Here is a 68,351-nt window from a genome sequence, read left to right as displayed (position 1 = left end):
GTAATGTATGCACATTTCGTTATCGATTTTCCACCCTTAAGACCTGGATTAATATTTGCGGTTGACATTGTATCATCCTTACGCGACGAAGGACAAGGGTCCCCGGAGTGCAATCGATGCAACGTAACGCGCGCGGATGAAATATGAAAATACGGCCGTGAAAAATGAAAGAAAAAAAACTGATAACCCTTGCATCCAACGACGCAATAACGTACAAAGAGAAAAGACAAGAGTCGCGGCGAGAGAGGCGACGGCGTGGCGACGGGGACGGCGGCGTCGTTTCATAAAAGGACGACGTAGACCACGCGTTTCCGCGAGGAAATTTCCTTCTGGATGTCGAAAAGGCCGGCGAAAACTCGAAGATAAAAAGTGGCTGGCGGTACTTCCTTTGGCGGGCTGAAGCACGCCCAGCATGGAGTACAAATTTAATTATACCGGGAATCAAACGTATATAGGGCCTGAGGGGGAAGAGGGAGAAACCGTGGAGGACGAAAGTAACGAGACTTAAATTGAAACAGCGAGAGCACCGATGCCAACAACGATCGCGGTTCCGCTCGTCTCGATGGCGCGGAATTAAATGTTATTGCGACGTTTCGCAAAGCCGCGAAGAATATTGGCCGGAAGATACGAGATCGGTATTCTATTTATAAACGGTAAGCGGCTGAAATTAATTGTACTGTTCCCGTTCGGCGACGGCCTCGGGTTTATCCCAGTTTCACGAGTTGCTCGACTAATTATTAATATTAGTTCTTGCCGGCGCGGTGTGTGGCCATCGAGCGGATTTAAAAACCCTGAACTTCTTTTCAGCCGGTGTCCTTCGACGCGACGCGAAACGTGAAATATTTAATTACCGTGTAACGAACGTTTCGTTCGGGCCCGGCGTTTCTGGTCCGCTCGAACGAATCCCGACGTCCGACTTCTCGCGGAGAGAATCGAATTAACGTCCACGGGAGATTCCTGCGTTTCATTTGCCTCGAGCGGAAAAAAAAAGAAAGAAGAACGAAGATGAAAATATTCCACGAGATCATCGAAAGAGGTTTCGTTCGTTGTCCATGCAACGTACGTTCCAACGTCTCCTCGACCGTGTGGCTGTGGTGCGGTTCGCCTACAAAGGGGTGAACGTAATCCGTGAACGGGTTGAGAGGTAAATTTGTGTTACGTGACGGCGGTAAGAGCTGTGCATTGTCGTCCCGTGCATGTGCAACAAAAGCATCGACGATCCGAAACCGATAGCATCCGCACGAAAGCATTCTTCCAATGTTTCCGCGAAAACCTGATACCTCGTTCGTAAGGTTTCGTTGTTGGTAAGTACGTAACAGTCGCGAGGTCCGTGTATAAATGACGAAGCGCACGATATCCGCTCCGTAAAAGGACATTCTAGTTTCTCATCTAAACACCAAATCGATTCTTTCCCCTTTCCGCGAAATCGTTTCGGAAATATTCATCCGAGAAATCTTCCGTACGTTCGAGTCTTCTAATTTCATAATATTTGATGTTTTCGATAATTGCTCGTTGTTAATTCGAATTTCAATGGTGTTGTCGCGACCAAATGACCTGGAACAGTTCCTGTACCGCTTCTTGTACTCGCTGTAAAATTGTAGCGAGTTCGTTCTAACAACATTTTTGGATATTTCACAATTGTCAGTATTTCGAGCCAAAATATCCTCGAGAGGAAATAACGTTGCGTCGTTTCGCGAGACGGAAGATCGTGTATTGCAGAGAGGGCAATTTTTGAACAAAAATACCATTCGCGGCCGAGAATAATTCGGACGAGACTACTTAAACGCTGGCCGCAGTAGCGCAGTCCGTTATTGATCGGACAGTTCTCTCGAGAGAAGTTGCAGGATCGCTTAATTCGATTTGAATGTTTTACGCGAATGACTTTCCAATGTGGCGAACCGGGCTCGAAACGAGCTTGATTTGCTTTATTATTGGATCGATTGATACCGCGTAGTTCTTCGTACGGAAATTTAACAGCGCGCTGCAAACGGGTGCCGTGTTCGTTTTTGTTGACAATCTTCTATTTGTAGACGTCTGTGAAATCTCGATACGAAATTACGTTTAACGCTCGAGAAACGTTCTAAATTCGGCTCGGTGGTTTTATATCGGTATAAAGAAACGAACGTCTCGGCTGGACGAAATTCGTAACATTTTCCACGAATATTCCGTCCATAAATTTTTCAATAAGTCGTTAGATTTTCTATCGTGTAAACGGCGTGGTTTCGCTTCGATGCACCGATACCGGCGATATCGGTGTTGCCAACGATAGCACGGGTACGCGATAAAGCGACGGAACATCGGTGTAACGTGTATCGCAGTAGTAACGGTCGTTACTGGGCGGACAACGTGGCCGGTTCCATTACACGTATAACTCGAAATATTATTGGGTTGGCGGATCAATCGTGGTTATTGATGTTTCCGCGTGTACACACCGAATATACGACACCTTTCTCCGTGAATACCGGCCGCGCGACTATGAATACTAATCCGGAACATTGAATTTTGCGTGGAAGAAATATCGCGCGATAAACGGTGGCTCGACGTACGATAATTTTACAAATGGAACAATTTCGCTTGTTCGCGCGAAGTTTCATCCTGAGATTTCTCGACGCTCGGAAAGGTACATCGATGAAAGAAGTTCGTCGTGGAATTCGTTTCGTTTCGTTCGTAAATCGTTTTCGTGGGTCAACGGTGATCTACGCGATCTGGTGCAATTATCCGAGAAATAAATCGTCGCGCGCAAATTCCTACGAACTGTACGTGTACGCGACACGAGTCGACGGAAATAAACGATCGCTTGGAAATTCCAGTGTAACCCAAATAGTCCAAGGAACGGGACACGGTGGACCGGTGGAGGTTTTCGAGGGTCGGTGACCGGTGTGTACACAACGAAAGGTTTAAGGTTACGGCAAACAAGCTCGTCTTCGATTTCGAACCGGCGATATCCCGCCGCTTTTCTCACCTACGTAAACGTATCTGGCCACCGTCTTCGTGACCCAATTCGATGCTCGTCTCGTCGTCCTGGCTACCGTCGAAAACTAATTATTCCGGTTAGAATCTTGCTCCGATATTGCGACACCGATCCCGAAAGGAAAGTTGACCGTTCGTTCGAACCGTTCGCGAAAATCGTTCGTTCCATCGGTCCTCGGGGGGATCGTTGTTTCCTCGTAAAACACTCAAGTTGGCTTTGCAACGTCGCGTAATGAAAAATTTCCCCGTGGCACGTTTTTTTCTGCTCTCTCTCTCTCTCTCTGTCTCTCTCTCTATCCCCGGGGCAGCTTTCAGTCGTTCCCATTTCACGGCGATTATGTTCTTTAGGGAGCTACCACGTTCGTCGAAAGGGTTTCATTAAAAATTCGAAGGGGAAACATGTTTTCGTGCGAGAACGGTGACGAGGAGGAGCGGGGGAAAAAATATTTCCACTCGCGAGTCGCTTTATTGAAGTTTCTCTTCGACCGAGCGTGGCCCTTTCCAGGCGAAACTGAAATTTACATTCCGAACTCTACGTAAGAGTAGGCGAAACACATTTTACCGTGAGCTCGGGCGACGGGACCGTTGCTGCGAACGAGTTACACCGGGGAATTCTTTTTCACTTTTTATTCTTCTACTTCTCCGCTGTCCCCACGGAAAACTCGCCGCTACGAAGTTACCAACGACAAAGTCGACGAAGAGACGGTCCGGTTTAATCGTTCGTGGGAGTTTCATCGGAAAGTCCATCGTTCGAGCGGTTCTCCGTTACCGAAATACGATAATTCTTCGGTCCGAGGCGAGTTCGATTTCACTTACAACGTTGCGTTTCGGGTTACGATACACCGCGCGGGACGCAAAACCTTCGCAACGTTTCACCGGTACCGATACCCGAGACACACTGGAATTGCTCTCAATTTCTTCCGCAAACGTGAATATTCATACGCGCGCCGAGATTGTTTACACGCGGATTTACATACGGGAACGTTTCCGACAGCTACGGCAACTTACTCCGAAACAATGTGCACCAGTTCGTTGATACGCGCACCAGATACGACTCTGCGACACTTGTGCATTGAATTTACCCAAGAATCGCGATGGATCGACTTAATCGCGAACCGATCAAGGTTCGATCGTGTTCGAGAGATAAATGAAACGATGGTTTCGCAAAGATCGATTTAAATTCGAGAGATCGAGAGGGATAGAATCTTTGCAAAGGAGACACGCTTGCTCCCGTCACACGGTATACGAGTTCCCAGGAAAATTCTGGAATAAAATAACGAAACCGATCTCGTTGTTCAAACGTACAACCAAACGCCAATGGTACGTGCAAGCATTGCTGGAACATCGAGCAAAGACGACATTTCCATCGGATCCGTAGCATTGAATATCCTTCGTCGAGGTCTGACAAGTAACAACTTCATCGCGATCGTATCTGTCGAGATGAACATCGGGATGGATTTGCTCCGAAACGAAAATTATTTAATAATCGCTCGTTGCGCGTAACGTACCGAATCTCTTGACGTAAGTTCAATTTTTCTCGGTCGAATTATATTTCTCGAGACATTTTCGCTCACGAGACCGGTAAAAATACTTCTCTCCGCTTCGCAAGAAGATATCGGACCTCGTTGAAGAGTAAACTGTCCACGATTTCGACTTTCGAGACCAGACTCGATGGAAAGACACCCCGAATGGCGCGTTTATTCGGCGAAAGGTAGCTCGGGTCGGTTTTGAAAATTAATCACCGGAGCGGGGAAATCTACGTCGGAAATCCTTTCGCGCGGAAAACGTTAATGGAGGATTAACGTTATTCAATTGAGGTTTGCGGTTCCCGGTACGTGTACTTCCTACCGCAGAAGGAAAGCAAAGTCCATACGCTTTGAAAACAAATCGCGAAATTAACCGATTTCGATATTTCGGTTCACGGTGGAGCGAAGCTTTCACGGGCTCGCGATTCGAGAAATAGACTGGCACACAGAGGGGGATGATGGGGGTGGGGGAGGGTGAAAGAAGAACGATACGTGGCGCGAACTAATTAGTAGTTAGTATGCTCGCCCGGGAAATTGGTGGTACGTAAATTTAAATTACGCGAGACTTACGACACGGCGATGCACCGTTCCGTTTTTCTCCCTTTTTTTCCCCTTTTTTCCTCGCGGAATGCTGTTTAATTTACAAGCGATCCAACGGGCCGGCCGACGACGAAACATTTTTTTTTTCCACGGTCGAGGGTGAAAAATCGTTTTACCTCGCCGAACGAGGGGGTGCTCGATTATTTTCGCGAGTACGTGTGCTCCCGGATACGAGTTTCCGGGAAACGTCGAGTGTTGCGACACGCGATCCTTCGTGTGACACTTTAAATTCATAATAAGTGAAATTAAGAAGAGTCGATGGGGACGCGTGTCGCGTTCGACTGTTCACTTTTCTACTATTTTGATCGATAGTGTGCGTAAGGTATAGGAAATAATAAAGAAGCATAGTATTGGTGGTTACTATCTTAATACTATGGTATTAAGATTTTTATCTACGTGCATCTGGGCAGAGAGTAACTTGGAAATTTGCACCAAATGTGCAACGCACAAGAGCAACGTCATTACTCTGCATCGATAGCCATCTTCCCAAATCGGCGATCCTCCTGATTAATTTTTCCCTTCGAGAAACAAAGGTGACGTTTTCGAGGGATTCCGATCACCGTGGAACAAAACGGTACAGGAATGAAAATTTCGTCACCGCACAGGACGATCCCATCGGTCGAGAGGATCGATCAGAATTTGTGTCTCAATTTTCGAGGGGAGGCGGAGATACCAGCCGCAAACGGATTACCCGCAAAAGCTTTTTGCAATAAGTGGAAATGCGGATCCGGTTCCGTGCAGGAACACACCACTTTTACCTACCGGCCGTATCCACGGTATTAATGAATACTTTAAACATCTCGTACCGGGGATTTTTTTATACCGCGATTTAAACGTACCGAGAACTTTCTTTTTTTTCTTTTACGCGCTCGTTCGTTCCTTTCGTCGACCGATGGGCAAATATTGAAATCGTCCCGGCGTTCGGAATCTCGTAACCTCGACCGACGGTCCTCCGGTTTTATTTCTCCGTTAAAAATCGGGGAACCCTCGTCGAAGTTCCGCGAAGGTTTCCCAAAGACTATCAGAGTTATCGAAGAAGCACGGACGCCGTTATGAAAACATTATTTCGCGTGGCTTGTGCTCGGTCCGCGCTCGGATTCGTAAACCGTGCACGTCCCCCGCGAGACAAAGTCCGAAAACAAAGTTCCGGATGACGATTACAGGGGCGGAAAATTGAAGTTGCGGCTGGAAGAAACTCTTTCTCTCTCTCTCTCTTTGGTTCGTGTACTCTCTTCTTTAATATCCGACACGGTCCCGTTCTTACGTGTGTACTCGATAAGAACGGGATTCCAAGAACGAGCGCGCCTCGCGGAAACAAATATTTTCACGACCCCCTAGGCGCGCAACGACGTTCCGACGAAAGCGGATGTATCTCCTCGAGCATCCAAAATATTTGCGATGTTTCTAACTCGCGAGACACGATTGTACTATTTCCCGCGACATCGCGCGTACCATTTTCCGCGAACCGATCGTCCCCGACGTACTACCTACGGAAATACGTTCAGGTACGAGAATAAATTCAAAGCGTAATATATTCAATGTCGGAGTGGAGTACGTTTTACGTTGAAATATCTCGTAAGTTATTATTAGTTTCTCGATGCGCGTGCTTTAACATTTTCACGAGAACGACGCAACGAATTAATTTATCCGGGAAGAAAGACCCCCATTTGGAAAAATCTGTTCAGCTACCTCGCAAACTTGCGCAATTTAAATCGTTCCCGGTACATTCTACCCCGTTCGCAATTTAACAAAATTCTGATTTACTCAACGTACATAAGTAAGTACTGTTCGATAAGTTCGAACCTGGTGTATCAACGGGGTCATTACGAAGAGTATCACGGTATAAAATTCCTTTCAGGAGACGAGGCGATCCCATTATTCGTAAAATCTCGCGAAACATCGTTTTCCCTTGGTAAAAAAGAAAAGAAAAAAAGAAAAAAAAACTCGGAAAAGGAAAGACTTTGTTCGGCTTCCAATCTTTCGATTCGAGTCATTCCTGGACCGTTCCTCTCTGTTTACGATTTAAAGAGTTCGCGATGCGCCCCGTGTACAATACACATTTCAATGGAATCATTAAGAGGAATCTTACGATGGAAAATCCTTTCCAGGAGGCATTATTCGATAATAGTCGAACCTCGCGCGACGTCGTTTCCCTCGAGATCAAACACCGTGAACGAAATATTTTGTTTCGGTTCCAATCTCGCGACGCTACGGGTGCACGTCGGAATCTTCGAATAAAGGTGCCAAATAGTATTTGCATCGGGAAGTAAAGTGGAAGCGATCGTCCCGAGGTCAACGCGATCTGTTCCAGAGTGGATCGTGGGAATGCGTTGGAAATAGGTCGGGGGGTAATGTCTTCGAGCTCCCCGAGGAATATCGAGTGTGTTGGCCCGAAGATAAGACGCTCGTTACAGAGCCGAGGAGTCGGCCGAGCCGGCACCGTCCTGTCCCTCGATTCTCCCGACATTTCAAGATCGGCTCGATCGTCCTTGACATTTCATTTACATCCGGGGTTTCATGCCTGTTTATCGTAAAGACGCACGAAATTTTAGAAAGCACTGGGATCGATTCACCGTGGCCACGACATCGTTGCGTCGTATCCTCCGGGACACGCAATTACTGGATAAAATTGTATCGAACCGGTCGAGACCAAACAAAGCTGGATAACTCCGGAACGGAGCGTCTCCTTCATTTGGAAATGAGGACCGAGGGTAAACATGTTTCTGTTGGTAGAGCGAAGCGGAAAATTCATTCTTCGTCGAAAAGCCATGCATTCGTGATCACGATGCGTTCAAACAACACCGGAGTTCTTATTCGAAACGAATGGAAAATTCAACCGTCGGTGCATTCGAAGATTCATCGATCGTAAGATTGTTCGGAGGAGAGCCGACAGAGTCGAAGAGGAAGTTTGTTAATTATTTTCAAAACTGATCTTACGGAATTGTCGAATATTTGTAACGGTTACCAGGTGTGGCTCGTACGTATCGCGAGGTGTACACACGGCCGGTAGCGTGGAACAATAACACGATTGGTAGCGAGAACGCGGAAAGGTTACTCGCGAAGCATTCACGGAGACCGGAAATAAAAGAAAAAAACATTTTTCGTTATCGATACGGGCGCGCGAAAAGCGCATTCCCTCGTCGAAAAGCCGTGCGTTCGTGATCGCGATGCGTTCGAACAACACCGGGAAGGATTCATTGTTAATCGAAACGAACGAAAATGTCGCACGTGTGGATATCGTCGGGACCAACCGGCGCGTTGAATATCCATCGTTTCGTGCATAGAGGGAGCCGGTCAAAGTTGTATCTTATCTTCGGGATAAAACGACGCGAAATCATCGTGCAGCGATAAACGCAAAGGGACATTCCTCGCGATAGAGCACAACGGGACGACGCGAACAAAAGGGCAGCGAGCGAGAGGTGGTGTTACAAAGGAAACGAAAAAGAACAAAAAAATATGAAAAAAGAGAAAGAAGCTACCGATACGTCCTCGGTCCAACGCCGATGGAAAACTGCCGCGTTCCCCCGAGAAAATAAAGGTAGCGTCGCGCGGTGCATCTGGCCGATGCAGAAACCAGGAACCTCGCGTTTTTAATGACACTTATTCGTCGCGGTATCGTGAAAATTTTCAAGAAAAATAGCAGCACGACGACTCGTCAACTAGCGTCGTCGAGTCGATTCTTTTAAGAAGTTCATTAATGCAGTTTGTAAATTGATTGCCCGTTCCCGTCGGACGGAATTTAATCACGGAGCTCATTTTCATGGCAAATATCTCGACGGTGGACAGCGTCGTTTTGATTGAAACCGAAATTCGATTACGGCCTGAATGAAAGTCACTCGGTCGCGCAACAAAAGATTCATTCTTCTGCGTCATTCCTCGCACGTCGGGTTCCATTACCTGCAATATGTATGGTAATTCCGGTCCCGAAGAAAGTCCAACGGACTGTAGACGATCTGGAAGAAAAACGTTTTTCGGATTGAAGTCGTTGCGAGGAGGACGAACGGGGGTAGTCGAGGAGGATTTCGATCGTCTTCGTTCGACACGAGAAATCGTTCAGTCGCGAATTCGGCACTCGTTCTACGAACGAGGAAGAAAAGAAGCAGAAGAAAGTGGTAGCTGCTTCGACTCTATCGAAGATCGAGACTTTGTTGACCCGACGCTGGTGCGTACACGATCGATCGATTTACACGGATTACACGGAAAGAACGTCGCGCGAAGATTTCGAAATCGGTGAATATCACACCTTGGATGTCTAATACGAAATTAAAATAACGTCGATGAAACGAGTAACGCGAATAGAATGTAGAAAATCTGGACACAAGTCACCTCTCCGGATATTTTTACCATCGTTCTACTCGCGACGCAAACACGACCCTTGTTCTTTATCGCCGTAAATGATAATACGCGCCATTTCCGGAACAAACTCAATTTTTCTTATTGAACGAAAGACTCGTCGATCGAGTTATCTCGTACGCGTAACACGGTGGTAATCGTTGAGTGAAATCGGATTGTCGGGAATTCTTGCATCGAGGGACTCGATAAATATTGTCGCGATACTTTGAAAATATTGTCTCGCGTTCAAAGGGAGTAGTTCAGAAGCACGAGAAGCTTCCTCGCGAGTCACGAACGATCGCTGTCCACGATCCGAGAATTAAAGCTCGGCGAGTTGGTTCGAGGAGGTGTTCCGGCGCAATAACGGCGCGGAATCGCACCGTGGAAGAACACTCTCTGTTGTTCCGTTCGCTTCTCGAGTACCTTTTAAGTGGAATTTATCGCGTCGTTGCCTTCCAGCCCGGATAACCGAAGAACAAGAAAGTGGTTCCAGCTCGAGGAGAAATATTTATTACGGTCTCGGTGCGTTCCCTCGCGGACTGCAGCAAATCTTAATCGCGTGTTTGCGCACCGACGATCACAGGATAACCAGCGATCTCCGCGACACCGGGAACAATACTCTCCTAGCTGGGTGTGGAAACTTTGGCTCTCGTGCGCGCGATAATTTAGTTTTCCGGCTTTGTTTAAAATTTAAACAGCCCCCGTCTCGCCGAGTCGCAGCTCCGAGGGAAATTGAAATATCGCGACCAAGAACGACTCGGCTCCACTCGCGCGACAATAAACGTCAACAGCGAGACGACTGTACGCGAAGATAGTTTTAATTAATTGCATCACGAGCGGGTAACACAACCGTGGAAGAGTTTCAACCGGTGTCGCTTTCCTTCGAGCTTCGAGTGTTCTTAACGCGATAATCTCGGGTGAGATCCGCGTTTTCGTACCTGCACCCTTCGCTCTCACCCCACTTGGGGGATCATTCATAGGCAACGAAGGAGAAATCTCTCGGTGAACTTTCTCGCGAATCGTACGAAGAGGCAGGCGCGAAAAATTAGTTCGAACGAGCGTTTCCATTAACGCGTTAAGAGGTAGAGCGCGCTCGAATTTCAATAGAGTCGTCTCGACTAAATTTCAATGAGCGGGAAAGAGATACTCGGAAGAAAACGTCCCACGGATTACGATCGTTCGATTGCGAACAATTTAAATTTTTATTCTTCTCGATTTATCGTTGCAACGATTCGCTCGATTGAAACGAGTCCGAACGAATTGGAGGAATTTCCCTACTATTCTACTATCTTCGCTGTTTGGAATTTTTTAATTTGTCACGAGTAAAGTTTGTTCGATTTACGTTGCGTTTGAACTCATTTCGATTGGGAGAACCTCACCGATCCATCGACATCGTTGTCGCGAAAGTGAAAAAATGCGAAACTTTGATTCTTGTAATTGAACGATTCATCGTGTCGCGTTCCTTCGAAATGATTATCTCGATTCTTCGATTATCTCTGCTTCTTTCGCTTCTTTTCGTGTTCTGTTTCTCATCGAGCTCGAGACAATATCTGGAATAAAATCGTTACGACGATCGATTCGACGCCGGTCCCCGATTCAGTTAAATTTCAGCGAGTATCGATTTTTAACAAGACGAAAGTTCACCTTTTGTATTTACTCTCGAGCGAAGTAAGAATTCCTTCGTAGACTCTCTTGAAGCTCGGTCCGCTACCGTATCAGAAGGCACTCGTGGCATTGGTAGGAAATTCGACAGCCGTGGCCCTCGAAGACTCTCGAGACTTCGAGCTTAGTTTTACGGTATTAAATCCAAAGGAACCGGAGATTATTGAACAGCTGGACACCTCGTGTGCTGGACAATATCTAGTTTCCGGAAGCTCGAGTCAGCAACGCTTCCTTTCGTAAAAAATTACTACCAAAACCTGTCACACCCACGTACAACACATAACGCGACATCCGACGCATTCACGACTTCCCAGGAATTGAACCACTCGTTGGACCCGCCACGATCGATTCTTAAAATTTCCATCACCGTTCGGTAAAACACAAGCAAACGGAAAACAGCAATATTCGTTCCCAGAAGTGTATCTTTCAGCCTCGATTCGAAAACGCGACCCGAGGAACGAAACTCGTCCAGAAATCGCAACAGTGTACAGAACTCGTGCAGAACTTTTGGCGAATTGTAAAACTCAGCCAACGAAGAACTCTTTTATGAACCGGCATACTGCACTTTGGACAATCAACGTGGTCTCTCTTTTGGCGTTAACCCAGCCAAGGTCGACGTTCTTTCAGAACTGTTCGACGAAGTTTTTAAATATATCGTCTCGTTTTTCTATCGGACGTATCATCGCGCTATCTTGCTAAAAGAGAAGAACGTTTCGGGCATTCTATCGAGATCACGCGATATCCTATTGATATCGAAAAGTATTGTCTCGCTTATTGGCGCGAATTTTGAAGAAAATTCGTGGTTTTTAACAACGACTGGTGAAAATCAGCCGTATACGAGTGAAATTACCGGGGAGAACCCGGCTGGTTCGTGAGATGAAATATAGAGAACCTTGTACGCGAAATTGGGTCGCAACATCTCTGGCACCTTCGTCTACGATACAACTAGCGATATCGGATTACGTCTCTATAATATAAATGGAGTTTCTGGTTTCCCTTCTCTTTTGGCGAAGGTCGAACGAATCTCCCTATCGATACCCCGACCTCTTTCGAAATCGTGACGATTAAACGGAATCCTATTAACGCGAGGGGCAATTCGGACGATGAATCGTGCGAAAGTTTGCGCGCACGGTAAACAGAGAATGTTATCGGGCACACTTTGTATATGTTTCATCGCGGCGGTCACGTATTTCGAATTTTATTAGCAACGATCGATCGATCGATCGACCAAAGAGCCGTATCGTTTCGCGCGAAACTTCGCGCGCTCGATTTAATGAAACCGAGACAAAGGAGAGCGAAAAAATTCGACCATCGAGCGTCACTATATTTTAGAACATTCGCAGCTACGAGAATGATTCAAATCGAACGAATAGATAATCTCGTTACGCTTTCTCTACGATATATGTACTGCCCGTGCACGAGAAGAAGGTTGACGAGTGTTTACATCCCCACTCCAACTTACAATCTACCAATTACCTTACCACCGTACGTATTGTCGCTATTGGCCGAGAACAACGAAGATGATCGACAACAACCAATAAGAATCGCGCGTGCAGCGGTAGGGGAGGCACTGTAAACTAGAGTGGGGATGTACACACGTGTGTTAACCTTCTTCCCACGTACGAACAGTAGCTAGTTTCCATGTGCCACGCGATTCGTACGCAACAATGGGAAAAGCGAATTTGCTAGCTTGTTCGTTGCAACCGCTACGAATTTCGTAGTTACATCGTTGCATCGACGTCGATGCATCGGAGAATTTCACGTAGCGTTTACGTTCCTCTCGGCCGGGCACCGTGACTGCCTTTAATCAGCGCAAAGCGAAACAATCGTTAGATCCAGCGGGTGGATAATAAAGGTCGACAGGGTTTGGACCGTGTATACAGCCTTTAACGGTGCACGTTGTCCCGTCAGAATGACCGACAGAACGGTCTCTAGGCGTCCATCGGAATATTCGAAACAACGTGTACGGGAGTTCGGGTAAAAATATCACGGATAATTAAAAATATGTTACGCGTGGTACAGCGTTCGCGCGACGTCTAGCGAATTATCTACGAACGTTGGACGAAGAAGTTGGTAGATAAGGTACGAACGAACACGGAACAGCTCTCCTCGCTCATATTTTATTCGAGATCAGTCCGCGAAGACAAATTTCTTTGTTTCTTCGTTCGAAGGTCGTTCGAGGAGTTCCTGCGCGCTGACCTTCGAACGATCCAAGGACAAGGAGCGGCCAAAGTTGCTGCAACTTGGTCGAGCCGAAGGTGCAAACTTGGAACGTATCCTACGGACGAAATACAAGGTAAGGATCTCGATTCTCCGACGTTTAAATAATTCTTACCCTCTTTTGATCTTGATAAAGTTCCGAAGGTCAACTGTATTCGAGCTCGCTCCATTGGTACGCTTTTACGCGATTACGATAGTGGAGCCGAGGTACGTGGATTCGTTTAAACGTCACGCGACTTTGACGCGACCTTGAAGAAATTTAAGATGAAATTTATCAACGTTCGAGGAAATCCTACTGTCTCTCTCACGTATTTGTTGCAACTTAGCGAGCATTTGTCGCGGTGAGCGAAACGTGAGTTTCGATTTTCAATGTCCACGTTTTATTGTTCAGAAACTCGAATCGATCGAACCACCGACCGTTCAACGATCACGAAACGCTGAACTTCGATCGCACTGAACGATAATTCGCTCGGTTTCGAATTCGCTGATTTCTAGGGCATGCGTGACCAGAATTTTGGGCACACATTTCCATCCGTTTGAATTCCCACGAGTAGCTGGAGGAACGTAGTTTTCCTTTTTCAAACGAAAGTGGATATGCGTGTTGCGCGGTCCGATTTAACGAAACGATCGATCTTCTTCGAAAAGTAACCTCGATCGAGCCTAAGGGACTCTCGGGCCGAGAAAAACACCGAACAACGAGCGTCACCTTCTCTTGTTTTTCTTTTTTTTTTTTTTTACATCCTCCCACCTTTTTCTCACCTTGCCGTCAACATCGACGAACAACCTCGAAAAGTTGACATTTCGTTCGCGAATAATTGCACCCAGTTCGACGGTGCGATTTATTCAACGGGATAGTTTCTCGCCGCGGATCCGTTGATTCGAATCAACGGTTTAGTTGTAAATAATTACGACGCAGCGAGGACAGAATTGCAATTACAATTCCACGTGTCTCGCCGATGGGGATTCTCGCTTAAAACGTAAACGCGAAACTCCTGTCCGGCCGTGAAACTATCGACCGCTTCGTTTAAAAGAATTTACCGATTTCTGTTACACACAACACGGTACGATTACGTAAACCTCGAATCGCGTAACACGGTTCCGTTGTATCACCGATTACGTCAGTTTACGAGAAGTACCGTTCGAATTACGCGCGAAGAATTGTCGAGTTACGAACGAGAAACCGAGAACTATCGTTCCCGTGTCACAGATCGTAACTTCTCGCTCTTTTCACGGAATTCCACGCACCTTAACTGTAGATCGTTTATTTACATACCGTGGCAACGTACCCGCGGCGAATAACGTTTCCCTGTGTTGTTGTATACACGACTACTTCGGTTATCAAATCATGAAACTCTTAATGGAAGATAACGGTTTAACTGTATCCCCTTTCGAAGCAGATGAACTATGTCAAATTGCTTAGACGGGGGCTTCGCGAACTGTTTGGTACGAGCAGAGCGGTTTCATGGAATCCAATTACAATAGTTGGATTGACAATGCTGTCTGGCTGTCTAACTTCGAATTAAGTTCGGATTAAGAATAGTGCGAGTGGCCGTATTCGGCTCTGTACTCGAAATGGATCTTACGGTCGACGTGGAACACCAATCCTAAATACAAACGAGGGACACTCGTTTCGTTCGAGCCGTAGACTCCGTTTCTCGTCGACGGTACGGACGTTCTCACTGGACGAACAAAGAAAGTAACAATTACTGATATCACAGATCGGAGATCGTTCGAGAACGAGGACAACAATGATCGAAGAAATTCGATGCGTAAACCTTTTTCCCGTCATCGTCCGTCCTTAAGGTGGAAGTTCACGTTACGATAACCGGGGAATCTTGAAACTGCACCCTCGATTAATCCTCCTCGTTGAGCTCGCATCCGGTAGCAAAACCAGACGTGTATTATAAGAAAAAGATATTTTTAGAACGAATCGCCGTAATACGCGATACGTCATAGAGAATATTTTTAATATTTCTCGTATAGTTTACAAGATCAAAAGTAATGAACGGTGTAATTTATTCAACGGAACAAATCGATCGTTTTCGCTTACGGACGATTTCGAGTCTACCGTAATTTATTTTAAACGTTCGTTTCGATAAGAACGAATTCGCTGGGAACCAACGCGGGAGATAATGAATAATTACAGAATGCGGCAAAATTCGTGGCGCAACAGGGAAGGGGTTCCACGTGCAAAGGTGAATCGAAAATGCGAGGTAAATAATTTTGTACAGCCACGGAGTATGTGCGCGATCGAATAACTTTCCATACGTGTCTGACCAACGATTCGCCGCTTCTACTGGCGTCGGTGTTTCTAAACATCGACGACTGTACGGTATTATCCGTTTCAACTGGTTCCAACTAGTTAGAAGATAATACCATCGTGGAAAATCAGATAATGTCGCGACAATGTTTACGAGCTTCTACCCAAGTGGAAATAACGAGTAATGGTCAGCCGGGTTGTTGGAACAGTAGCGAAATACAGACACGTCCGACGAATTTTCACGTAATACCGTACCAACCGGTTGGAAGATACCGAGATGGACGAGTGAAGCAAATGATATCGTAGCAGAGTCAACGTGTAACAGCATCGACGCAAGTAGAAACAACGAATAACGGTCAGCCGTATCGCGAGAGTCGCATCGAGGTCCCGAAATGTTCAGATAATAACGTTCCAACGAATAATCTCGTACTATCATCGATACCAAGTGGAAATAACGAACAATGGTCGGCCAGAACACTCGGTTTGCCTCCAAGTGCAATTTATACACAATTTTGCTAAAGAACATTCAATAGTCAACTACCTTCAATAGAAATCGTTCCAGGTGGTCGAAGTCGATTACGCTGTTTTTTTTTTTTCTTTATTTTACACTTTGCATCCGTCGAATTTTCATCATCGATTTCCTCGACTACGAAGCCTCGATATTATTGCGCAATTTCTCGTTCATTTTTCCACGAACGATTACCCTCGTTCACCTACGTATTACCTGGATATTTAACATTGTTCGACCCACGCGTACCGGGAAACTTTCGCCCGCTCGTTAACGCGTGCTAGCCCGGGCTCGCGCGAATATACGACGTTTCGATTCAACAACGGGCTTCCTACGAGCGCAAATTAGGTATTAAGCCACTCGATACGCGCATCCCTATCGCGGAGGCGAAAAGACGATCGTAAACCAGCGGGAAACGTTTGTGCTTCGTTGGCAATTTTAACGACACGCGGGAGCAAACAGACAGGAAACGAAAGACTCTATTCCAGCCAAGGACGCGTCATAGAAACTTTCTCAGTGTGTGAAAAATCCTTGCGCGTTATGGTCGTCGCGTAAACCGTAACACCGCACGTTGTGTCGCGTTTAGGGAAATCGGTTGGCAAGGTTGTCGCGTAAGTACCACGATTCGTCCTCAAGGACCCAAACGGCGAACTAATCGATTCAATTAAGGTGGATTTCGAGGGTCGTACGATGCATATTTATACAAACGAATAAATATTCAATGCCGCGGCGCATTCGTCGGTTCGCCGCGGCGCGTTTCTTCTCGCAATTCCCGATGAGAGAGATCCCCATTGTTGTCGAGCAAATACGCCGCGTTTATGCAACATCACGGGGATAAATAATCGTTCTCGGTGCGCTACCTTGGCCGTTTTTATGCGACGACTCCGTAAAATGGTGCACGAGCCCGGTGCCCGGGAATTTTCCGCTCTCTAACGAGAAAATACGTCGAAATAGTCGAAACGTTCGTAAGTTCCCGCGGACGATTCGAAGAACACGTTTTCGCGAACGTACGAAAAATACTCGTTTCGAGGATCGATGATCTTTCCTTCGATTCAAGGTATTCGAGATAGATCGTTAACGTTTGCGGTGCACGAAATACTTCTCCTCTTCCCAGTATTGAGAGAAAAAACTTTCCCTCGTTGAAAATTTGCGCGATAAAAAGTTTTCGATGGAAGAACGATGGTTTTCCTGTTTGTTTTTCTTCTTCTTTTTTTCTTTTTTGCTTCCATCACGGATGATGACTCGGAAGTCAAGTTTCGAAGAAGGATCTTCGTATCGTCGAGCACAATATCCGCACAGTTTCGATATCCAGATTACATCGGAGACTTGGTGAAGTCACTACGGCGGACATCGTTACGATTTCGAGATTTTCCCCTTCGATGAAGGGGTTGGTCCACTTGAGAGAATCAAGGGGATACAATGGTGGTATTGAAAAAAAATTTACCGCGCTGGTAAAAGAAAAACCTAGCGAAAGTTTAATATTTCGATGCGACAACGATCTCGCGTGTCACCTCGAAATTAATTGCATATTCGTATACCCGGAATCGAGTATTCACGTTTCGTGAATCCGATCGACGCTACCACGGAATTGTTCGACGTTCTATAAACGATGGCGAATGTTTATGCGAACTTACCTTTAACGAAGACAGAGTGGAAAAACATCCTTCGCTCGAAACCTCTCTCGCTCCGCGGCGGTGTTGTATATACTTAGCACGCGGACACAGAAGCGTGGAGGAAAAACGGTTGCACGCATAAATAATACATAACGGCTTCCTGAAAGTGTGCACCCTGTAACCGAGATTTACAAAACGAAGAAACGGAGAGGTGAACTTCGTCTTCGCTCGGCCGATACTCGCGGTACGCCGAGACCGCGAAAATGTAAAAATACTGCGAGAAATGAGAACTTTCGAGTGGCTCTTTCGCGACGAAGTTGCAACGATAAATTTTCGATGATTTCGAGCAACGTTGTCGTTCGGTAACGAATAACTATCCCTTACGTTTACAGTCTAACCAGACGCGATCGTTTCGTGTTTGCGTTACATCAATATGATAGGGAGGTTCGAAAATAGCATTCGATTTCATCGAACCTCGATACTAAAAATGCATCCCCGATGATAAAAATGCAAAGAGTTGAAAAAATTTCAACGAATATCTACGTCATTTTGAGTAAAATTTTAATAATTGACCGCGTGGCCCGCTACTTCCTTTTTCCATATCCAACGTTACGGTCGTTTCAATTTCTCTAGAAAGTATTGTACTACACTAACCACTTGTCCGTGAACCTTTCCAAACGTGTGTTTGTGGTCATCTTGGAGAACGAGAAACCCATAATACTCGAGAGTGTACCGTGTACCGTGAGAGTGTCTTGGACGTACCACGGTAATATTTTGCGTTTTTAGAACTCTTCGATACTCGTGGTAATTTTATACTCGTGATCGTCGAATCGGTGAATAACTTCTTTTTAAATTCGATCGGGAACCACCGAGTAAGAATATTCGAACGAAGGGAGAAACTGTCGGTTAGATATTTTTATTCCGTAGTTTTGCTAATCATTTAAGTAAATACTTCTATGGTAAAGTATCGTGTATGTGTCAAAATCCCGTGGTCGGGAATGTTCGACAACGAATATCTCCCAAGGAACACACTTTCTAGATTTTGATACCGTTGCCAATAATTTCCTCTTAAATTTCGACGATTCGTTCCAAACGAATCGTGTTCCTTTCGAAACAACGAAACAAACCCGACGACTCGACTCGATAATAATTTTTCCTTCTCGAGAAACTCCCCGTAATACATCCTACGATACCAATTGTTTACACCGTTCGCCGATACCGATTTCTAGCGACACGATTTTCAACCGTTTCCCGCGAGAAGCTTGTATCTTTTCATCGAAACGCGCCCTCGGTCGAGATGTATTCCAGGCGTCTACGTACATATTTGTAGTTACTCAATGCCTCGTTACAGAACCGATAACAATCGTGCGAAAAAAAAATGGAAACACAATGGCCAGGTGAAGTCGCCTACAGTTGCTCTCCTCGTACAGTTTTGCGACTCAAATTACTTCCGAACGAGAAATTCGATGCGCAATTCGAGATGAAGCCAGCGCGCGAGGATTCCGAGTGTTCGCGAAAAATTCGACGCGTCGTGTCCCAGCGAGGGAATTCATTGCGAATGAAAAATTCATGCAATACCAAAAATATCGTCCGTGGCCGGCGAGAGGGGTTTTAAACATTCCGAAACTGTTTTCGGCTCGTGTAGTTTCTGCTTCCCGATGCGAGAAACTATTCGCGGGAGGTGAACGAGGGTGGTTCGCGTGTCGACGCGAAAAAAGACGAACGAAGGTAAATCAATTAACCTGCACCGATACGAGGAAGCGTTGCAGGTGCCGTGATTAATGCTAGAATCGATGATACGCGTTTTCGCGTAGGTATCGTATAATGGCGTGTAACGACGCCACTTGGTAGCTTTCGATCAAATTTATTCCCTCGGACTTTGCGTAAATTACGAATAGAATAATTTTTACGTATATTTAACGCGGGCATTATTACCAGGCACGTACCAATGTTTACTGTACTATCGAGAGAAATGATTTCTTCCGAAAATTGCACGCAGAAACATCGTCGTTGAAGAATATTTAATTCTCGCGTTTACACATTTTTCCTTGAAGGCGTCAATTTCGCGATATCGGGTTAGAAATGTTTTCGAAACGATGTTTTATTCGAGATACTTTTTTTTTCGTCCGACGGCTCAGGGTGTACGTGCATATTACACAGAATCGTAATCGAATGCAAAAGATCTCGTGACGCGGGAGCGATTGTACGTCTCGAGTTTCCAGAGGGTTTTGGTATCTCTCGAAAATGTTATGTTTGTACAACTTGGCGCGAGAACGTGAGAAGACTGTAGGGTGCGTTTTGTCACGTACAGCGCAAGGTTCTTGACAGGCTGAATATCCGGGGCCGGGTTGCTCGAGATCATACGCTTACAAGGAGAGAACCAGAAGCGAAAACACGCTCTTTTTCCACGAGTTACGGCATTCGTATGCGACTACTCGATGCAGCGACTTCGAACGTCGTTTTCACAATTTTACGAACTACTCGCAACTCGGATTCGGTTAACGTTGCCGTGTAAACGTTCGCGATCGATACTCGATCATCGGGAAAACAACGAAAAATTTACAATACGATATTCGCGTCTACCTTGACGCAATACGAACAAAAGAGAATCGCAGAACAGGCCACGTTAAAATTATCCAAAAATAGGAACCGCCCTGTAAGTTCTACCCCGACCAAATATCAACGACCAGGTTCTCTACGAACACAGAGAAACTCGGACAAAAATATGACGTAAACAACGAAGCACGATAAACCACCTCGAGGAAATAAACGTGTACTCGAAAATATAGTACATTTAGATAACTCCATCGCTAATTGCCTCGCAGTCGATGCTGCGTAGAACACCCACACGATGGTGAAGTACGAACTTGTAATTCGAAACCTAAAAACGTGTAAAAGAAGCTCGAACGATTTAACGAATATCGGTGTCAAGAAGTAACCGTCGAAGAGGATTCACTAGAATAAAATTTTCAATTATCCATCCAAGCCTACGAGAAGAGTGTAAACGTAGTGTCTTTACATTCCTGCGAATCACGTACAAAAGAATCAATCGCTCGAAAAGAACGTTAATATCGGTAAAAAAAAAAAAAAAAAAACGGTTGGGCCTTTCCGTGTTCCGTTTCGTATAGCGTTCTGCGTATTTTCTTCCCATCGATGGTGAAATCCAGCGTAGCTACGAAACGCTAGACGATACTCGCGGTTACCGCTGATAACGAATCCCGTATTCACGGTTAGATAAATATAGAGGAGGGTATCAAGGGTTGCCTCGCGAAACATTTCCAGCCATATGGCCGCGGCCTGGGCGGGCACACGAGGCAGGTTAAAATCGAGTTACCCGGGAGTGCGCGTCGCACTGAAATGAGACGCAGCCGTGATCGGACGAGGAACGAGTGATAACATTTCCCGGCGATCGTCGAGCGAATCACGCCTAAGGTCGATCAAGGCCACAATCACGGGCGTATCGGTGAGAGGCGTGCGTCTCCGTATTGCGCGTCGCGCTTATATTCGTGGCCGAACAGCGGGGCGCGTTCAGTCTGCCTCGAGCCGCGGCTCCGACCACTTCCATCGCGACAACATCCAATCGAAGAGGAACCGTCGTACATCGAGGACGATCCGTTGCCAATCCACCGCATCCGAAGCTTCTCGGCTCGGAACGACAACGAACGAATCGATCGGGATCACCTTCGACGAGGGCCCACCGAAACGATACACGCGCACGCTGCGCGCTACTCCGTTTCTCTCTACCACGTTCGACCGCACTTTGACAAATGATACCGACGGAAAGGCGGGAAATTTCGCGTTCGTACATTATGGTCGACTCTCCAGGGGTAAGTTTTTCAATGTTTCTTTCACTTTGGTAATTAAACGCTTCGCGGTATCATCGCCGCGCAACTGACACCCCCGATTCTCCGAACGCTTCGAACACTTTTTCATCTAGAAGGTAGCAGCGTTGACAGCGATTCGTTTTCGCGAAACGATCGATTTCACCGTAGAAGGGTATTGCGTATCGCGAAAGATTTTCGATAGGTATCGCTCGGTCGACGCTTCTTGAAAAAAATATTTCACGGCTGGACGCGTAACGGGAAACCAAGAATGGTAGAATTGTCTCGCGAGGCGATCGAATACGTAGATACGAGACGGGAACCAAGAGGAGGGGGTGAATTCGCGCGGTCTACGTCGGGAACGACGAGCTTCTGACACAGAAGGACGGATCGATCGTGGCAATGGTTATCGCTGCGCATAGTGTTGACTTTTCGTGCGAATGTTATTGACATGGGAACGGGAATAGAATCGGGAGTAAATAATTCAAGGTGCCACGAGTCCGCGATCAAAGTTGCTTCCCTTCGTCGTTGGTACCCGATCGTCCCTCTCGGACCGTCGAAATGGGGGGCAAACTTTGATCGGTGGTCCTCGATGGTCACTTCCCGCAGAAACTCGCGCGATCGTTACGATTACGCTCGGTGTACTCCGTTTAAAAAAGGTTTGTAAACAGCGAGACTGGTTGGGCGTTGACCCTGTTCTCGTTGCGCTCACGAACGCCGTGCTCCATTTGTGTTATTTTTTATCGGCTCGTCGTTTCTCTCGGTTCGAGCTTCAATGGGAAAAAAAAAAGAACGAGATTGTTCACCGCGGGCGGCAGACGACTACGGAGGTCGAATGGGTCAAGAACGTGAATATTTCACGGGTTTTGGCACAGTTGGTCCGTAGAACGGGTTCGAGTGAAATTGTTCACCTTGGTGAACGCGGCTTGCTTTCGACGTAAGGGGAGGATCGCACAGCTTGGATTATGCGCGACACTTCGAACCGAATCGACGTGTTCGCTCGTACTGGCTCGAAACGGACCACCACGGTCGCTTTCGCGGTTCAATTTCCCGTAAGAAAGTTGTACAAAGCGTTGTTGTAATATCTGGACGGGTATCGAAGCGAAGTACGATTTACGAGAGAAAAAAATTACGAGGTTGCTCGTCTGGGAAATATTCGACGACCTGGAAACGTTTGGAACGATTTCGAGAATTTGTTCTCGAAAGGTGGCGATTACTGGAAACGGTACGAATTACGTACGAAACGTTTGTTCGTTTCGTTGGATTATAATAAAGTAGCCGGTAAGCTGTTTTCGAGTGGAACATTTTGTAGATAGGAAATTGCGCACGGTCAAGGATAGAAAGGCGAACAATATTCGTATCCGTTTGTAGTTTTCACGTTGTAGCGGATAATTGATTTTAATAAGCCGGGATAACCGGGCACAAAGCTCGAGCGAATAAAATTTGATTAGTAGACGCGAGCAGAAATACGTACATCGTCCGACGTTGATACCGGCCATTTCATTGTACTTTAACGCGGGAAACCTACCCGCTACGATTATAGTCGGAGTTGCTCCTCGAAAATTTATAAACGCTTATGCGCCTTCCACTCGTAACGTTACAAAATAACGAGTCCACCCTCGCGAAGGCAATTGATTCTCTCGTGTAAGTCGTTGCGAAACTTTTGGATATCCGCGGATATTAATATCGTTTCGATCGACCTTCGCGCAAAGTTCGGTACGACTACACTTCTAACGGCTAGGGAACTTTTTTTCTCCCCTCGCTGTTATAACGTTGCAAACGACCCACGCATTTGTTTATCGTAGCTCGAAATCCGAGCAAGATTTCCCTAATGATTCCTTTCACGGACGTATCATCCGTGGTGGGGGTTGGAACGAAATTAAATGTAATTCTCGTCTACGCTTTTCAACGACGGTAACGTTAACGAACAAGGCTGCGTTTCCGTTAAGAGGGCTCTCGTTTCGTTGCAGGCGCGAATCGTTGCGATTTGCAAAAAAGCGTATTAATTAGTCCGTCCACCTATCTCCTCGGCGGAGGAATTTTTGTTTTCTTTATTCCGGACAATAACGACGCGCGAATATAATTCTCGCCGATGGACACGAGTTCGAAACTGGTCGCAATTACTTAACGAACGTCGAACTGAATCGCGAACAGAGAGGCAGTACCGAAATGTCTGAAAGGACGCTGTTTTATCAGCTTTGTGTCTCCGTTTCGCGATACGCTTTCGGGAAGTCCAATTAAAATAATTTTTCCATCCTCGTTGGGACGAAACGGGACGAAAAATCGTCGGTTCTCGGGCTCCGGTGTCCTCTATTCGAAATCCTTGGCACGGATATAATATCGTAAAACGCGAAATAAATTCGTAAACCCGTGATAAATTATCACGAACGGAATTCACGATTTCGAGCTGGCGCAAAGTTGCCTTATCGTTGTTCGTAGAGTCTTTCCGAAATATTAATTCTCGAATGCGTTTTATCGGGGTAAACGAAAGCGGGCGGCCAATACTGGCGAAATTTAAGCGAATTCCACGGAAGGTTCCGTAATTTTCGAGCTTCGCTCGACGCTCAATTTCGGAAAGCTTCGGCTCTCTCCACAGTTCCTATTAATCCGAGAACTTTCGACCCTCCGCTCCGTACACTTGTTATTTACCGTAATTGCAAACATATTTACGCTGTTAACAAACGCGCGCGCGCAACAGCGAGTATTCCGTTCGAGTACTCGTCGCTCGTTTTCGTTCACCGACGGAGCGATGTTTTATCGTAGAATTTTAAATCGTTACGCGAAACACTCTGCTCGGTCACGAAGTTCGAGTAAAATATCTACGGTAACGACCGTAGGAATTACACACCGTTCGTATAAACAATTGAACGTTATCGGACAACGACAAAGATTCGTATTAAAGAATAATTTATTCCGGGCAAACGATTCGGTGTAGATACCATTACTCGCGTCGCGACCACGTATTCGATTGCATTTCTAGAGAGAGAGAGAATTTCTAAAAAGCACCTCGCTGTGTACACGAATCGTGTATCTCTCGTTTATCAACGATAGTTCCGTGATTCCCGCGACTCGAATTTTTTTTTATTTAAATACCGTTCCTTAACGTTTCAACCGCGACGAAACGAAAAGGCGCGAGTTTCGTAACGTTCCGAGTGGAAGGCGTTGTACAATCGAGAAGAAAACGAGCGTAAACCGAGAGAGTCTTATTCACGAGCTCGTCTAAATCTAAACGATATCCGGCTCCCTTTGCCTCGCGCTTCTAAGCGCGTCCGCTGACTCGTAAAACGCTTTAACCGCCACGGCGATATCCTTTTCACGAAGGTTTTTATTGCATTTTGGCCGCGACCAACCGGTCGGATGAAATAAATGCGCCAAGTTCTATTTTCGTTTGCATCCTATCGATCGTAGACCGCGAAGTCGTAGCCAGTGTCTATCGCGTATCGTGTTTACGGACGGTAAACGCGATCGCAGAAACGATGGTTCCCCGTGTTTTGAATACTACGCTCGTCTCGAGGCAGCGCCCGGTGCATTTTTCAGTGCAACGATGCGCGTAACGGATTGAAATTCGAACGAAGATCGACCGCGTCCGGGTTAAATTGCATTTCGTTGGCGCGTTTCGATCGAAACGTCGAGTATGTCCAAAAATCGGACCAATTCGGAAATCACTCGATCGGAATAACGCGATACCGAACTTTATCGTTTTTTTTCATTTTTTCTTTTTTTTTTCTGGCTAACGAATGAAATTAAAAGAAACGTAAATTTCATCATCGAGCTTTCAGAGGACACAAGTCCTGTCTTTGATATCGAATTATTTCGATCGGTTATCGGATCGATCCCACCCTTTTTCCGTTTCTATTTTTTTTTTTTTTTTTCTTTTTTCGTTTCAATGCCCGGTGAAAATTTTTCATCCCTTGCAACCGCGGGAAAAAATTGCACGGAAAATTGTCCGCTCGGTGTCGAGCGAGTCACGCCACCGACACGGATTTCCAAACTGACAGCAGCCGGGTAATCAAATTAATTACCTCCATTAATACTTGCACTTTCCGTATCAAACGGAGGGATCTCCCACGAGAGATGTAATCTTGGCTACGCCCGCAGACGCGAGCTACATTTTCCGTGCAATTAACGTTTGATAAGCACTTGTCGCGCGGACAGGAAGCTCTCGTTTCGTCAATAGGATTTCCTCCTGCCTTGAGAGGGATTCGGTGATACGAACGAAAGGGATCGCTTCCTGTTCGCGAAATACACCGTTCTTCTTTGCTCGTGATGTTTCGAAAGCACCGTTGCTGTAAAAAAAAAAAAAGGAAACCTACCTCGAACGAAAAGACTCTAATCCGTGGCGTAAGAAACATCCCGTATAGTTTTATCAATTTTTCTTTCCCGCAACTTTGAGAATTACCGTCGTCCATCGACGCAAAGAAAAACAGAAGGAAAATCCAGAAAATGTCGTTCAAGTTTATCCAAATCGCCAAAAGTGTTCCGTATTCGCCACAAGCGCGCGAACGTGATATTCGTTCGAGGGTACCGTAATTGTTTTCGAGTAAGGAGAGAACGAAACGTTATCTCCTCGAGAAAACGATGAATTGTATTTCGTCTCGTTTGGAAATCCTCGAAACGAGATCTCTCTGAAGGATAACACTCCGTATCGTTGATCAACCGATGCGATCGTTGGATCTCGATTTTGGAGAACGTTTCGATTCCTTTGGAGACCAATTTCTAAGCGTACAATGTTTCTTCGAAACTGTCGCGATGTTTTCGTATTTCTTTTTTTCTCTCTAAAACGAAAAAGAACATCAGGATATTTGCATCAACGACCCGACAAAAGTTAGCAAAATGTACGAGTTTCCGCGACAGGTTCCTCTTAAATGATCAACTACCGGTACCGCTTACCCAACGTCACCCATGTCCTCGCCATCCTTCGTCGTCGTTGTCGTTCGCGGTTTGATAAATTGTTCTTTATCGAAGGTCGGATCGTTCGTTGGTATTCCGGTTAATTTCGCCGTGTTGTCGTATGCCGGTCCACACCTTCCCCGTTATCTACCACGACCAAATGTTGCGGAAGTCGTGTCCCCGGTGTTCCCGAAGCGGCGAGTTTTGGAGATCCCGTGAACCGAGAGGGAGAGACATTATTATGCAAACTTCGCGGAATAAGGAGAACCGAGACGAGTTTCCGCTGATACGATTACATTGTCCGTTTATCCGGGACGTTATTAACATAATTGTGTTTGTCAACACGTTACCTGACCTTCCTATCGATTCCAATCTCGCTCACCTACGTTCCTCCTAACGGTAATAAAATGGCCGGTCGAATTCGCGAGTAACCGAGATGTACGTTTCCTTGAAAGGAAAAGATAATTCTCAATTGACCTCGGGGTACGTTGAAACCTCCGTTGTGCGAATTAATCGTGGAACAAACGATCGTTTCGTACAATAGAGGAACAAGTTCGTAATGCTCGGTTTTATTTAACGGTCGAGACGGAACAAACTAACGCGAATACAATTCGTTCGTAGGTAACTTGGTGCACATATACAGAATACAAAATCGGGAAGATACACAGCGATGATTAATTTTGCAACACCGTACTGTCGATATCTCTTTCGGCGATATTGCGGGAGGAAAGAAATACTTTGTACGTTTGCACACGGTTGTTCTACCGTAATAAAAAATATACCGCTCGTATGATAAAACGTTCGCGAAACGGAATGTTCGTGCAACGTTTACCAAGCAGAATATCCGTACACTGGAACGTTCGCGGTAACGGGTGTTCGTAGAACGTAGATTCCAGGGTATACATAAGTAACATTCGTCGTTCGCTCGGAGCGCGGGAAAAATTTATTCGCCAGTATACTGCTCGTTGTTCGCTTCTCCGCACGTTACTATAGGAAACGCATAAATCTCGACCGTTTCCAGCGGGCGTGCATTTAACGAAGAATTTACGAATGGAACGTATTACTCTTTCCTTAATGTATCGCTAACCACGGTGGTCCGCGAACGATCCTCGTATGTATGAATATTCCACGGGAATTAAAACTCGTTCTGCATCCCCCTCCTCGTCGTACAACGGTTTGAATAAACGGAAACGGCGATATTATTTGTAAACCATTAGACCAAAGGCGAGTGTCACCGTGTCGGGAAATAACGTCGAAAGCGGATTACCGCGGCACGCCAGGCAGTTATGAATTTTCAGTAGTCGGTGGACGAACAACGAGCGCGGCATCCAGTCTCGTGTTTCACTTTTCTCCGTTCGTCGAGCGAGTCTGATAACAATGTCTCTTCGAGAATGACGAAAATTCGTAAACGAGAGACACGGCGGTCCGTTTCGAGCGCGTTCGTCGATCGAGGTCGCGGCGAGACACGCGCACCGCACAGGGGATTTCGCGCGGAAATCTCGATTCACCTCGGACCGAGGTCTCTCGCGGTTTCGGATTCCAGTGAAACGAACGTTTCGATCGTGCACGCTCGAGCAGAGCACACGAGGCAAGTGTTTTTTTCCTCTTTTTTTCTTTTTTTTTTATTTTTATCTTTTTATCTTTTCGAGAAAGAAAAAAACACTCGCCTCGCCGCAAGGGGGTACGGTTACTCGAGGATTCGTTTATAAACGGTAGAAGGGAGAAAAAAAAGAAATATACGGGGATAGAGTTCGAAGAGACCTCGGGTTCAACTCGGTTTCGTCTTCCATGAAATATCACGTTTCTCGTTGTTTGAAATAATTGCGCAAGGTCGCGCACGCGCGTCCCAACGACCTTCGAAGTTCGAGCCTATCGACTCGATTTCGCGGCGACGGTTTCCAATATCGATCCTCGATCCGGTTCCGGGCTCACCGACCTTGGACATCCTTGGACATCCATGGCCATCCTTGGATATTCTTGGACAGCCTTGGACATCCTTGGACATCCTTGGACAACGTTGAACATGCTTAAACATTCTTGGGCATCCTTAAACATTCTTGGGCATCCTTGGACAACCTTGGACATCCTGAGATATCCTAGGACATTCTAGGACATCCTTGGACATCCTTGGTCATCCTTGGACATCCTTGGTCATCCTTGGACATCCTTGAACATCTTTGGACATCTTTCGAGCGACAACTTCCGTGGAACCCCTTCGAAACTCGCTCCCCACCGCGATGAGATACACTCGTAGTCGAGAAGATTCGGGACTTGGAGAATCGAGCTCGACAAATTGAAGGAAAATATTACTCGAAGATTTGCTCCGCGCAGGATTGTTTATTTTATTTCAACGTACCAGTTTCGTTTAATTCGATTCGATCGCCGAACGTTTTCAACGTCCCGTCCATCATTTTCTTTCGGTGGGGAGGGGAAAAAAAAAGAAGAAGAGAAAAGGAAAAAAATCGAATTGCCTCTCGTCACACGAAGCGTTCCCGTTCCCGTATACCCCCTCTCCACCCCTTTCCCACCCCTGTACCTCGCGGACTTGGAAAATAGCCTTCGTCGACCGCTTTATTCGATTTGGTCTGTATTTGACGCGAGATCCAGCTTTCGAGCGTTGATGGGAATAAATAAATGAAGTTTGCGCCGCGATAGGCATCTCCCGTCGTTTCAGAGGATTAAAACTCCCGGCGTAAAATTAAATGAACGCATCCCCGGTGACTTCGCGAGGGAATCTCCGGGTCCCTCGGCTCCGCTGGCCTCCCATTTAACAGAGAGAATGGCATTTGGACGTTTAACAGATGAAGAGCTTGAAGCTTCGGTCGATTGCCTATGGCCTTGAGCTTTGCGAGCCGCTTTCAACGGGGCTTGCACGATTTTCACGAACATCCTCCCCCCGTTTTTTTCCCGGACGAATATCCGGGAACATCGGTGTCGACATACCGCTTCATACCCCTTCCGCTGATCCGTAATATCGTTTTCCGTACGGCGAGACCGGTCCTTCTTTCTCTCTCGATGTGACCGATGATCGATCCCGTGAAATTGGCGCGGAAATCGCGGGGAACCCACGAGAATGCATCCAAGATTGCAATCGCGGACGAACGCGTCCTACCGCTCGTTCTTCGTCTTCTTTTTATACATTTTCATTTTCTTCCATTCTCGAAACTTTATTTCCTCTAATTTTTCGCCGTATTTTCGTTAATCGGACCGCTCGTTGAAACACGAACGAACAATGGATCGTCGACTTCGGAGACACGGAACGTCTCTCCGAGCGTGAATCGTTCTCGTCGTCGAACCGTCCTCTCCTCTCGCCGGGGCAATTAGCGTTCCCGTGTTGCAGTTCGCTGTCCTCGACAATTTCTTTTTAATTGCGCGCGAACCTCCGAGGAAAGAATGGACGGTCCGCGATTACCTCGAGCGTCCCGAGCGAGTAGAAAGTTTCGTCCGCTGGCAGGCGCGAAAGCTTCGTCGTCGTTAATCAACCTCCCCTTTCTTCGGCCGGGGGAACGGAAATTACACTTTTCCACGGAATAGATTTCATTAACCGTGGCCCGAAAGTATCGCTACTCGTGACCCACTTACGATCGAGTACGATCGAGGATCAACGTGACCGGGACGAAAACATCAACGTTGGGTTACCATCGTACACGAAAGTAAACGTTCGTTCGCAGAGCGGTCGCGTCGGAATTGAAACTCCAGCCGACAATCATCGGGACCAACCGAATAAATTTCCTATCCAATAGAAGTAACCATCTTATCGTGCTTCCCTCGCAAGTGTACCCACCGTTCGATGTTCCATTTCTCGAGCAATTTCCTCGAGACGGACGACGAAGAATATCCTTGACACCGTGAAATAGTTAATCGTTCGTTAACGATCGTCTCGCCTCTGGTCTCTGTTTCGGCGTAGGTGAGATTTTTACGAAAATCAATCGTGACTTCGAAAAATTCGCTAAGAAGCCCACACGGGAGGTAAATCTATGCAAATGTACGCGTACTTTAAACGCTTCGACCTCGTTTTACTCGAGTCCTCTTCGACGATAAAAGAAGAGAACCTTCCGTTGCGCAGCGAATTGAAGAAACGGAGAATTACTTCCGTGGAATGTAAATGGTTAGAATTTACTTCCTATCGAATACTTTTACCGTTTCTCTCTACTCTATTTACGATTCCCTTCCCTCCTGTCTTCCTCCTCCTCTGAAATACAATATAGAGAACAAAATTTCATTACGCAAAGAAGAAAAGAAAGAAAATTATTATCTCCAAGTGGTAAAAATATTCATATCCAACCAACTTTGTCGTTGTTTCCTCGTCTTCCTTCTTTTTCTTTTTCTCGTCGCTCGGAACACAAAAGAAAACTACTCTCGTCGCGCGACGAATGAAAACAAGAAACAAATGGTAAAATTTGGCTCGCGAAGTAAAAGTTAAAAATTCGACTTTCAACCGAGTACCTCTCCTCCCCGACGGTGGGTCTCTTATCCCTCTTTCTTTTCCTTGTAGACCGAAATTACGTACCCTCCGATTATTACCGAGGATCACGGGAGAACGAGGTCGAACCGTTTAAAAGCTCGTAGATACGCTTAACCGTGTGCTTCTGTCGGGGTACATAGTTCCCCTTAATTGTCGCGATTGCGGCCCGACCGTCGCGCATAACTCACGCGTCGAGCGTTTATCTCCGTTCGAATTGGAAATTTCGCGGCGAATTAACGTAGGGCTCGCGATAACGGAGCAGCTCGTCGATCTTACGTAAGATGGTCGTCACGGATCTCGTGGTTAGCGAGGGTTGAAATTTTAAGAGGCACGTTTTCGTCCCGTAGCTACCCACGAAGGAGCTCAGCTGTCTGGAAGGATCTCTCTTCGCGAGTAATCCCGTGGCAGTGAAAATTGAGAAGAATCGTGGAACCGAGCTCGCGAGATCTATTTCCCCAAAATTGGCCCCAATTCCGCGCGGGTTTCGTTCTCGTCGCGTCGTTTCTCTCGCCGAACCGCCACGAAATGAAAACAAATGGATTTCGGTGGAAACGATGGAAGAAAACATCCGCGGTAGCGCAAAAACTCGGGATGCAAGATGATCGAAACGGGGATCGTTCGCTGATCCTACCACCGGTTAATCGAATCTCTCTCCATCTCGTGAAACGACCGTGTAGGGTCTTCCTAAAAGGTTGGTCAACAGTTTCACCGCGCAACGAAACGGGGAAAAAATGTCGCGACACGCGTGGGTGAAAACCGTTCCCGGATATCCACGAGCGATTTTTCCACGATGATTTCTTACCGTTGGAAAAATCGAAACGGATCGAACCAACGGATTATTCTCTGAGATTTTGGTTCACCGATTGATTAAAGTTTCTCATTGGAACGGGACTCGACAACGATTCTTTTTCAACCGACAGGTGTTCCGTGATATCCATTTATACGAAAGTACGTAGAAATATACGAATGCAAGATACAGCGAGAATGTTTAACCTAATTCCGTAATGCAACCGACAAAGAGCTTTTAAACGATAATATCTTTCCGTGAAAAAAGTCAATATTGTCAGGGTAATCAATTCGCCAATGTGCACGGTCTATTAATACGGTTACTCGTACCGGAAGATGTTCGATAAGGAACAACAATTGAGTCGGTCCTGAATGATTTTTTCGGCCCGTGAATTTCGAATCTCGTAGTATAAATTAAGAGTTTACACGCTAACGACGTTCTCTTCTGTTCGAAAGTGCGACCAAGTCGATCATGTGTACTGTCTTAATCGCGACGCGTTATTAGCGTAAACGTATCGAGTTTGAAAAGAAATCTACGAAAATTTCAAAGCTCGAACCGTACGCGAGACGCGAGAATTCGAGATGCGAAATAATAATCTCGACGCTGCTTAAAATCCAGCTTCCGAAATCGGCTTGATTACTTTTTGGAGGAACGGAGCAAAATCCCATCCGGGATCCCTCTCGTCGTCCAGGAGCAAAAATAATTGTTCTCGGATTAAATATTCCGCTTGGATCGCGAGGTATAGACACACGCGAGACGAGAAGTACCGGTTTTTCGACGAGCGAAGAAACGAATTCTTCGTGGCTCGGCCCCGCGCGGAATTAATTTTCTTTCGATCGAAATTAAACGGGACCTTTGCCCGTCCTCGTATCGATCGTGTTCCGTCTCCTCGTTCCGTTGTAGCTTCGTCGTCTTCGTTTATTTTTCGCGACGTGGACGAAAATTGCAACGAACCGTCCCGATTATTAATCAAAGGGGACACTTGCCCCGGGTTTAAAGGGCTCCTTGTCGTTAGTTACTTCCACATTTTATGAAAAATAAATGAACACAATTGTGGAGATGCACCGTGAAATATAATTTCCTGGAAAACGTAAGTCCTTAAAAAAGTACATTTCGAAACTTTTCGTTAACATTTGAAAACTTTTTAATTACGTTGCGCTGTATATAGCAAGTGTATCGTAGAATAGGAACAACAAGGTTGACGATTTGTCCATTTATTCGTGTTATTCGATGCTAAAAAGGAACACACGAATCGGATACAATTTCCAGGTTTGACGAAAGGCGTAAGGGACCGGATCCCAATTGGACGCGACGCGACGCATCGAGGGACGCGATGATGCATCGGAGTCATCGGGCCGGCGTAACAAGTTATTGGAACGCGCAGCGTCGGTTTTAGTTAATTAATTTCCAGCCGGGCGCCGCCACGCGCAAAAATGCCACTTCATCGACCATCGCTGCCAGGGATTTTCGTTTTCCCTCGTATCGCAATTAACTGCTAGCGTAATTAATCGTTGGCCGCATTCAAACGTCGGGACATCGTTCCATCGGAGGCAAACAATGGAGACTTTTATCGGCACGATTAATTTTACAGCTCGAAAGAAACGCTCCGCGACACGTCATTGTTGCGTAAAAGTAACTTTCTACGGACTTCTTTAAAAATAACCCTCTTCGTCGCGCGATACCATATACTTTCGAAACGCTACGAATTAGGCGTATCTCGAGTTCGATGAACAAGTTAAAAGTCTTTTTAACAAGTTAAAAGATCCAAGTGAGTTCTCGATCCGTCTCTCGAAATATTCGTCAACAATTAAAGCCACGTACAATAAATTCAACCGACCGCTCCTGTACTTCCTTGGAAATACTCGCGCACGGTAACTCGAGGCTCCCGTATTATATTCTCGTGCCTCGTCTATTCCATCGTGAAACTAAAACAAAAGTTCCGTAGATTCTGAACATTTTCGAAGAAACGTTTCTCAACGGTAGAGAAATTTGTTTCTTCCATTTCTCATCGGAAGAAACAAAAAGTCCGTTCGTCGTCGCGTTGCGTGGTGCATTTCGCGCGAGTAACACGGTGCATTTTTATGGATCGCTGGCCAGCTGGATATTAGCGAATCGGTGGATGCAACGTTGGCCGTGATCGCAATCATCGTTACACATCCGTGACGGTGTTACGTTCCGAACGGAAGACAACCTAATCGATCAAGCGGAGCGTACAACGGGTGTAGTCGCGCGTTCGTAGAACAGGAGAAGCGGGCTTGCACAGCGATAAATTGATCCGTTGGATAAATCGAATTATCGGAACGGAACGTAGGTAGCTGCACAACCAGCGAGAAAATCGCCGTGGACGCGGTAATTCAGATTCAACGATCGTAATCGTGGCTAGAGGTTTACGCGTTGGTCCGCGCGGAACGGAACCTGACGTCGGTGATCCCTAAAAAAGCGTAATTTACGATCGGCCGGACGAATCTCTCGTACGGTGAACGTCTCGCGCGATCGTTCTTTATAAACGATAAATCGAACAACGAATCGACCCTCTCGATGCTCGTATCACCGCCACCATTTATCTTCGCCGAGCCGTCTTATTAATTTCGACCCGGCAGTTTCATCGACACGGAGAATTTTATGAAACTCGAAATCCCATCGATACTAGATGCGCGCGCGTCCGTGAACGCTCGACAACGCTCGTCGACACTCGGCTGTTTACTTATTGATATAATTCGTCGAGCGAACGCGGCTCGACGAGGTGTCGTACACGGGGTATCCCGTTCGAGTCGACGCGACGAAACGTACCGTGGGGGGCCGAATGAAAAATTAAAAGAAAAGATGCGTCTTTCACGATTACAAAAAGAAATTCCAATATACTTGTTTCTCAATGCACGTTACCAAAGTCGATTCAAGGTCAATTTACTCTTTCTTCGTCTTCCAATCGTTTCAATTTTGGAATCTCATTCCGTGAAAAAGTAGAATTTAACTTTCGTTCGAAATATCCGCACCGTGATACTTTTCCGTTTTACTTCCAATTTCCTCTGTACCTCTGTTCGTTAAGAGCAAGAATTCGAAACAGCCACGGGTACGGTCGAGAATTAAAAATCCGGTAACGCGAAGAAACTCGTTTGAATTTCCTCGAAAAATTATGCAACGCGTTGCAACTTTTTGTTTTTTAATTAGTCGTCCGCGAGATGTTCCGTTCCGTCGACTTAAACGGGACGGGCTGTGTATACACGTATACGTGTGCATCATCCTTCGAGGCAACAGCTCGCAACGGTGAACTTTTGATTTAAGTTCTCGACAAACTCCCTGCGCACCTTCGCAGTCGCGACTACAGAAGAGGTGTGCTTCGTTTCGTTGGTAATCCGTTTCGCTCCGCGTTGGATTAATTAGCGGCGTTCGAGTCGTTCGAGAACGAGACGCTTTAGTCGCGTGCGTAACCGCTCGAGTAACTGCTGTTCGGTTGTACACTTGGTCGGTGTCGGTGATAAAGCGAGTATCGTTCGCTTTAACGATTCCGCGGTATCGAATCAAGCGGGACTGCGAGCGCACCGCCACGACCACGAGACCGAAACGAAACTCGAGAGAAACGATACACACGGCACGGTATCTCGTTGATTTACACCCAACGAGGACGTTAACGTTGCCTGAAGAGAGAAAGAGAAAGAGAAATAGACAGAGAGAGAGAGAGAGAGAGAGGAGAGGGTGAAACTTCCGTAGTCTCTTTCGAAATGAAACGGTCACGATTAAGTTTATTATTTACGATCGACGACGAAACCGTTGCCCCGTTCCTCGGACTTTATAACAACGGCTCGCAATTTATATCAGCGCATCGAAGTAACTTTAAATACACACAGGGTGGTTCGGATTCGTCGTATTTGTTTTAAATGTGTCGCGTTTTACGCGATAGATTCTCAGGGGAAATATACATCGACGCGTGTGAAAGAATCGCGGAAACGAACGAAGGGAGTTGTAGCGCGCGACTGTTTGGGACATTTTTTATTATCCTTGGGTATCTCGAGATCGAACGGTACAATTATCGAGGTCGTTGAATCTTTTCGTATTCTATAGAAGGATGTCATTGGGGGGAAATAATTTTGTTGGAAGAGGCATCGATGATTTTGAAACCTTGGCGAAGAGATCAAATTCGAGAAAATATTCACCTATTGCGCGCGTCTTTTGAAACGGTGTAATTCTGTTCGTAGAACGATCTATGGAGCTACGGGTGATCTCGCTTAGTCGAGACACCTTTTATGCGGTGGGGATTGCGGTTGGGTGGCCTTGGGCGGTCAACACGGGACGATGCATTGCGAATCGGTACCGTTGTCGAGCGTAACTTTTCCGCAGGGTGTTAAAATATTCCGAAACGTCTAGGAAAAGTGCTATAGTCGACGCAGCTCGAAAGATCGATGCGACGGGAGTTCGTTCTGCAGCGATAAGAGTAATATTATCGTATCGTAAGATAAATGTACGGTATTTATTTAATAGATAATCTCGTTCGGAAGATTTTTCATTCGACTTTACATCGAACGTTCGTTCCCCGGGAACGTGGGAAATTTTAATCGAATAAAAGGTGAACAACATACGGCGATTTATTCGTGACGTTTATCCGATCGAATGGTGTTTAATTTTTACGCGGAATATTTCGTTCCGCGATTCGATGCTAATTTTTCATTTGACCAGCAACGATTAAACGTTTGTTTACCGTCGATTCGTTGCCCGAAATGTTTCTCTCTATATAGAACGAACCGTAAACAATTTCCACCGGCCAACGTGTATTTTCGCATTTCGGTTAAACGGATGGCGACACGTTTGTAGGAATTATTATAAAAATTCAGTGTCGAGGTTGGCTCGATATAAAACCGGCTGGAACGGGACACAATGTCGCGTCCCGGTCGACGTCGGGCTGCAAAAGCTTAATTACGACTGACCGCGTCCTCTGCGAAGCTTAATGCTGTCTCTGGCCCGTTATTAAAAATCCGATGGCCGCGACGAGATGTAATTTTCCAGGGAAAAAGCTTCGTTGTGGCGCGCGTGTCTTCCGGTCACCGGTAACCGTTCACCCGACCGGGTTCATTCTCGCGTTATTTCGACGGAACGAGGAAGGAGAAACGACGTAGTTCGTTTCGAAAATGCTCGCCCGTGTTTGCCCGAGAAATTTGTCACGGGACGGCACTCGCGCGAAACTCGACGTGTTTGCGGCCAAATTCCCAGAGAATTTTCACGAACGTGTCCGTGCTTGAAAAATACACACCGTTGTTCGAAGTAGTTTCAACATTTTCGGGGAAATTCGCGAATCTTTTCGTTAATCGTACAACGCTTGAAAAAATTATTAAAGAAGAAATGGGAATATTGTCGTCGTCGTCTTGTGAAAATTTGCGAAGAAATTTCGCAAATTCGATTACGTTCGTACTTTAAAAAAAATTCACAAAGTTGTTCGAAGTAGTTTCAACATTTTCGGGGAAATTCGCGAATCTTTTCGTTAATCGTACAACGCTTGAAAAAATTATTAAAGAAGAAATGGGAATATTGTCGTCGTCGTCTTGTGAAAATTTGCGAAGAAATTTCGCAAATTCGATTACGTTCGTACTTTAAAAAAAATTCACAAAGTTGTTCGAAGTAGTTTCAACGTTTTTGGGGAAATTCACGAATCTTTTCGTTAATCGTACCACGCTTGAAAAAATTATTAAAGAAGAAATGGGAATATTGTCGTCGTCGTCTTGTGAAAATTTGCGGAGAATTTTCGCAAATTCGATTACGTTCGTACTTAAAAAAAAATTCACAAGGTTGTCCGGAGTAGTTTCAACCTTTTCGGGGAAATTCACGAATCTTTTCGTTAATCGTACAACGTTTGAAAAAATTATTAAAGAAGAAATGGGAATATTGTCGTCGTCGTCGTCTTGTGAAAATTTGCGGAGAAATTTCGCAAATTCGATTACGTTCGTACTTAAACAAAAATACACAGCGTTGTCCAGAGTAGTTTCAACCTTTTAGAGGAAATTTACAATTCTTTTCGTTGATCGAACAACGCTTAGAAAATTTATTAAAAGAAGAAGGAAATATTCCTCGTGTAAGTCACCTCTTACCGTTTGCGTTGCGCGTGAAATATTTTTCGCGGCAATGGTAATTGGACGAGACATTCGGATAGCATTGTTTAGATGGATCCTCGGGCATACCTTGATCATTCTAATGATATAACGGCGAGTATTAGTCATCCGACTCGCGATGGATCACCATTAGCCGTGGATAATGGATCGGTGCAAATAATGCGAAACGAGAACCGGAACCGGTTGAAATTAAATTAGAATCCTGTTAGCGCGTCAAGGCTTGGCCCCCGCTGATTAACGAATCGGTTTCGTTCCCTCTACGCGAACAGCGCTACGCTAACTGTATTAATTACGCCTCGGTGAAATTATGTTCAACGCGATAGGACGTGAGAGCGAGTCCGTATCCACGACGACCGATGAAAATCGACGCGTACTTATTCGGGCTATCTTCTTGGAAAGCTGTTTGTCACGTACACCTGGTGTGTCCCGTGCCCTCGCGAGAAATTGATTCGATACCTGGGTTATCTCGTCCGTGGTAAGAGCACACAGAGGACCGCGCGTTTCGTGCCCGTGGACACTTTGCATGCCGTCGAGTAAAAATATTCCATAAAAGGAACGAAGCACGCCGATTGGCCGACACGCCGCCAACTTCGTCGTAAAGGTTTCGTTAATCGTTGTTTCTGCTTCTCTATTCTACCTACCGTACGAACTCCTGGAACTTTCGATAAATATATATATATTTGAAAGATAAGAAACTCTATATCGAAACGAAATAAACATTTTAGTCGCGTCCCATTTGGAAGGAACGTCGTGCACGCGTTCGATCTTGCAATCGTTTCTGCCCAGAGGTAATTCAATTAGTATTGCTACAATAATCGTCGATCGTGAAGCCAGATAGTGGACACGGTACGAGTGTAATAATTTACGAGTTACTCGAGGTGACCGCGTTAACCCACTTTTAAAAATTTCTAGACGTTCGAGATTCGAGATACTTCGTACCTTTTGAGTTGCGTGGCTTTTCGAGACGCATCTCGAAGATACACGCAATCTTGCAGTGTATCTATCGGCACGTAGTTAACAACCGTAATAAATAGAAACATCTGCAAGTCCCGAAAACGAATTTACGAATTTACGATTTTCACGTAGACGGTATACTTCGCAGCTAGAGAGATCGCCAAAGGCGTTACTTCTCCGGGAACATATGCAAAAGAACTCGAGATGGAACTCCATCTATTATTAGAAGACTCGTTGTCCAAAATCGATGTGTATCGATGGTGCGAATAAAGTGCATCTCGGAAAAATAATCGCGTGACTTTTTCTGTTACCTCGTAACTTTAGCAATGTTACACGTGTTTCACGATGGTTTCGTTTGATTTTCCAGGGACGAGAGTACGCCCCGGTGATGTTGCATCGAAGTACGTCCTCGTGACGATGCAGAGGGACCGCGGCGGTCGCTGGTCCTCGAGGCCGCCGCGCAAGTGTTGCAACCGACAGGCCCATAGATATGCCGCAAACCAGCCCTAGGGCGACCATGGAACGGCAACGATCGCCTCGGAGCAGCTTTGTGCCCGACATAGCCCTGGACCCCGAGACCGATTCTTCGGACGAGGTCGTTAACGATCGTACAACTTCTCGCGCGTATATCTATCGTATTCGTGTCGCGGGTATTGGTCAGAATCGAGGAAAAACGGTTGCTTGATCGATACGGATACTCGATCGATCGATCGCGTGCGTTGAACGCCCATCGGCGTTCGAAATCTATGCTTACTTCGCGAGCGAGAAACTCCTCCGCACACGGCGCGCGTTCGTCGCAGTCGTGGAATTAAATTCCCGATCTGTTGAATTCTACGCGTAACGCGGATCTATACGTGAACTCGACAGCTTAAAGAGCACTCTCCACTCCAGCTAGGTCACCTCGATACAAAGCCGTCAACTGTTGTTACACGTCCAATACGGTCACTCGGTTTCATTAGTCATCTTGTTTGTCGCTAGTGTTCGAGGTGGTATGCAGCGATGTGGAGTGGAGGGTCTCCTAGATTATCCTTGTTCCTTGGAATCGATAGCGGTGGGAGACTGTTCGATGTTCGGTTTCCGGGTTTACACGCGCGACGGCTCGAAATTCCCGTAGAGAAAGGACACGAGGTGATTCTCCGCGTTGAAATACACAAGAAACGTGGAATGTATTTTTTCCGTACGGAGCTTCGTTTCCGAGATAGACAATTTCGAAAGGAGACCTGCGTTCGTGTCGGATCATTGCCGGCCGTTTCCACTGGCGCCGCTGTGATCATCCACGACGACGTTATTATCCGTTTCGACCGACTCCAAGTGTCCAGAAACGGATAATAAAATATCTGTGTCGATGTTAACGAACACCGAGCCGAGTAGAAGCAACGAGCAACGATCAGACGCGTTACACGAACGAACAGACGGTAGAATTTTCCGAGATAATCTTCCCGAACGCGAAGCTCCCTGCGATAAAACACCGTTCCACGTTTTTCGTACATTTTCGCGCGAAGAATCGTCCCGTTTTACCCGTACCCGCGAATTTCGCCTCATGGTACGGTGATTCCGGAAACTAGGTCGGCCAACGGTTCCTTTCCACGGTAACGGGTAGAAAATTAACCGTGGATATAGTTGGAAATTTTTTTGCACAACGTCGATAGCATTGCGCAATGGTTGCGACTCGACGTTGAACTCGATGGCTCGCGATCGAGGGGACGAAACAAACGATCCATCTTCCTCCGAATATTTTCTATCCGGGGCGATACAATTTCCAAAGTTCGGATTCCCAAAAGCTTTCCAATTGCGAAAAGTTTCCCCCCCTCCGTGGAAATTCCAAGGACGAAAACGTTTTCGCGTCGACCGGGTGTTACGCTCGACTTTGCGTGAAGGTGCACCGTTGAACTTTCAGGTCGTCACACACAAGTTACCCGATCGTGAAACTGGCTCAAGACAAATGCTTAACCAACGGATTAGTAGGAGTCCGCGCAACTCTTTGGTTCCGGATGACTACTACAGATGTCCACGGAACGGGGGACGTAATCTTGCACCGGAAATGCAGTACGGTTCGAGACATTCCTTGATAACCGACGTGGGCATGAGTCCTAGAAATTCGTTGATCCCGGACGCGGGGATGAGCCCGAGGAACTCATTGGTACCAGACGCGGTGTACGAGAGGAGCCCGCGGAACAGTTTGGTGCTGCTGAGTGGCTCGAGGACATCGCTGATGTCCGAGAACGGGAAGCCAGTAACCAACCGTAGCCCGAAATCATCTTTCATACCGAACGGTACCAGAAGTCCACGCGGAAGTATCACCAACATGGAGTTGGTGGATCGTAGTCCACAGAGGAGTCCGCGTGGCTCGATAGCCTCCGACTGCGCGAGTCCAAGGAACTCGATCGCCGTTTACGAACAAGTGACCAGATCGTCCCGTGGTAGCATCGGCGTCAACGACGCTCCAAGATGCTCGATCGTTACCAACGACGAGGAAATTAGGAGTCCTCGACGCACCATCGAACCGATGACCATCGATCGAAATCAGAGGGGAAGTCTCGGCGGCTTGCCGGAACGAAGGATCACGAAAACGAGTCTGATGGCGCAGGATCCTAGGAGGGCCTCGGCCGATCAAGGTAAGGAAAATCCTAACGTTCAGAGATCGCCCCGTAAGCTGAAACGACGAAAACGAAACGCGACTATACGAGACGAGCAAAACGTAGACGCGAACTCTATCGTTGCGTCTCATTTTGTCGTTTCTCGTCACGCGATGAAATTCTACGCGCGTTCAATGTGTAAGGGACACTCGGAGAAAGTTTCGAAAATTTGAGAACGTTTTATACGCGTTGCGCGAGTTCTCGACGATACGAAACTATTTTTCTTTCGCGCTAAATTTTATTTCAAGGGGATGAAATTTTCCGTCGTGAATTATAATTCGTTGTAGATGTCTTTACCGGTCCCCCGATTCCTCCAGGACAAAAATCATTCGTTCGCGCGTTTAGAGTAGTATTGTTCTTCGCAAGCTCGTCGGAGCTCTAATTTCTAACGGCGGACTCGCACGTCGCGCGATGATTCCATCGATTTTCGTTCGAGCGACGAAAGCTGTTTCCTCGTGGAATTGGCGACTGCGATTTAATTGCGTCTACCCGTATCGAGAACTTAATGGCAATTCGATGCTCATTACCGTGCACCGTGACGCGGTGTCTCGAGGGTGCTGTGAATTTCTCTCGTTTCGTGCACCTCGTGGGCGAGAGCTTCGCCAGAGTAATCCTGAGCGGAGAGGAACCGAAATCTGACGCAAGATTTTCGGACGAACGTCTCTGGGTTCCGTGTACGGAGAAGGGAACGACGAATAAATGAACCAGCCTGAGAGAATTTAACTACAACGTAGATTTTGTCGCGATACGCGAAATGTGAACGAAAAAAATATTCTTTGTCCGAAGATATTCGTATTGCGTTCTCAAAATAATTTACGCGGGTTACGTAACGTCTAGAAAATCTTGTGGAATCGTTGCGTCGCTAGTTTGGATGTAGTTGAAAAGAATTCGAAAGCTGGACGCGATTCGAGACAGTGTAAAGCTCTGGTCACGTGGCACGAACCTCGACGACCGCTTTGCCAAAATATGCTTTCTTCGCGGACCAATAATCCCGCTTGAAAAAAGAATTAGTGAAGTATCGGTCAGATTGTCGGATAGCGCAGTCGTTTGCCTTTCAAACGAGCGCGAGAGCATTAAAATACGATGATTTTCAACGATGTTATAGCCATTACAGTAGCGCAGACTACTCGTCTGATCATAGACAGGGGTCATACTACTCGTCTGATTATATACGGGGTCGTCCTACTTGTCTGGCCATAGACGTGGGCCATACTACTTGTCTGACAATGGGCGGAGATCGTACTACTTGTCTAACCATGAACGGGGACCATACTACTTGTCTGACCATGGACGGGGTCATACTACGTGTCTGGCCATAGATAGGGAGTCATACTACTTTTCTGATTCTGTAATCGGTCTATACGTAGGTGACACTACTTGGCTGGCCATATATGTGGGTTATACTACTCGTCTGGCCATATACGCGGTCATACTACTCGACTGACCACCCGCGAGGTAATACTACTTGTCCGACCAGGGACGGTTGTAATACCACTTGCCTGATCATAGACGGGGGTAATACTACTTGTCCGTTCATAGACGGGGTAATACTACTTGTCCGTTCATAGACGGGGGTAATACTACTTGTCTGACCACGGACGGGTATAATACTAAATATTTGAGCAAAGTTCGCTAAATTATTCGTGGAAAAATGCGCGTAGAAAGAAAAGAGCGAAATCGAGGGTGCAATTGAGAAACTTCGCGGTACGGAACGAAGTAAAATTCGTAAACGAGGGCAGGAAAATGAGAAAGAAACGTCGAGAATTGACACAGAGAATTGTTTATTCGCACCTTTGGCGCGCGTTGCTCGCAAAACGGCGCGATAAATTGAAAGATTGCGATTACAATGCGAGAGAAAATTTACTTACTCGAAGGCATCCAACGGAGTCGATAAATTACCGATGCGTTAAGAATTACTGGCTGCCCTCCTCTCCGCCGTTTACCGCCGGTAATCGACTCTTTTCCGCCAGACTGGACCCAGTTCTCGTAAATTGAACGCGTGGATTTATCGACGCGGAAGTAACGTAGCAACGGAAACCGAGCTCGCTAGAAAAATTAATAATCGAGTTCTGTCGACACGGCGTGTAAAGCGATCTCGGTTAAAAGAAGCGTTCGCGGAGAAATCGTCGGATTGTTCGGTAACGATCCGCGTGTACGGCTTGTCGTTCGAAAAATGCGCAACGAGAGCTTCCAAATCACGTGCAAGTTGGACGACATATAAACTGCCACGAGTACAAACTACAATTGAATTTCAATCATTTTTAAAGAGCACAGTATCCTTTCGTGTATGATACAATCGTACAAGTTTCTTTGTTGTAAAGTTGAAGATCGACGATTGAAATATTTTCCAAAAATGATCACTGTTGAGGGTTCATCGCGAATCGACCGTTCTCGACATCTTTCTAAAGCGACGTAGACCTCGAACATTAATTTTTTTCTTTTTTTTTATTAAAAGGAGTCGATCGATCATTACAGAAAATAAGTTCCTTTGGTTCTACGAGCGACAATGACACTCGTCCACTGTCGAGACTCGTTCGTCGAGGACAATGTCGAGTAAAAATATTACCACGTTAAGTACACAATATTACTTCTGTCCCTCATCGTCGAGACACTTCGATTCCCTCAGGAACGCGCCAGTCGGGATGAAAAGAAAACGAATTGTCACTTTCGTCTGGGACGAAATTTCTTCCTCTCGATCCGTCGATCTTGACGGCCATAATTTAACTCTCCTCCTAGACGGTCCATAATGTGTAATCTGTCCTTTCGCATACTCTGTAGAACTTGTGCGACACCGGTGTCTTTATTGCATAACGCGTCTCGATGTTTCGTAAACGTCTGAAACTTTCGAGCCTAGTATCGGTGAACGAGCCCCTGGAGAATTAGAGTGAAAATCGAATTACTTCCGCGTCCCTGTTCTCCGTATCAAACGCTACGCTTTAAGCATTAATATCTCCGAACGAGATAAACGTGATTTCCACCAGAGACGAGGAAAACTTTAATCCAGGTGTAAATTTCGAGCAAGAAGCACAAAGTGACGAACTTTCTCTACGTCGGCTCGTGAAGCAGTAACGTGAATTTCAATATTAAAGGATCAAAGCGTGATTCGTTCGATCGCGAATAATTTGCTACGATAAAGCGTGTTTTCGGTTTTCTATCGAAATAAAATAAATATCGTTTAGACGATCGCCAAACTTTTCGACGACTGGCAATGTTCTGTGCCTGGAATAACTCTTAGAGAATTATTCTCGAGTCTATAAATTGTTCGTGGATCGGTAACGCACACCTCTGACTCCAAAGAAGAAATAGAAGTTACAATCTCGGTATTAATTTACTCGAGTTACCGTTGACGTTTGGAAAATAATTATTAATGTACGTTTGTCAAGTCTCGAACGAGAAAATTTTCTTCGCGATCCGCACCGGTGTTATTCCTCGAGGCGTAAACGTCGCGTTGACACTTTCGAAACGTTATCGACGCGTCAATTGCACGATGCAAATTTACGTTCGGTGTTTGTCCAGGTTTCAGCAGCAACAGATGTTGTTCCCCTCATCGAGTGAAAGAAATGAATTCCGGAGCTGTAAAATCGACCGGGGGCACGGTCCAGAACAATGTACCGTACGGGCCGAGCACTTTCGAGGACTCAAGGAGGGCCAGCAGCTCTATTTCCCAGGTATGAAACGTGTTATCATCCCAGCATGCGAACTTGAACATTTTTCATTATTTCGAGACCTTTCGCGTCGAGCTCGCCGAATTTTCTCGCTTTTCCCTTCAATTTTAAGCGCGTTGGACGACGCAACCGTATGGAATCATCGTTCGGTGAAGGTTTTAACGAAATTTGTTTCACTCCGGTCGATAAATTTTGTCGAGATACACACAGGAGAAGCTCCACGAGAGTTTCCTCCGTTTTCTGGGAGAGATTTCGCCGGCTCGGGCTGCTCGACAATTTTGTAGACACAGTAAAGTCTCCACGGATGGCAACAGTTCGAGTACCTCCAGCTGCAACGAAACAGCCGGGAGATATTTTACAGCCCGAAACCGTTGCTACTTATTTGCATAAAAGTATCGTCGGTTCGACTACTCGATCACACGGCTGACTAGAACGGGAAGAACTCCTCGCAGAGTGGAACAGAGTGAGTCGATAGAGCGGACCGATGATCGCCAACCGTGGAGACTCGTAACTTTGAGTTTCGATATTACTCGAACAATCGTTACGAATATTCCAGCTACTTTTATCACCGAAAGTGTTCCACGTGGTCGAAGGGAACGCAACGCTGTTTCTAATGAAAGTAAAGTTCGAGAGCCACGAAGAACCCGGATGCTCGACTCGTTGGGCAAAATATTCGATACTCGATCGACACGAGTTCGTTCGTACGCGAAAAAGTTGGAGCAGTTCCGGCCGCGGTGGCTCGTAATCTCCTTTCCAATGGAATCAAAACACCTTTCCCACTACTTGGGAGAATTTCATTAGGCAAAGTGCAGCAACCCCTACTCCGCAATTTGGCAAATGCGTTTCTCGAAGATTAGCCCACGGGAGAACACGTCGTCCTCGGCTCGCGACTCGTCTACTCTTTTCACCTTTTGTTTTCCATTTCGCCGAGACGAGACCTCGGTTACGAACGCGTTGTCGATTTCCGCACGGAACCGATCCACCTCGTTCCGTTCGATCGCGTTCAAGGACGTCTCGACAGCGTTGCAAATCCCCGAGGCGAGTGCACCGAGGGGCCTTTATCTGTTCGATCGATCGTAGAAATAAAAATGTAAACGATAAATTCCATCCGATGTTATTTTTACCCGTCGTGAAAGTTTCTTATTCGCGTTCGAACCCTTCGATCGGGAATTCGGTGTCCTTTTCTCTCTTCGAGACACTGACGAATGTTATACATTCTCGTATACGTTCTTTGTATACGTGGTAAATAGATAATTAACCCGCAAGTGGCAAGGGTATTTTTTTAAATTCTTACAAATATTAAACAATTCTACAGAGATCTACAGACCCCACCGTACGGTGTAAATGACAAAATAACCACAGTACCAGTTTAAGCTTAAGAAAATGTATTGTGCAGCGAAACGTTGCTCGCATCTAGTGTCTCGTATCTTCTAGTGACTTCCGGTGCAACTGTCCGACACGATCGTGCGTTAAAACAGCCTCGATCGACAGGTCTGAGACATCTCGTCGCAGATGCAAAACGTATTCGCTCGTTGATAATATTTTCCGTCGAAAGGTTCCGTAAAAACGTCGCCTTTTACCACCGCGCGAACGATTCCCACGTTTCGCCGGAACGTTTCCTTTCGCGATGTTGGAGGTTATTTACGACCGTCTGAAATTGTTTTCCCCGCGCGTCGTCGGCACGGTTATTGAATTTTCGTCGGCTGTAACGCGAGAACCAGCGTATCCGCGCGTACAATTTCGCGCCGCGACGCGACGCGCGCGCTTATTCCTCGTTTCGGCCGTGAAACGCGCGAAAGAAACGACCAAGTATCGACGAATTGAATTAATTAAATCGAAGAAATTAAATTGCGATCGCGTAACGAAATTTTTTATTTCGATCGATGCACTCGTGACCTTGCAACCACGAACGTGGAAACTTTAGGAGACTCGTTGCATCGGTACTCGCGTGGATTATTTAAACAGCGTTCAACGAAATTCCACTTACGTATTACGAATAAGATCCTTCGTTTTTTGAAATGAATGTATCGTGAATGTATCGTGCCGAATGGATGAAATTTTCGACGTCGATGCGACGATCCAATAGATAAATACCAGGACGTTAATAATTCCCAATTAATTGAATTTCCAGTTCTCGGGCGACGAATCGCGACGATTGTTCAACAGCGGCGTCAAGGTACCGAAGAGCACCATCGAGGATGGACACTTGGGCGTGATAACGTACGGATCGGTGGTGTTTCAACTGAAGGACGCGAATCTGGAAGCGAACGGCACTTGTGACTTCGTGTTCCGTGCGTTGCAAGTCATCTGCAAGACGAAAGTGGTGACGGTGTGTCTGATGATTCTGTTCACTTTCCCGCTGCTGATGCTGACTTTCGGTGAGTGAGACTCTATCGCGTTGCAGTGCCATGTGTTTCCAACGAATCTTTCTTAACAACAATCGAGTAACTTGGCACGGAAATATCTATACCAGCGTGATAAATTTACGTGCACGAGTCGGTGAATAAAAATTGTTCCCCGAAAAGGTTCTCAATCGCGTTTCGTTACTCGCGGACGTGAAACGAACCACGCGAACCCCGTGGAAGTGTTCCCTGGTAAAACGAAGAGCGTTTCGGATGTTTAACCTCTACGAAACGTACGAGTTGGAAAATTGGCAAATATTAACGTTCCCGAGAAATTGTCGAAAATTGAACGAGCTCGAGGTTCGGGACCCGCGGAACGAGTCGACCGCGAAATCGATTCTTCGCGATTTGCATAGTTTCCTTCGGGCTCTCCTTTCGAGAAATTTGCGTAATTTGGATCGTGGGCGGCAGGAGGGAATTGGTTGAACTCGACTTGCCGCAACTTTGCCCAGCTTTCGAAACGGGAACGTTCCCGAGCCTATATTTATCCACGCAATTAACGAAACACGTACGCCACGTACGAAACGAAGATTCGCAGCGCGACCGGTTCTCGTTAATTAATGGAACACGGTGTGATCGTCCATTCCGACTCTCGTTAATCCTCGAAGAAAAAGTACCCATCGCAACTGGAATCCACTTTCTCGTATCGTTAGAATTCTTGTTGTTCGAAAACCACCGACACGACATTCCCTAATACACCGACTAATATTAGAACATTGTTTTTCACCGAGGCACGCGATAATCTCACTTTAAATCGCGTACACTTCTCTCCTCTTTTTACACGTCGCAATTATTCGTACTTTCGATTCCATCTTTTTGATCACTCGATGCGTATTAATTCTCAGTATACGTTTTTACGATACGAAAAAAATTACGAACGCGACGTCGATGCGATGAAAGTGCTCGGACGATGTCGAAAATACTCGTTAAACGAACGTGCGGGTATTTCACCGGTATAGGACACTGTTCGTCAACGTGGTCGCTCGATAACCTAATTTTTAAACCGCTCGTAAAAATGTCCACTTTCGAAATTCGTCGGATTTGCGCACGACTCGAGCTTCTCTCCGAGTAGCTTCCGAGGTTCGTTTTTCAAATTCCACGGTCGCCAAGAGCACTCTGCAAGAACAATCGTCCCCCGGTAAGTTACTCGCAACGTTCGAAGAATCTCCGTAAACGTTTGTCTCGTTTCGTAACAAAATTTCACTCCGTTCCTCCTCCTCTTCGTTTTACGAGTCGCACATTCGCCAAAAAGCATTCCGCGAGACTCGTCGAAAAGGATTCGGTGAATTTTCTCCGTAAGTTGAAACAAAATTCCAGGAATTGCTAACGTTTTTCAAGTGGTGCCAAATCGTCGGAAAGAAATTCCGCGAGACTGGTCGGTTGCGACGTCCGTTCGAAAATTTCGTTCCGAATTTGGCACGGAATTTGACTCTAATTTTCCCGAGATTCGAGTTTCTCGAATCGCTGTAAACGATCGAGATCGCGTACACGCTCGCGTTCGCTACTAATCGAGGTAGCGTGTCGAAGCCACCGTGGAATTAAACTTTAAAGTCCGCGGTTGCAACGAGTCGTTAATGCGGTGTTCGAGCCGCTCGGTTTCTTTTCGGTCGTCACGACGTCGTGACGTCGTGACGTCGTGGCCGACACGCGTCGTCTCTCCGGGCAACGCGGACGTCGCACCGTGCTCGATCGATAAATAATTCGAGCACCGGGGGATGTTTGAAATTTTCACGCGACCCGATCCGCGGATTATCAAACGACGAGAACGCGTCTCGAATCGGCCTCTCTACCCCCCTCCCCTGGCAGCTTTTTTTCCACACCGTCCCCGGTTTCGAGATCTCGTCGAAACGCGGGCATCGTTTCCGAGCTAATTGACGGTTTCGCGACACGCGAGCTTACCGACGTGGGCTACTTACGACATGCAAGCACGTTTTTATTTTTCACTGGTTCGTTCCTACGAGGCATAGATTCCCCGTACGGCGCATTCACCCTCCTGAACTGAGCGCTCCTCGCGGCGGAGTAACCGTTTTTAGATCGATAACGTGCGAACGGTTCGCAGAAACGAGAATTACCCCCGTTGAACGTTCGCCCGAGCTTTCTTCGAAAATTGATCGCGACGCGGTGTAAACTGGAGCGTACGGTGTTTACACGTCCCGACGAACCGGTGTTTACAGGGTGGAATTTTAATTCCAACGCCGCCTGAAACCGCTGACATTTTCCTAACGATAAATATGAAAATGTAACGTGTTCGAGATTTCGATCGCGATACGCCTATACGGTATTCTCTCGAGCGGGATATCGTTACGAAATTAAGATCAATTTTCCCGAGGAAATTACTTTTCATTAAGGTCGCGGCGAAATTGACCGAGAACGCTTGATTATGGAATCAGAACCCGGTTAAGGACCGCGCTAAAATTACAACCGAATACTTGATTATGGAATCAGTACCGTCTCGGTGTAACCTGTGTCCCAGCCAAATATTAACGACCGCGTTCCATACGAATGCAGAGGAACTGAATCACTCGGACGACGCGAATTCGGACACGGCACCAATGGGACACTGCGAGGAACGCGATACCCTGTCTCCAAGGGACAAACTCGTTCTCAAAAGTATAGTGTGTTCGGATAAGAATATCGTTAACGACTTTCGAATCGATTCAACGTAAGAAGAAGAGGAAAGAACGCGAAACTTTGAATACTCTCCACCGTTTACGATACGAAAGATTTTCTTCGAGATAGTGTTTTCATCCACAGATAATATTTTCTTCGTTTTATTTTATTCGATCGTTTAGACGGAGAAATAGTTACATCGATCGATCATTGCTCGAACAATTTTCCTATTTTCTCGTCGGTGTTCCACGTTTACCACAATTCACTCTCGAGTATTTGTTCTTCGTCGAGGAGTGGCAATCCTTTTGCGTGGAAATTTGCATCTCTTTCGTTTACTCGATGATTTCAATTTCCTCCGACGTTGCGCTCGTCAATTTGTTGGTCAGCGCCTTTGTCGCGTAAACGTTTCTCGGTAGCTGGAACGATTTCATGCTTCTTTGATGTTCGTCTCGTCACCGATACCGGACGATGTTCATCGATTCCGTGGAACGATTCTTCTCCGTGAAAGAAAAAAGAAAAAAAAAAAAGAAAACTCGTACTCACGAGGATCGAAACACTCGTCGAGAACCGAGAGGAACGTGTCAACGTATACTCGAACGTGATTCGTATTCCCAGCCACGCGAAACTTCGCGAACAGTGTTCTGCGATCGTTCCGGATCTCTCGTGTGCTCGAAGATCTCGACAACGCTTGAAAAATACACGTTTCGATCGGCTCTCGTCGTTCATCGGCGACAAACGGGATATTACAATATCGTTGGCGAATTTCCCTCGACAATCGTCGCGTCTTGAAACCGATCGATCGCTTTCATCTCGAACGAACAAAGCCTTTTGTCACCGTGCCGCGGGTTAATCGTAACGATCCGGTACGCGCGGCGACTCGTGAAAAATGTGTCGCTCGACGAGAGGGAACAACTCGCATAACTCGATCGACGATTCTTTTTTTTTTTTTCAAAAAATTATCCAAGCCTTTCTTAACAAATCGCACCACGGATAGAACGAAACGGAGAAGCATCGAGCGTGGTGGGTTCGCATGCCACGTTGCTCTCTGTTAAATATCGAAATAGGACTCGACACGGCGAGTGGAAGTCAGGCGATGTCGTTAACGTTACATTATTCAACGGAGTCAACGCGCGAATGTTTATCGTATCGTGTATCGATCCGCGATTAAACAGTTCGCTTCGATAAACGAAACGAAAAATCAACAACCGGGGACCGGACACACCGTACGGGGCCCGAATCGACCGCGAAACATCGCGTTTCTTTCCGAGAAATTATTACAGTTTACCATCGCGACAATTTCGTTAATATTTTCCACGTTTACCCCGTTGCGACGCTCCTCGCGATCAAACGTACTTCTAATCGGTCTTGAACGCGTGTATATCATATTTTCTTCAATTTCTCAACGTCCTGCGGACTATATCTTCTAGCATATTTCTCCCTCGCTTCGTTCAATTAATTATTTTCCCTGTCGGCGATACGAATTCCATCGAGAAAGATAAACCATCTCGTTGAAACCGACTTCGAGCCTCGATGAACGAACACACGTGCAAAGCTGACTCGTTAGTTTGAACCGTGGTGGGAGTATGTTTACGCATTGCGGAGCATGAAAATTTACGATGCGTTCGAATATCGTTGACAATCTACGGAGAAGCATTTGAATTATTTCTCTGTTCCAGGTTGGAAGTTCATGAACGATTGCCCGAAGGGGACCAATATCCCCATTTACATGGTGATAGGTGGAATGTTTGGGATGATATTACTGCTATTGATAATTTACTCACAGATAGGATCGAGAAGACAGGACGTTATGATGGTTCCGGCACCGAGGCCTCAAATCTCCCTGAGAAAAGTTATGGTCGTTATTTTATCGATTTTCCTGACGATCTGGTTCGTGATGGGTAAGTAAAGAAAGAAAGGAACTCGAGATACGCACAGCAGACAAACGGAAGAAATACGGTGCTCGTTTTGTACGTTCTTTCGATACCGATAAACGAATTTTATCTCGCGTTGGCTCGTTCCTCCGAGGAAACGTAAATCGATCGAGAACTCACGGATGATTCGTTCGAAACGGAATCTCGTATTTTCACTTACGCGTTTCACTCGAGACACGCGTGATAAAACGCTCTTCGCGTCAAAGTCTGTGAATTTCCAAGCAAGTGGTCAGCTACGAGACGCATAAACCGGATTTATGCTCCTCGTTAAGAATCTTTCCCCGTATTTCTTCCCGTGAACGACCCGCACTCTCGCTGGTAAATTAACACCGTAAACGAGAGTTCACCGTGTCGATTGTCCATGAAACGCCCAGGTATACTCACAATACGTAAAAAGTACGGTGAAGCGGTCCGCGAAAGAGTTTCGATTGAGTTCTGTCGTTAAACGGAGAGTTCACCGTGTGGATTGTCAATGAAACGCCCAGGTATACTCACAATACGTAAAAAGTACGGTGAAGCGGTTCGCGAAAGAGTTCCGATTGAGTTCAGTCGTTAAAAGAAGAGTTCACCGTGTCGATTGTCCACCGTGAGCGTGCATTTGCAATACGCGAGGGTACTGGTTCGGTAGAGTTCCGATAGCATTGTTTCCCACGAGTTCCGTCCGAGTTCCGTTATTCACCGAGTTCCGTGTGCGAGTTCCACCGTTCGAGTAAGAAAAATTCTTGTTCCGTCGAACGCGCTCGAAATAACGTTCACGGCGATCGCGTAACACCACTTATTGTCGATCGATGGAAATTAGGTTCGTTCGAGGAGCACTCGAACTCGTATCCGCGTTACGTGAATATCTCGGTGCGATTCGAACGTGTGCGCACGCGCGCGCGCGCGCTACGCGAAGATCATCGATCGTGTTTGTCACGCGAGTAATCGTCCACGGGTCGCGAATTGTATCGATGCAACCTAATTTTCGTTCGTGATCTCGTCCGATCGTAAACTCCTTACCCTTTACATTCGCGGACGTAATTGCGTCGGTTTGGTTGCAACGAGTCTTCAAGATCCAACGTTTCTTCTTTTTCTTTTTCTTTCTTTCTTCTCTTTCTTTAACGACAAACCAGCCACCCTCGATCCGGTTCGCACAATGCGAAACGAGTCGTTCGCGCGCAATACCTCGTGTTCCAGAAGTACGTACGATTAACTCGAATTAGCCACCGCTAATCGGACATTACGCGTTTCGATAACCACTGGTCCGCCCGGGGCTATGATTCGCGGGAGAAAATTCAAGCACGGCGGAACGAACGGGCTCGGAATAAACTCTCGCCGGTACATATTCACGTACAAGTGTACCGTACGTGTTAAATGTTTCGTTTTCTCTCTTGTTTCCACTTAACGGCAACATTTTTAACGGCGAATTACGGACAGTGGATCACGGTGAACGCACGAATGGAAACACGAACGGAATCCACGCCGTTCGTATGCAAACGTTGCGCAATTTTCCGTATACAACGATTACGCTTCGTCGTCGCTTTACGCGCGTCCACTTCGCACGGATTTCGATACACCGACGAGAGACAATTACGATACATTAACGCGTAGCGGGGACGCACGGAAACGCAACCCTGTCTCTCGTTCGAGGGTTCTTAATTATTATCCGTTGTTACGTTACGGAATCTCTTCGTACAGAGAGTATTTCGTTCGAATTTTACGTGCGCTCCCGATTCGTTTATTCATCGATCACTTTCCCGCGCGTGATTTCGCATCCGTGTGACGATTCGATTTCTTCTGTCCGAGCACGTCCGGTACTGTGCATCGTCGAAGAAACCAAAAGAACGAAAATCTGACGCAACTTTGAGTGCAATGTTTTTCCAATCAATGAGCAGTATATCAAATGGAGTAGCGGTCGTGTAGACCGTACCGCTTTAAAATTGTCATTACTTTAATTCGACGTTTGCACGAGCGATAATCGTTAATTCGCATCGCGGAAAATTCAATTTTCGCGAGCAAACTTAGCGTACTATATTTTTACGATGCATCCATATACTCGACTATATTTTTACGTACGAGTGTAATTTTTCCGCCGCTCGAAATCGATGCTCGCTTAAATTTCCAAACAATTCAACCACGATCGTCGATGATACCATTTTCAATTTTCCGTCGCAGGAAATTATTGGATCCTAAGTATTTCCTGGCCGCACTTCGAATACCGAACATTCTCACCGGACACCTATTGCCACAAATTTCTGTACATATTTTCGCTGGTTCATCTCGGTGTGGTGTACATAGTCATCGGGATCACGTTGCTGGGAATGATAGGCCTGGCTTCTGTTAGACTTTTGGCATGCCCGTTGCCGCAAAGGTAAGAAAACACAAACGAAAAGAACGATCGTCAATCGAACGAAAAGAACGATCGTGAATCGAACGAAAAGAACGATTCGCGTTTGATTCCGTGGGTCCTGTCTAACGAATCGCGATAACGTTTCGCGATACATGGAATACACGGGAATCGTCGAATCGCGAAACCATCGAAATTTCGTCGATGCGATTCCCACGTAACGACGCGTTAAACCGCGGCGTTGAACCACGTTCGCCGCTGGTGGATTCGTGCGTGCGCGGAGCGTTTCCGCACAGTTGATGAAATTCTACGCGTCGAGGAGAAAGATAAACGAAGTAGAGTGAAATTCCAATTTCAAGGATCGTGATTTTTATTTCGTTTCGATATCGAAACGACTGGAAAACTTCTTCGAAATTTGTCGAGATTGTGCGATACGATCGATGAACACGAGAAGGGACGATTTTCGTGGAAAGCAAATCCGTGGTTACAATTCGGAGCGCAAACACGAAAATGGGCGGTCTGAAACGGAGCAGAGGGTGTACGAATTGCTGAATCGGTTCACAAACACGAAGTCAGTCGTGAACGTTTCGACTCGGCTTCCACGAGATACGAAAGCGTCCTTTCGATGTCCGCGTGAGAGCTTTCGGAGTATCCCGCGTAGATCCGAGAAAGGGGATTCCGTTATAGGTTCTCCTTTTATCGTACGATATTGATATTGCGCGAGACACGAGGATCGAATCGACCGGTAATACCATCGCCCCGGTAACTTTCCTTTACCGAAAGATATTTTAATGCACGAATACGGGGAAACGGTCCCTCGAACGAGCGCTATGGTTACCTAAATTCCTGCCGCTTCGGGACAAAAATAATTTCGTATTCCTGTTGGTACACACCCCGAAATCTTCCCTGTCTAATAAGAAACCCCGGAAAAAAAAAAGAAACCGAATCTCGAAACTGTGCAACTTCGTTCTCTCGTACTTACCGATACCCGTGTTAAACGAAGCAACGAACAAGTTGATAAAAAAAAAAAAAACACGTTAATAACTTAACAACGAATGACAAGTTTCATTGAAGAAACTACGCGCAAGATCAATTCGCTGTTGCTTCCCCCGCGTTTCTTCACCGCGTAAAGAATCTAAATTGAAAAGCGTTCGGACAAAAATCGAAGTTTCGGATACGTTTTCCAGTGTATTCATCAAATATTTATAATCAAAAACAAAAAAAAAACAAAAAACATAAAAAGAATCATTTAATTAGTTCTCCGTTGAAAGAGTTCCCCGATCAAAGAGGATCTCCCGATTGAACCGTCGCTCGATCGCGGTTATTCTTTTCGCGTTGAGAACTGGAAAGGGTGATCCGCGGGCGGCGGAAACGCTCCGCGGGCTGTTTCGCACCGCGGTATTGGGTCACGCGGCGTGGAAACCGGCGCGAATATTCCGCATGCGACGTCAAAGCTAAATATTCCGTACTCGGAAAGCAATCAGCGGTTGTACGTGCACGCGCATACTCGCGCGGCGTTAACTGGACCTACGTGCGAAATAGTAGGTCAACGAATTTGGTCGCGTGCCGGCGCGAAAGGCTCATAAATACCGAGGAGACCGACCGGCGCGTATTCGCTCGCGGCGATGAACGAAACACGTTGCCCGAAGGGTCAGGGGGGGGGGGGGGGGCACGCTACGAGGGGGAGAGGCAATCGTCCAAGTTTTCCGCGCTGTTTTCTCCCTCTTTCTCTCTCTCTCTCTCTCTAGTTTCCTCGTATCTTCGAGTTAAACGCGAGCAAGCTCGCGTGATCGAGAGGGGGAAGTAAAAACAACGCGGCGAAGAATCACGCGACACGACGAGCATTCGGGCAATTTTCTCTCGCGTAGGTTAGGGAGCCGCGTGCAACACGGGATTGGATGTTTTTTAGTCTCGACGTGTTCGTGCATCGAGGAAAAGTCGGCCGGCGAAAGGGCAACCTTTCATCCTGCCGCCCCCTCGACGGGCTGAGATACCTGCCCTTGGAGCACCATTGCTATTGGTCGCTGGTTGTTCGAGATACGAAAATGTTCGTGGGTAACGTCTGTCGGTATATCCTGAGAAATCGGGGAAAAATGATTGCACGCAATTGTGCGCAACGTGAAAGTAACGAAGGTGGAGCTTTGAACCGAAAGTGGAAAGAAACTCGAGTAGAAGGGGAGTTAAGTAGATGGGGTGTCGAGTAGAAGCTTCCACGTAAACGCACCTAAGAGCTTGTTTCGAGAAGGGAAGGAACTTTTTGCCGAAAGAATTAAATAACTCGTGGAAATATACTACCGATTTTTCTGTCTCGAAAAATGAATTAATTTGTAGAAATATCCTAGCAATTTTTCTCTCCCTAAAAATGAATCAGTTTGCAGAAATATTCTATCCATTTATCTCTCCCTAAAAATGAATTAGTTTGCAGAAATACTTTACCAATTTTTCTGTCCTAAAATGGAGTAGTTTGTGGAAGTACCTTCCCAATTCTTCTGTTCTTAAAAATAGAGTAGTTTGTGGAAATATTCTTCCAATTCTTCTGTCCTTAAAAATCGAGTAGTTTGTGGAAATATCTTCCCAATTCTTCTGTCCCTAAAAATGGAGTAGTTTGTAGAAATATCCTCCGAATTTTTCCCAAAGTCAATTTTTTTCGTGACCAGCCGACGAATCTAAACGACGCGATTTCGAAGGATGTTCGAGACAATGACGTGTGATTTTTCGTGTATAAATTAAAAAGAAAAAACCTCTCGTTTAGCTAATCTCCATGAAGTTTCTTCGTAATCGTAAAACGCGAAAGAAGACTACTTCGATTCGTCCATTGGTCTCGAAAAAAAAGGTTAGGCGAGCCACTCTGTAGATTTAGGCTCGTGAATATCCACCGTGGTGTATAGACAGGATATACCGATACTCGTACCGCGAGATTTCCTTACAGATAAATCCAGGTGGAAAGAGATCACCCTTTTGACCCGCGTGAACGTTCGACTCGTAAAATATTCGCAATTACACGCCGGGTACGTATCGTTGCGCTTCTTTCAGATACAAATAACCACAACGGTCGTGTGGAACAAGGACGACTGTTTTGTCCAGGGACGAGGATTGAGGACGATCGAGGAACAGAACAAGGACAACGAGAATCTAAAATGTCCCGGGAGAGTTTCCGACCAGGGGCCGCGGCGTAGATCAATTCCTGCGAGACGCGGTTCCGCTTGTACGAAACGAAACAGGAAACACAGAACGAATCGGAGATGTCGAAAGAAAGTAAAGACACTCGTGATACCGACGGAACGGAATCAAGGAACGACGAAGGGACACCACGAATCTGGAGAAACATTTACTCGGACAAGACGAAGATCGTTCGAGGACGAATCGTCGATTCTTGATAAATCGTCGTTTGAACTCGACTCGCGATGCGATGCTCCTCGAAGCGGAACGCTTGTTCGATTGACGCATCGATGATCCGTTGAATCGTATCCGAACCGAGAGAGGAGCACTCGTACAATTGTCAAAGGGAAATTAATTTTCCAACCGAGGACTCGGACACGGTTCTCTCGGTGAATCGAAAGAAACGAACACCGTTGTTAATCTCGATCGGTCACAGCTCTCGATCGTGAGTATTCGTGGCGAAGGTGTACTTGAAAAATCAACGACGAGTACGGTGACGGAAAACCTCGCCGAGAGAATTACGCGCGATATTTTCTGTCCGGAAATTTAAGAAGAGAAACGGTTTATCCGATATACGGAGGATCACGAAGGAGTTCGATCGATTTTAGGAGCGGCTAAGAAAGTACATTGAATCTTTATTGTCATTGGATATATATACATACGTACCTAACAATCTAACGTAACGATCAAACGCCCGGATCTACTTCACCGAATCGAATAGTACGACGTACACGCGGCTGCCCAATACGGATATATATATATATATATATATATATATATATGTATATACATATATTCGAGACGCGCTCACCAACCTTTCTTTCTAGCTGCTTCTTCGACGATTACGCGCTAATGGCTTCGAGAAGAACGAAACAAAGACGGAGATTTTCCAATTGGACGGTTCTTTTTGCTTCCTCGGGAGCGACTCGAGTTACGCGAGGGTTCGATGATTCGAAACATCTCGAAGATCGTGACGAATCAACGGTAAGAGAATCGGTTCGCGAAACGAGGAGAAAATTCGATTCTACGAAGCGAATGGAATCGCTCGCGGTGGGAAGATCGGGGTACGCTCCGAAATCGGATCGCGCGGTTCGCGAGGGTTGGTACGATTTCGAATTTGCAAAGAACGAGCGAACGTGTTTAGAGGGATTTGAACGCGAATTCGAACGATTTCGAGAAACGAATTCGAGCAACGTAAGAGCGCCGATCGAGTATCGCGCGTATCGTCAAAGCTTAAATCGAATCGGTGAACAAGGGTCAATTCGCGACAATCGAGCTCGCGAATGTACGCGATGGTGTTTTTTGTCCGGAGTACTTTTCCTCCGTTGGTAGAAATTTTGTTGTACACACTACTTTTTATAAATGTTTTTATCGGCGGTTATGGGGTTTCATTCATATTGTCTGTTATATGGTGTGCAATTGAAATCAAATCCTTTCAACTGTTAACCGATAGCTTCGGCGCGCGATCGACCATCGACGTACTCGCTTTTCCAATTATCTTTTTTCACCTTCCTTTTTTTCCCTTCCCTTTCATTTTTTTTTTTTTTTCTTTTTTTACACATTCATTTGGACTCACCACCGTGTGCCCGATTTCCCGGCTTCCGTGTATTTATTTACATTTAAAGCGAGCATTCGTTTCTTTTTTTTTTTGTTCTCTCAACCGACCTTTTAATTACGGACGTAGCGGGGTCTCTGTTTACACATTATTGCAGCGTTTCGGGTCGGAGCGTTTGTTAAAGTTTTCGTGACCGCGAACAATTTCGACCATTCGCGTTCCATCGATTTGAAAGCGTTTTCTTCTAATTTTCGCGATGCAATCCCCTACGAAATTAACACATTCCGTTCGACGATGGCGCAATGTTCGCTCTTTTTCTTTTACACGAATCGCTTACCTCGATAGAAATTTCGGTTCGGTAGGGAATCTTTTTACGTTTTAAAAATATTCCAACAAATGGAACGCGATACCAATTGAAAACTCGTTTCGTAGATTTCGGTTTCGTTGATCATCGGTGAACGATGAATAGACCACCGATCGGTTACTTTCGAAATTAAGAAATTTCCCGCGAAAACGTCGAGATATTCGAACAATCTTCGAAACACCGTGAAATTTTCGATCGCAGATACATCGAAAGGATTGATCGTCGTAGCTTGAAATTTTTAATCGCCGCTCGAAGCACGACCGAGGGTTTAACAATTGAAGGGACACTCGCAAAACGAAATAAAATACGGTGCTCGTTGTTTCGTCGCTCGATCCTCGGATCGGGGCGAGGAGACACGCGGGCTCGTGACGACGGTGTCAAAATGATAAAAAAAAAAAAACAAAAAAAAAAAAAACGATGTACTCTCCATTTGTGTCTGTTGTCAAGCCGTTACTATCCGTGAAGATTCAAGTACGATAACAAAGAAAAAAAAATAACCCGATTACAATTATAAAGTCTAAATCTATAAAAAAAAAAAAAAAAAAACAAGTGTTGTCTGTTTACTATTTTAAGAGCAAGGTAGCGTTCTTCTCTTTAGGGGAAAGGCCACGTTCGGGGTGTGTAACTTTCGAACTAGCCCCCTCCTAGAGTCTTTCTCTGGGAACAGGGATCTCGTCTATCTAGGGTAACGCACGAAGTCCTCTGACTCGGAACGAACCGAATGGAAAATCAGTAAGTGTCAATTAAACTTTAAAAATATTAAAAAAGAAAAAAACGCAAGAAAGAACAAAAAAAAAAAAAATGATACGAACCCACAACTGGGGTGATTTTAATTCGGGTCGTGTTCTCGGGAACGCGACCGTTGACAATTCGACGTACGCATATATCTATATATGTATATACATTCCATATATATGTAAATATATAAATACATGTACACTTGTATGTTAAATAATCGTTATCGAAGTATCGACTAAACAGAGAGAGGAGAAAAAAATGAAGAAAAAGAAAAAAAACCGAAGGGAGAGATCGATAGGTACTTTAAGAAGTAACACGTATGGAACGCGTTCGGGACAATTTTCTTTTTCGCTTTTCACGCGAGCCTGAACGGGGACGGGCAAAGAATTTTACTCGAAGAAAACCGAGCGTGTGTTTGTTCAGCGCGACGCTCACTCGAGCGGCTGGTGGTGAAATTTTCGTTCGCTGTTCGTGAAATATTTTCCATTGCCGCGAGTCGAGGTTTCAAATTCTGCTCGACGAACGAGAGGTTCTTCTTCCTCTTTTTTCGGTGCTCGAGAATTTTGCCCGTCTTTCGTTTCGCGATGATTCGAACACGGATCCATACACAATCGTCCGTTTACGAGCGAGTGTTACGTTACATCTGTATCGTGTGTACACTTTGTCGATGTAGTAATGTCTTCGAGTATAATCGGCTCGATGGTTGTCACGGATCGCGATCCAGGATGGTACAAGTGGAACGAACCGCGAACGAACCGAAACGAGGTCGAGGAATCGTCCACGTTTCGTGTCTTTTTTTCTTTTTCAATTTTGTTGTTTCGTTCCCGTCAAAATGAAAACTTCGAACGATAGAAACGGTCGCGAAACGGGGAGAGGGAAAAGAAAAACGAGACGTCCACTCAATAGCCATCCGACGGTGGAAAATCGAGGCACGCGAAACGATTTTCCCGCGAGACGTCGGGATTCGAGGGAACGGCCGACAAAACGCGCTCCGCGCGCCCGTAATTGACCGAGTCGGTAAACGCTCTCGGGGAACTACGGGCGCGGGACGGTGTTACGGCTGTGCACAACGAAGTACAAATACAAAGAAGGAACAAAGGAAAACGAAGAAAGAAAAGAAAAAATAAACAAAAAGAAAAGCAAAGAAAAATACAAATAGAGAACACGTCGAACACTTGCGTAACAATGCTTTCAAGCGATCGCGTATACGTGCACGTGATACGCGTACGTATACACGTGTACGTATATATATATTTATATACACACGTACACACAAATACACGTGCGATACACGGACACGGAAGAAAGCAGACTCGCAATTATTCGAAATTAGGGCACACGAACGTAAAAGGGACCTGAATACGCAGTTACGCTTGAAACTGATCGCGGGATTCGAATTACTTCCGCCGATGGTACTCGTCCGGTGATATTTCGGTGGAATTGTTTCGCGATCCGCGCGACAGCGAATTACTAGGATAAGAAAACAATGGGAGATTGGGTATTCCGATGGGCAGAGAAGTTCACGCTTGTTCGCGGATCAACTGCAGATTCGCTAACCGGACGCTCAGAAACGGTAAAAGGGGGAGAAGTAGAAAAAAAAGGAATATAATTAACGAATAAATGAATAGTTACGTTTAATAACTCAATGCTCGAAAACCGAGGTAATTCTTCCTTCGCCGTTCTTGTTCAATTTTCCGTCGTTGTTAGCGTTAACGACGCGTTGGGGAACAACCGATCGAAAACGCTTCGAAAACCACTGTTCGCGCGCACGGTGGATACCACGTTTGGCCGATAATCGCGTCGAAGGATCAACGAAACGTACTGTTCCAACAGTGGATGTTTAATTATCGTAGCTGCATGCATTTACGTTCTTAGTTACGGATTGTTTCGTGGCAGCTTCGCCATACACGCGCCCAACGATTAACAACCGCTTGTTCGCGTGGATCGCCCGCGTACGCGCATGCGTGCTTGAATCGCGCGAATGCGTCGCGGCGTTCGATGAAATCCCGATCGGCTGCGTATCACCCGGTCAATTTAACGGAGAACACCAGCGAGGAATCGTGGAAACGTTCTTACCTCGAACCAAACACCGGACCAGCTTCTCCAAACACTTTCAAACGTTTCGATTCAACGTCTCGTCCCCGGGGTTCCTCTTTTCCTTCAAAGTCGACGATACTTTGGACCGAAAGTGTCCCTCGTCGTTTTTACTTTCCGAATAATTCAAATTAATCAACCGAAAATTAACGAAACGCGATATCTAACCGTTCTGCTGTTTCTCGTTAAAGAAAGAAAAATTACCGACGTTAAAATACACCCAACGAACAGGAATGGAGCCAAGATCGACAATTTTCCAAATTGGTTGCAATCGAATCGAAGTTTTTCCAAAGAATGTAAGTTCAAAGATTGCTTAAAGCGTAAAGTGAAATTTTACGAAAATATCGAGCTTATCGTTAAGATACCCGGATCAATCGCATCGTACTGTTCTTTGAACGTTTATAGAGAGATTCTACGTGTATCGTTCGAGAAAAGAAGGATTCCTATCGGTTTGAAATTACCGGAGCCCCTCGATTTAATTCGGTGACGCCCCGTACGAGCACCGGGGGATGAAAATTCTCGCGGTACTGAAAGGAAACGCGCGATTAAAAGGAAATGGAGGACGGTCCTCGAAACGAGTGGCGTCGGGACGTTTCAATCGAGGCATCGATGGCTCGCTATTTTACCGGTAGCGTGGAATCGACAGCCGCAAATAAATCCAACCCTCCACCCTCCCAATCCGCGTCACGATATACTCTCGGAGCAACCGATATTCGAAAGAGGGGGCGGTGAAAATATTTTTGTCACGAAACGCGAAACCGAAATACGAGATGTCGGGGGCGGAGGATGGGGAAGGGGGAGGGTGGCACTGAAATTTCAATTGAAACGTTGAGCGACGACAAACATGAAATTAACCGACCAAAATTCATCTCCCGATTCTGATTCGACGTTTCCACGATCCCGAACGATCCGCTGGCTATGGACTACGTACATTCATAAATATATATATATATATATATATATATATATACATATATATTTTTTAGTTCTTGGCTTTATCGCGAATGTAATATACATTTGTATACATAGAACATCTCTAAATATATATATATACACATATATGTACATACACGAGCCGCGAAAGGGAAATCGCGTTCAGTTTGTTTCGTTTCGCTCGATCCAACCCTCGAGGAATCCCCTCGATGGTATTGTTCCCTCTCGCGACTCCTGATCATTCCTAGCGCGTAAGAATTGAGAAAGATTCTGTTGATATATCTAATGTTAACGCGTCGTTAGATTCATATAGGATAGAGAGCTTATTTATTTTTATACCGAATGGTTCGATAGCGTCCGACATATATATTTAATTGAAGAACGCGGAACGAACGAAAGAGAACGCCGCTCGTTATAACCGCTGGCGGTTTCTTCGCTTCGTTACGTGTATACGATTCTGAATACGCGCGAGACTCGCGGATCGCGTGCGCATACACACGTACACATACACACAGAGACACGTACACACATATATACACGCATTGTTGTTGATTTTACCGATGATTATCCAACACGAACGTTACACAAATGGCTAATTGAACGCTTAGTCGACACACCTGCGTGTACATAAAATATTTATTCGTTTATTGTAACGCGTACGTCTACCGTACTTACGTGCAACGGATTAACGTTTATTTCGATGAGATTTTTAGCTACGCGTGAAAAAGTGCGTTTAGTCGTGTCGTGACCAATTCAGTAGCGGTTAGAATTATTTGCACGCACTACCTCGCGAATTGTGGTCCAGGCTTTAACAGTAGTCGTTCACCATCGTAACACGTGAGAGTGCGTTTCACCCCTAGCTTCGATCCCGGAAATAGCGACCGGGGAATCGTAAACGGAAATACGCGATCGAGATTCCTTTTCTAACCCACCGGTATACGGTTGTACGAACAATCGTATCGCGGTGAGATCGCGTAAACCTACCGGCCAATTTCCAAGCTGGCCGAGCGGTAGCAACGCGTTGGAAAACGGACCGAACGAGACGGGTATTCCAGATAGGAAATAACGCTCGAACTTCCTCGACGTGTTCGACAATTTATTTTCTTTCGTTCGAATGATCGTTCGAGAACGAACCACCGACCGAGAATTATTCATTTCGGACGATTCTCGTTCGATCGTTCGAATCTTCTTCGATGAAACGAATGTAATAGTTGAAATTAATTAATTTTATTTCGATCGAATGATCGGTCAAGAACGAACCACCGATCGAGAATTATTCATTTCGACCGATTCTCGTTCGATGGTTCGAATATTCTTCGGTGAAACGAATCTAATAGTCGAAATTAATTAATTTTATTTCGATCGAATGATCGTTCGAGAACGAACACCGAAAGAGAATTATTCATTTCGGCCGATTCTCGTTCAATGGTTCGAATCTTCTTCGATGGAACGAATCTAACAGTCGAAATTAATTTGAAATTTGTGCTCGATGCGCAGTTAGAAAGTGTACAAGTCCCCATCGCTATTCCCGGAGCCGATCGAACTATCGCGGACATCGATTACATTTTTCTACACCATTTGCACCATTCGGCCGCGAACGACTCGCGTCGTTCCGGTATATACCTCACGATCGTGCATGCGCAGAACGAAAGAAGTGATAGAGAGATCGTGCGCGAAATCGACATAGAAAAAAAGGTACCTTTCGGAACGAGGCTCACTGCGACGTGACGCGTTCGTAGAACACGTATCTCCATCCAGTAATCGTTTCAACGCAGCCGTTAATTGGGTCGTCCGATTAATACGGACGCGAAACTGAGAAAACGGACACAGAGGGACCTCGATAGTCGCGGGAGAACGCGCGAGAATCGAGACCGGTGCAATTATCGAGGCAGACGATACAACGGGTAGCAGAATACTCGTAGCTCGCGTTTTACCTCTGCTTGCGATCGTTGATCTCTTCTTAACGATCCTTTGTCTCTAAATTATCCCCGATGCTTCGTACGCAAGTATCGAGACCGGTGCAATTATCGAGGCAGATGATACAACGAGTACCAGAATACTCGTAGCTCGCGTTTTACCTCTGCTTGCGATCGTTGATCTCTTCTTAACGATCCTTTGTCTCTAAATTATCCCCGATGCTTCGGTACGCAAGTATCGAAACTCGTGCAATTATGGAAGTAACCGATAGAAAACAGAAATATTTCTCCGTTACCTGTAACTCGTACTCAACCACTATTGCAATCGTTGGAAACCTTCCAACGATCTAACGTTTCTAAATTATCCCTTCCACTTCGATACGCAAGTATCGAAACTCGTGCAATTATGGAAGTAACCTTTGCGATATAAAAAAAAAATATATCTCCGCTATCTACGGCTGATATTTGACCTCAGATGCAATCTCGTCGGTCTCTCTGCAACGATCCATGATCTCTGAATTGTCTGGTTCGCACCGCGCGCAAGTATCGAGGTCCCACTGTCAGATGCCGCGGTGGTACTTCGCAAATAACGAGTCACCGCCGAGCGACTATCGATTTTCTACGTTTCTTTCCTTCTACTTTCCGTTGACGATGCAACTGCAAATATGGACCGATAGAACGAATGGCTTCGGTCGATCACGAATGATCGACGCAGACGAAAGAACCAAGATACGGAGGGATTATTTGTATTCGATTTCCAAAAATCGATCGACGCGATCACCGGCAACGATCCAACGCGAGTTCATCCGTCGCACCTCTTCGAGCGTAATTTCGGCTCGAGTATGTATCGCGCGAGGCCATTCGAGCGAACACAACGCGCGTATTTGTTTATTCGGTCTCTCGTCCGTAATACTGTTCGACGTTCTCTAATTTATTAGTGAAATTAACGCGTCCACGCGATTCACGGCAGGAAACGACGCTCGTCAATTCCGTGTCTCTCGGGGGCAACTCGACAACGAGGAAATGAAACTCAACGTTTCACCTGACGAGAGAAAATGGAGTCGTCCTATCCGAGTAAGCGAGGGGTGGGCGAACCGTATTTCGATACCGATCGGTACCACGTTCACCAACGAACGAAAGTATCCGCGCGTTGCGTTTTACTCAACTTCGTCGTCGAATACGAAATACACCGACAATTTAACGACATTCCAATTATAAACGACATTGTAACAACGTGAATTTTTCGTACGGGAATACGAAAATTTAATCGTTTGTTTGCTCGTAGAAGATTCACGATTATTTTAAAGAACTTTTCGCAACGCATCGAGTACGTTCTCGAAAATGGAAATCAATGGAACAAAATTCGTAAATTTGTACTCTCGTTCGTAGCGAAATTCGCGAGCATTGATGAACGATTAGTTGAGTTTGTAATTTTCTCGAAACTCGAGATACTCGTACGTATATCGATCGTTTCTAAATAATTCAATTTGAAGAATATCCAAAAATTTCTGGACCGTTTCTAGATTATACGAGCTTTCGAAGAATTTGAAAAATCGCCAAGACACGAGTGTGTGTACACAGTATTCGACGATGCCTCTTGAGATACAGGAGCGTTTAACGCTCCACGAAATTTGTCAAATGTTTGTTGAAAGTTTGACAAAATTCGATACGGACAACGTATAACGGTGAATACCATGATCGATCGCTCGGACGAATGTTTGCTCGCTCGACGCGAGATACAACATTATTATTCACTTTTCGAGGTAAAGATTTACCTTGTGTACGTTGTTCGAGGTTTTCACGCGTACGAGAATTCCATTGCGTACTCAGTGAATGGAACGGGCCCACCCCTGTAGAAAATTTGAATGTTTTCCGACGACGAGCATCTCGGGGACGAGACGTCGAGCCGTGGACGCGTTCAACGTCATTCGCGTTCACGACCAATATATTTTTCGTGTATCCAATCGCTGTTCTCGAGCTAGAAACGGCGCAAGAAACGCTCTTCTGGTCGCTTTCGAGAACGAGAGCACCGCTTTTCGAAGACAGCGTACGAGTAACCACTTTGTTTCTTCGCGGCGTCGCTGGACGATATTAGCGAGCGTGTAAACAACACGACCGTGCGATATCATCGCCTCGAAAACGCGCGATTTTATAACCGTCACCCGGCAAACCGAGAGAACCTTCGGCCCGGATGAAAAGCCAACCGTGAATTATTTTTCTAGAGAGCATAAAACGCGACGTAGTGCCTAGGGACTTTCTTACCGCTATAAACATCACTCGAGTGATCTTGCACCTTCGAACCATACGTTCGATGCGATGGTACGCGCGGTCGGCTTTCGATATAAGAAACACTTGCTCCGTTACCCAAAACGCTCGCTAAACGTTCAGCCGGTCCTCGCCGACAACACCTGGGGATGTACGATCGCTCGAACCTCGGCTACGTGGAAATTACTTCGGCTGGAACGAATCGAACTTGGAAAATATGTTAACACTTGCGGCCAAGTGTCTCTCTACGCGGAAGCAGGAACCACGAGGCGCAGAACATTGAAATATACCGAACCTTCTGGTACGATCGATGAAACACGCTTCGGGAATACGTTAACGGTTTGAAGTATTTTTTTCTTTTTGTTTTTTCTCTTTGTTTTCTTTTCGAGTAAACCGATTCGCGAGACGGAGGAAAGTCGAAGTTGACCGAATTGAATTTTACACGATTATTTCGGTGAACGTGTTTCACAAGTAAATATTTCGGACGGATACGGTTTTTTTACGTAACCGGTGGACGTATCGCAATTTTTTTCGCCCACGATACGACTTCGAAGCACCTTCGAGGCGACGACGTTTCGTATTTTATGTCCTTGTTTCGTCCGAGTTCCTCGAGAACATCCTCGACTTTCTTTACGCTCAACTCTACAATTTCGTTCGTCCATCGATCAGCAGGTGTCGAGAGAAATTTAACGAGCTTAAAGAATCGAATTTATATTACGTAGAAAACGTGTGTGCTCTGTATCGAGAAATCTATTTCGGTAGAGTCGTCCTGGTTATCGGTTATCGTCGTTCTTGCGTGTCTCCAGCGCCTCGGGACACGTTTCGTTGAAATTTTTCGAGTCGCGTGGCTTCGTACCACGAACACGTTCCTTCGTCGTCGGATGGAGAACGTGCTGGTGGTGTTAAAGGTCCACGAACGTGTACAAATTCCCTGTATCGACGTTACAATTTTTTTTTTTCCGAACTACCTCGCGAAAACTAGTATCCAAATTGTAGATTTAGCCCTCTTTGCTGCAAAGTGGTATCGACGCAGACAGGAATATTTCTTTCGGAA

General features: G+C 45.9%; 1 protein-coding gene across 1 annotated transcript; it reads left to right on the top strand.

The window, feature by feature from the left end:
* The first annotated feature begins 21,293 nt into the window (after nucleotides 1-21,293).
* Nucleotides 21,294-58,153, top strand: LOC143151244 (uncharacterized). Its single transcript, XM_076320199.1, has 8 exons — nucleotides 21,294-21,518; nucleotides 39,071-39,298; nucleotides 40,601-41,318; nucleotides 44,856-45,007; nucleotides 47,136-47,382; nucleotides 51,693-51,914; nucleotides 54,102-54,297; nucleotides 57,307-58,153. Exons 2-8 carry the CDS (start codon nucleotides 39,194-39,196, stop codon nucleotides 57,314-57,316), a joined length of 1,650 nt encoding a protein of 549 aa, XP_076176314.1. The 5' UTR covers nucleotides 21,294-21,518; nucleotides 39,071-39,193; the 3' UTR covers nucleotides 57,317-58,153.
* The last annotated feature ends 10,198 nt before the right edge of the window (nucleotides 58,154-68,351 follow it).

Source organism: Ptiloglossa arizonensis, chromosome 9, assembly GCF_051014685.1.
Source record: "Ptiloglossa arizonensis isolate GNS036 chromosome 9, iyPtiAriz1_principal, whole genome shotgun sequence".
NCBI lineage: Eukaryota > Metazoa > Arthropoda > Insecta > Hymenoptera > Colletidae > Ptiloglossa > Ptiloglossa arizonensis.
This window is presented reverse-complemented; position numbering and strand designations above follow the sequence as displayed.

Excerpts from the sequence above, each read along its gene's own strand:
- LOC143151244 (XM_076320199.1), top strand. The coding sequence starts at position 39,194 with ATGCCGCAAACCAGCCCTAGGGCGACCATGGAACGGCAACGATCGCCT. Across the intron at positions 41,319-44,855 it reads GAGGGCCTCGGCCGATCAAG|GTTTCAGCAGCAACAGATGT; the intron begins GTAAGGAAAATC and ends GTGTTTGTCCAG. Across the intron at positions 51,915-54,101 it reads GACGATCTGGTTCGTGATGG|GAAATTATTGGATCCTAAGT; the intron begins GTAAGTAAAGAA and ends TTTCCGTCGCAG.